This window comes from Bos mutus, chromosome 15, assembly GCF_027580195.1.
Source record: "Bos mutus isolate GX-2022 chromosome 15, NWIPB_WYAK_1.1, whole genome shotgun sequence".
NCBI classification, from domain to species: Eukaryota; Metazoa; Chordata; class Mammalia; order Artiodactyla; family Bovidae; genus Bos; species Bos mutus.
Genome location: NC_091631.1, coordinates 35,072,426 through 35,144,514, shown reverse-complemented (window position 1 = coordinate 35,144,514; position 72,089 = coordinate 35,072,426). Strand labels below are relative to the sequence as shown.

The 72,089-nt window shown below is 39.5% G+C and overlaps 4 protein-coding genes across 4 annotated transcripts in view; 2 read left to right on the top strand and 2 right to left on the bottom strand.

Annotated features, from left to right (window-relative positions):
* Positions 1–11,156: 11,156 nt before the first annotated feature.
* Positions 11,157–12,092, bottom strand: LOC102287788 (olfactory receptor 5M5). The gene has a single exon (XM_005911008.2). It carries the CDS (start codon positions 12,090–12,092, stop codon positions 11,157–11,159), a length of 936 nt encoding a protein of 311 aa, XP_005911070.2.
* Positions 12,093–31,639: 19,547 nt separating this feature from the next.
* OR5P3 (olfactory receptor family 5 subfamily P member 3) lies at positions 31,640–32,578 on the top strand. Its single transcript, XM_005887808.2, has one exon. The coding sequence runs from the start codon at positions 31,640–31,642 to the stop codon at positions 32,576–32,578; it is 939 nt and encodes a 312-aa protein (XP_005887870.2).
* Positions 32,579–47,040: 14,462 nt separating this feature from the next.
* On the top strand, positions 47,041–47,968 carry LOC102269127 (olfactory receptor 5P6). The gene has a single exon (XM_005887807.2). The coding sequence runs from the start codon at positions 47,072–47,074 to the stop codon at positions 47,966–47,968; it is 897 nt and encodes a 298-aa protein (XP_005887869.2). The 5' UTR covers positions 47,041–47,071.
* A 22,700-nt stretch (positions 47,969–70,668) lies between these two features.
* LOC102268850 (olfactory receptor 5P1) overlaps positions 70,669–72,089 on the bottom strand; it is a 9,108-nt gene continuing 7,687 nt past the window's right edge. The window contains exon 2 of the mRNA XM_014479118.2: positions 70,669–70,696. Coding sequence (XP_014334604.2) covers positions 70,669–70,696 — 28 coding nt within the window. The remainder of the gene's footprint in view (positions 70,697–72,089) is intronic.

Genomic DNA, 72,089 nt, shown 5'->3' with positions numbered 1-72,089 from the left:
TCCTGCTAATCCCAGCTCTGGGCTTCCTGGTGGTGAGAACAGTGGGGAAGCAGTTCAGTCCTGGTGGGCATAGGAACAGTAGGTTACAGCCCACTACAGCACCTCTGAGAAGCTGTTTGGCCTCCAAACCCAGCTCCATCACTTAGACACCCAGCATGAACTAGAAGTCTTTTGTGCTGTATCCAGTCCCCGCTCCAATAACATGCTAGCCAGGTCACTGGGTTTCTCATTTTTTTTTTTTTTTCTTAAAAGGAAAGTGAAAAAAAATTTGGAGAAAGCTATAGAACATCTCAGGAGTGCCTCAGATCTTGCAGCAGCGCCTGTACCTCTGTAAGTAACAGCAGATGACCCATCTCCTCTCCATGGGTGAATCTGAGCTCCACTGTTTGCACACTATGTGATCTAGGATATGTCACTTAGTTTTTCTAGGTTCCGCTTTACTTTTCTATTTTATGGTTAATCAGAGTAGCATCTGTTATTGTGATGATGATGTAAAATATTCCCATGTAAACAAATCACTTTGCATACATCTTCTGCAGTGCCTGAAGGGGAGCAGAGTCCAATGTATGTTAAGCACAGGGACTAAGACCTGTGATAGGGGACTAGCTTTTTTGGGCTGATATTGCCGGATATTCTGAGCAGACTTCTTGGTGCATTCTTTATGTTACCTAAGTCCAGTCCGAGATAAAGTAATTAAATATGTTGGTGGCAAGTCAAGACAGGAAAGGCAGAGATTTATGAGTTTCTAGGCATCAGCTGAATTCTGACAACCAGAGAAATTAGCGCAAAAGGACTTGACTTCTTTCTTTTTCTTGAGACCTGGAAGTCAGGCAAGACTTCTTTGAAAAAGTGGCATTTAAGTTCCTATGCAGAACAAGAGAACTCCTGGGCAGAGGAAAATATGAAGTAACATGTAGCTAGTTGGCAGGAAAAGAAGTCTCATGATTCCTATTTTAATGCGTCTTCTATTGCATCACACTGCCTCCATTAGAGCCTTCTTGGAATCACCAGAAAATATTTTGGATAGAGCACTGATATAACTGACTATAACAAGGATCACATGAAATCACATTCACCCATTTAATGAGTATCAAATCACTGTTATGTTCAAGGCTCTGTGTTGGGTGTGTAAAGATCCAGCATCTTTTTGCTAAAGCACATCCCATTTTGGTCAGTGGCTTCCCAGGCAGACAAATCTGAAATCCCAGCATCATCTTTTACTCCGTCATCTCATTCTTCTCCTCTCTTCCCACTAGCCTTAGTCACTAACTATACATCTGGGTTGTGGTAGCATCCTTTTAACTTGAGTTCCTGCCTCTAGGCTTGGCACCTGGGGTTAAGAAGGTAATTTAGAGTTAAATATATAAGGCAGACAAATTTTGGTAAACATAAAGGCTATGGATATCCAGAATAGGATTGATTTCTTATTTTTTGTTTATTTCAGAATAAAGAAATCAGTTAAAAGCATCTGCAATTTTATCACCTAGAAATAAACATTATCACCTACTATCAATAATCTGTGTCTGTATTTATATATTTCACATATACCATTAAAAAAAATAAAATGATGTCATATGGGTAATTTGCTTTATGCATATATCATGAGCATTTTCATGAAAATAAGTATATCTACATTATATATAATGCACATAATAATACATATTTTAATCAATGCATTATTATGTATATTATACATATTAGTATGTCACTATTCCTTAATTTACTTAATCAATCCTTCATTGATGTATTTTTATAATGCTACAGATTTCTTACTGTTACAAACATTATTATAGTCAATTGTAAAATGCATACATATTTTGTGCATTTCTTGAAGCATTTCCATCAAAATGAATCAAAAAGATTTAACTTTAAGGCTTTTGCTGAATATCATCAAATTGCTCTACGGATATTTTATACCAATTTAAACTCCCAAACTTGTCAGACTTTATTTTTTTAGGCTCCAAAATCACTGCAGATGGTGACTGCAGCCATGAAATTAAAAGATGCTTACTCTTTGGAAGGAAAGTTATGACCAACCTAGATATCATATTGAAAAGCAGAGACATTATTTTGCCAACAAAGGTCTGTCTTGTCAAGGCTATGGTTTTTCCTGTGGTCATGTATGGATGTGAGAGTTGGACTGTGAAGAAAGCTGAGTGCAAAAGAATTGATGCTTTTGAACTGTGGTGTTGGAAAAGACTCTTGAGAGTCCCTTGGCCTGCAAGGAGATCCAACCAGTCCATTCTATAGGAGATCTGCCCTGGGATTTCTTTGGAAGGAATGATGCTAAAGCTGAAATTCCAATACTTTGGCACCTGATGCGAAGAGTTGACTCATTGGAAAAGACTCTGATGCTGGGAGGGACTGGGGGCAGGAGGAAGAGGGGACGACAGAGAATGAGATGGCCGGATGGCATCACCGACTCGATGGACGTGAGTCTGGGTGAACTCCGGGAGTTGGTGATGGACAGGGAGGCCTGGCGTGCTGTGATTCATGAGGTCGCAAAGAGTCGGACACGACTGAGCAGCTGAACTGAACTGAAACTCCCAAAAGCAGCCTGTAAGTATGCCTCTTCTCCTACACTATCACCTGGTCATTATTATTCTTGAATATCTTTCTCAATCTGATAGATGAAAAATGATCTCTTTATTGTATTAATTTGTGTTTCCTTTTTACTAATGAAATTGAACATCTTTCATGGGTAGTCTATTTACATTTTTTATTTTGTATATTGTCTTTCATATTTTATGTGCACTCATTGATTTATATTATTTGTCTATATTAATTTTGTCATATATACATTGGGAATATTTTCTCATTTGATGTTTGTGTTTACTGATTATTGCAAAAGAAATTTAAAATTTTTATTTAACTGAAACTGTCACACTTTTTATTCACATTTTCTGACCTTAGTTTTTTCCTTAGAAAAGCTTTTCCTATTCCCAGCCCAGCAAATATTTATGTATATTTTGTTTAAATATTTTTGTTTCCGTTTATTACATTAAAATCAGGTTAATTTGAATTTACTTTGATACAAGATATATGACATAAAAGTGTGTTCATGATTTGCATTTGCACTAATCTATTGATAAGTCTATCGTTTCCCTACTGGTCTGAAATGCTGATATTATCATACACCATACTCATACATGTGTGAAGCTACTGAGGGCCTTTCAGGTTGGGAGATTCGAAGCAAAGACACAGGGAGGTCCAGGTGCAACGTAATGAGAAGGATGGTAATAGGAATGGAAAGTAAGGGGATTAATACAAGCAATCTTGCATCAATGCACAGATAAATAATGGATAAATCTTGTCTCTTTTTTGAAACGTGACAATAATAAGGAGAGGTCAAAGTAATTATAGCTTTTTTGAACTCAGGTGACTGAGGGAAAGTCTCCTGTATAAAACTGTGAAAAGCAGAAGTCGGCTCTGAAGTAGATGTTCAATTTGATGATTCAGATTTTGTGTTTGTGGTCCCAGCAGAGCATCTCTATGAATGTGATGATGGTGATGATGTATGTGTTTGTGTGTGTCTGTGTGTGTGTGTAGGAGAGAGCAAGAGACAGACAGAGACAGAGAGCAAGAATGAGAGAATAGAATAAGCCCAGAATTGGTTAACTTTTATTTAGCATCTACTGTATCTAGTGTTGTAACAGGCAACACTGCATTTTCCTGGGTAGTTCATAAGCACTTTGAAGATTTTATTCTCTTCCTTAAAGAAGTAAAGCAATAGCTGCATGTCCATGGAGTCTGAGAAATGACTCATCAACTTCTCCCTAGTTCTCTCCCCTGGTCTCTTTTCTCTCCTCCTGCCCAATCTTAGATGTTCACATCCCAGGACCCTGATCATCCTTCTCAGAATGAGAGAGGAGGTGGAATTCCATCCTAGCAGCAGCACAGCAGGAAGGTAGAGAGCCCTGGAGGGGGAAGAAGGTAGGAGAAAAGGCTTCCTGGGGACTTAACTCTTGACTATTTTCCTCTATGCTATTTCCTCTGACTTCTTCCAGGCTTACTGCTAGTCCAAGCAGTGGCCAAGAAGAAGGAGCAGGAGAGAGTAAGTGATGTGCCCCTTCCACCCCACAATGGCCCCACCACCCACCCTGGCCTCCATTCCCCCGCTCACCCCTGAGTGCTCTTTCATAGACTGAGGTGAAGCCAGCAAAAGCTCAGAGAAGTCAGTCCTGAGGACGAGAATGCCTTCCACTGCTGTAGCTGTAAAAAGTAGAGGAATTCCATGTGGCCCACTTTGGAACATCAGACCTTTGTTCTATGGGAACCTGTGTGCTGTAGTGGTTCAGGGTCAAAGTAGTATCAGTGGACACTTCTTATGAATTAAGACTTTTATTGTCTGAGCTGAGCAGATCACGTGCAACTGTGTTTCCAGGAGACAGTGTGGCCATGGTCCAAATCACTGACTTGCAAACGGACATTGGTACTGGAGGGCCTGGAAATTGGAAATGGACTGTAGGTACTAAGTTTTCCAGTCAGGCAGATGAAATGAAGAAAATCCTTTATTGGAGATATTTGTAAACTTCTATATTTTGTAAAATGACTTTCAGACAGTGATTTTCCAAATATTTGCTTTAAAATCAAAGATTTTGAAAGTTGAACAGTCAGATGGAGTAGTCTGACTGTAGGTTATTAGAAATAAGAACTTTGTACTTTTAAATGTTTAAAATGCCCTTCAGTGCACCCTACGCTATTTATCATATAGTTACCCTGTGAGATATTGTTTTCCTCATATTCTCGATGAAGAACCTAAGGCTCAGATGGATCAAACCCCTTGACTGTTATCATGGTTCTGACAGACCTAGGACTCAAGTTCAGCCTTGAGTTCATCGTCTCCTCCTTGCTACATCACCAGCACTGCTAAAAAGCAGTGTTTTAAAGCCCTGTTTTTGAGGTTGTGTTTTTTGGGGGGATGGGGGGTTGGGGAGTAAGCAAAATCTTTACTTCCAAGACCATACATTTTTTTTCCAGGCCCAGCATGATTTATTTTGTTTGTTGGCATGAAAGCATATGTTATATAGTTCCCAAATGTGGATTTATAGATGTTATCAGAAGTCAGTTACAGGTTTAGTGAAGTGATCACACATACACAGCATTCTTTTGATGTAACAATTTAGTGTACAGGGAAATGTAAATAGGCCAGGAGATAAAAGCTTAATGGTGTTTTAACACCCGATTCATTAAAACAGAGCAAAGAAATGCACTTTTAGATTAAAACATAGATTAACTGTTAAGTTGTTTCTTCTGCTTGTGGACAATACAGGACCCATCTGTGATTTGTGATAAATATAAGAAGGAAAGATAGCCCAAGATTTGTGAAAGAGATTTGAACATTTCTTTGTAAAAATGATCCCCCAATATAAACAACATTAATGAACATTTCCTTTCCCTTTGCTGCTCCCTTATAATGAACATCAATTTAAACTGTGTGTCTGAAAGGTTTCTATGGAAAAGTACTTGCTAGTTTTGATAAGGCCCATGATGGATAAGGAAGCATGCTATTCATAATATAAGCTTTCACATGAAATGGGTTGATAGGGATGTGCCTATTCAGTTGCTCAGTCATGTCTGACTCTCTGTGACCCCATGGACAGGCTCTTCTGTCCATGGAATTTTTAAGGCAAGAATAGTGGAGTGGGTTGCCATTTCCTCCTCCAGGGGATCTTCCCTACCCAGGGATAAAATCTGTGTCACCTTCATTGACAGGTGACTTCTTTACCACTGAGCCACCTGGCAAGCCCACTTGCTAGGGATCAGTTTAGTCACTCAGTCATGTCCATCTCTTTGCGACCCCACGGACTGCAGCACGCCAGGCTTCCCTGTCCATCACCAACTCCCAGAGCTTACTCAAACCCATGTCCATCGAGTCAGTGATGCCATTCAGCCATCTCATCCTCTGTCGTCCCCTTCTCCTCCTGCCTGCACAGGATGTGGTGGTCTAGTCACTAAGTCGTGTCCAACTCTTGCGACCCCATGGACTGTAGCCTGCCAGGCTCCTCTGTCCATGGGGTTGTCCAGGCAAGAATACTGGAGTGGGTTGCCATTTTCTTCTCAGGTAGATCTTCCCGACCCAGGGATCAAACCTGGATCTCCTGCATTGCAAGCAGAATCTTTACCTGCTGAACTACTAGGGAAGCCCTAGGATAAGGGATAGCAGGAGATAACCTGCTAGGGATAAGGAGAGTTAAAAATCGTTCTTTCTAAGAGGAAAGGCAGTGAAAATGGAATAAAAACCTTCTGTGGGAAACCAGAGATGGACCTGGGAGTTCTCCCTATTTCTGCCCAAGTATGAGAAACCTTGTATGTAGTCATGTAATATCCTTCCTGACGGTGAGCCAGAGGTGGGCTGGAGAGTGCTTGTACTTACCTGGCTCTCTGCTCTATTCTTCTGCTTCTAATAGGTCCTATGTGATCAGCAGAAAGGGCTACCTATAATGAGGGGTGGAAGCCGCAAGGTGGGTGGTAGGTGTCCATGTGCCAGAGTGGTCAACACACCCAAGCAAAGAAACTGAGCTTGAAGGGATAAAATACATTCTTTCAGACCACAAAATAAAGTCTTCTGTTGGGATTGTCAGGCTGTTGCAATAACACTAAAGTAATGATTTGATTTTGTGAAATTAAGATGATCTTTCCCTCTCTCCAGTTTGCCCTATCTCACCAGAGATGAAAGTCCTAGTTATTTGTTATGTGTTTGTATTTTTACAGAATCGGCTAAATCTGTCTCCTTCCCAGGAGCCTAAACTCCCCAAGTTCTAACATCGGTGGCTCCCTGTCTCTCTGGTGGATGTACCACTTAACTGCAGGTGAGAGCTGCTCGTCATCACTGAATTAACATTTTCCAGTTCCACTTTGCTCTCCAAAGAATGCTAGAATTATACATCCAGAGCAGAGTTGAAAGTCTGGTGGTACACCTTTGAGATTTAAAAATTCTTGTTTCTGGAATACTTGTGTATGTCAAATAACATGAAAGAAAATGAATAGAATTTTCACTCAAGTTTCCTTTCTCATGATCAACATAATAGTATCCTTTGGGTATGTTTCTAAGCATGGCAAATCAATCAAGTATTGTATACCTGTGGTGGATTCATTTTGATATTTGGCAAAACTAACACAATTATGTAAAGTTTAAAAATAAAATAAAATTTAAAAAAATGAAAAGAAAGAAGAAATTTAAATTTAAAAAGAAAGAAGAAATTTAAGTTTGTTAAAAAGTTCAGCATTTTATGTGCAAATAAATATAGATTTATTTACATATGCATATGTCATATATTTTAGCTACAATTAGATGTGTTAATGGAAATTGTATTGTAGTGAATGCTGGCAGATAGCATTCATTTTCAGGATTACCATAAGGAAAATGGATTAATATTTTATTTGTATGTGAGAAAAGTTTTATTTTCACTTTTAGTGAAATGTTGGACCTTTAAAACCTAACATCGATAAAATTTTCATTATTTTGGCAATACTTTTTCAGAAGGAATTTGTTTATTTATTTATTTATTTATTTTGAAATTTGTTTATTTTGGTCAAAAAATTAGTGTAATTGTTGTGAGTATTGATTGAAGCAGCCTCACTTTATAAGTGAATGAAGATGCATAATCATGCTGGTTTCTTCTACGGATTAAATATCATCATCTTAATACTAAACACCTGTATTTTGTTATTGTTGTTCAGTCCCTATGTTGTGTCCGACTCTTTGCGACTCCATGAATGGCAGCACGCCAAGCCTCTCTGTCCTTCACTATCTCCCTGAGATGGCTCAAACTCATGTCCATTGAGTCAGTGATGCCATCCAACCATCTCAACACCTGTATGATATGCTATAGATTTTATAAATGTAAGAAATTTACTGGAGAATTTTCTTACTATAAGGCCCAAATCAGGGACACAAATTTATAAGACTAAAGAGTCTCAGTGGGAAAGGAAATAGAAAATATTAGCGCAAAATTTAGGTAATTCAGACAGTTCCTCTCTCTCTGTTTTCTAGGTTTTTGGGGAATTTAGGAAAATATGAACTTATATCCCTCATAATCTGTGAATACAATATTCTCAATTTTCTGCTTTGCTTTATAGGAAATCAAAGAAGCACACTGAACAAAGCACACAAACTCACCTGCTGTGAAAGCACTATGGAAAGGTCCTATGACATTTCTTCAGTTTTCTCTAAAAAGAACTGAAGAACTGATGAAATGTACTCTTAGGTCAAACAGTCCTTCAAGAACATGATTGTCATTTGTTGCTGAGAGGTATGTATAAAACATGTGGTGTCTATTTACTATTTGTTTCCTCTTTCTAAACTAAACTGATGTGAAATAGTTTGAAAAAAAAATTTAAGAAATGAGTGTGACTTCTTGTTGAAAACATAATTTATCATCTGAGTGCTGATGCCTGCTCATTTTCTTTATCTTGAGATAATGATTGTCCCTTGCCTGTCATGGTCCATCAATAACTCCAGCTACTACCATCTTCCCAATATACCAGCTTCCCACATGCATCTCTTCCACTGGTTAGGCTGAGTAGTTGCCTTCATGTTTTCTTGTCTTAAAGATGTTAGCCTTGTTGGGGAGAAGATTAAAAAACATTCTTCCTCTGATTGTGGTGATCATTTGGTGGTATACACAAAGATCAAATTTTTATGTTATATACCAGAAACCAATATAGTATTATATACCAACTTTACCTCAGTTAAAAACAACCAAAAAAGCAAAGATCTTATGACCTTAGTAGCTTCCTTCTCTCTATTACTTCCCAACCACAGGGCCATTACTGGGCACCATGTCCACCCATCCATTGGAATTAGGACTAAATATGGAAGCTTGGCAGTCGGTTATGGTGTGTTTGGTCCGTGCCAAGAACTGTGGTAGGTTCTAGAGTGCACTGTGAAGAGTTAACCTGGTAAGTTTCAATGAAATCAATGTCTAAGCATCTGTGTCATGTTATCCTTCAGCACTATCTTGTCCACCTTGCTAGCTCCTTTCTTGTACACAAACTGTGTAAGCTCTCCTACCCTCTGGGCTTACTTCATACCTATCCTCACTCTGTTCCTTTACCCTGGTAACATCTTTCTTTTTAACCACAGCCAACAACCCATATGTTTAGGAATGTGGCTTGAAGGCAACTCTCCAGAAAGCCTTTTTGAGCTGAGTGAGAAGAGTTACACCTATTGAACTATTTTTATTTTCCTAAATTACCAGATCACAAGCAACAATTCAACAAAGATCCCTTAATATTATCTGTAATCTGGGGGCAATGGGCATCCCTTGGATCCTTGACTAATTTTAAACTTATTTATAATTGATTGGTGATAAATATTCTGAGCTATTTTTAAAAAGACAAAAATAATTGCATTTGCAAAGGGTTTGGGGGATAATCTAATGGTTTATGGCAGATTTATATGTCTTAAGAATTATTTTGGAAGAAGTATTAGAACTGGGGCTTGAGAAAACTATAGAGTGCTCATATTTTTGCCTAAAAAAAAAATTAAAAGTGATTTTTCTTCACCTGTCCCCACTGATAGCAAGAACTTATGTAGATTTATGTCTCAGAAAGTTGGATTATCATATCTGTGAAAATAGCAATAAAGAATATGAAAATGTTGAAAAACTAAAGTATTTCTCTAGATCATTTAAATAATTTAAGAAACATGCACATTTGGACCTGGTCAGAATGTGGGAAGCTCTCCTCTTTTCCTCCTTAATTTTCTTTCCTTTTAGACTCTCCTCCCAAAACCATGCCTCCTATACATCACTGCAACTGCATTTTCCAGAAACTGGAAAAATTAAACCCTGGCTATCAAATAAATGACCACTTTTAACATCTCTGAAAGTACACTAAACCTTCTCTATCTCTTCTATTTAAACTTTCTATTCTACACAAACATTTAAATAAGTCCCACATTGAACTGATTCATAGTTTTTCTGTTCTCCCTTCCCCCTTATTATTGCTAATAGTAATACTATTTTTTCTACTGTTCATTTTAAGCACGCAGTATTTCAATTACACTTAGACTAAATATTCTTTTATGTGATCAGGACTTGAAACCTGACCACCATACATAGAAATGTTATGAAGAAATATATTTTAAGATTTACAAGTGACTTGCTACCATATAGCCTGTTTTAAGTGGGAAAATGTTCCTAACAACATAGATTTTCATGTGTGAGTTTTATACCCAGTTTTATAATTTCAATTAAAATTTGTTAATTTGTTAAGTTTTACTCTGACTGTTACTTTTTGGGACCTTTTTGAATTTCCCATCAGTTTAGTTCAGTTCAGTTGCTCAGTCGTGTCTGACTCTGCGATTCCGTGGACTGCAGCAGGCCAGGCTTTCCTGTTCATCACCAACTCCCAGAGCTTACTCAAAGTCATGTCCATTGAGTCAGTGATGCCATCCAACCATCTCATCCTCTGTTGTCTCCTTCACCTCCCACCTTCAATCTTTCTTAGCATCAGGTCTTTTTAAATGAGTCAGTTCTTCACATCAGGTGGCCAGAGTATTAGAGTTTCAGCTTCAGCATCAGTCCTTCCAATAAATATTCAGGACTGATTTCCTTTAGGATTGACTGGTTGGATCTCCTTGCAGTCCAATGGACTCTCAAGAGTCTTCTCCAACACCACAGTTCAAAAGCATCAATTCTTTGGTGCTCAGCTTTCTTTATAGTCCAACTCTCACATCCATACATGACTACTGGAAAAACCATAGCTTTGACTAGATGGACTTTGTTGGCAAAGTAATGTCTCTGCTTTTTAATATGCTGTCTAGGTTGGTCATAGCTTTTCTTCCAAGGAACAAGCATCTTTTAATTTCATGGCTGCAGTCACCATCTGCCGTGATTTTGGAGCTCAAAAATGAATTTCCCATATTACCACCTAATTGACAGTTTCTATATTACTAATATCATTTTCAACATATGAAGTTATTAACAGTCTAGCTTGTAAATCAATTCTGATTAGTCTATGATAATTACTTGGATTAAATATTACTGTCTGAAGCAAGTGGCCTAGTACTTTTCATCTTTAAAGAATCCAAATTATATTGATTGTTTATTCTGGTTGGATGGTGGATAATAGGCTTGTGAAATTTCAAACAGATTGGTTATACCATGTCAGTACATCATGATTTCCCAAAGCTACCCACTGAAAACTCACTATGACTCCTTGCCCTCCAGCATCTTCTTCAGGGTGTTCTTTACTTCTGTGTTCCTCAAGCTATAGATCAGGGGATTGAGCATGGGAATTATAAGACTATAAAACACAGAGACCACTTTGTTGTACTTCCATGAATTCCCTGCTTTAGGTTGCCTTAGGTACATGAAAAATAGTGTGCCATAGAAAATGATGACCACAGTGAGGTGGGAGGCACAGGTAGAAAATGCTTTGCACTTGCCTTCCGAAGACTGGATTTTTATGATGGAAAAGAGGATGCAAATGTAGGAGATGAGGACAGTCAGGAGGGATCCAGTGAGATTCACTGCAGAGAAGATCAAGAGCTGCTTTTCTTTGCTGTGGGTGTCAGAGCAGGAGAGGGCAAGGAGAGGGGGGTCAGCACAATAGAAATGGTGGATGATGTTGGAGTCACAGAAAGACAACTGGAAAGTCAGAACTGTCTGTATCACAGAGTTTAGGAAACCATAGGTATAGACCCCGATCGCCAACTCCTTGCAGACCCTCTGAGTCATAATGGCTGTGTAAATCAAGGGATTGCAGATGGCCATGTAGCGGTCATAGGCCATTGTAGCCAAGAGGAAGCATTCGGTGGTGGCAAAAGCACTGGAGAAGTAGAGCTGGGCAAAACAGCCTGAAAAGGAGATGGTTTTTTTCTTTATCAATAAATTTTGCAGCATCTTGGGGCCAACGGAAGAGGAGTAACAAAGATCAATGAAAGCCAGGTGGCTGAGGAAATAGTACATGGGGGTGTGGAGCCTGGAATCCATCCTGATGAGCAGGATCATGCCAAGGTTTCCCACCATGGTGATGAGATAAATGACCAGGAACACCACAAAGAGAGGAAGCTGAAGCTCAGGACAGTCTGTGAATCCCATGAGGACAAATTCTGTCACTGTGGTATGGTTGCCTCTTGCCATCTTGTTCTTTCTCTTGCTGAAAAAAAGAAAATATGGCTTCAAAATGATTAGATATTTACAAACAAAAGCTTCTTACCTCTTTGTTCCAGTACAAGATGACCAAAATTTGGGTTCACAATCCCAGTGATTAAGAGCCATCATTTAGCTTTATTCTGCTAAAACAGACGCAGAAATGTCTGAACTCATTCATTTTCTCTTTTGATGGAGATTTACAAATTGACCTGTAAGTGGCACCAAGTTACACTCCCAACAATTTTGTACAAGAATATTGGTTTTCCCACAAACCTGATGCTATGAAATTTTAAACCTTGGCCGCTGTGATGGTAAATATTGGTAACTTGTGTCTCTTGATTTTTATCTTTTCTAGCATCTTTCAACCAATTATTTGCATGTATTTTTTTCTATGCTTGGTAAGTTCAATTCCTTTGCTAACTTTTTATTAAGTTGTTAGCATTCTAAGCATTTTATTTACAGGTCTCTTTCTTTATTAAGGAGATCAGCCATTTGATATATGTATTACAAGTTCTTTTTTGGCTTGTCCCAGTCCTTCATTATTGGTATGGTAATTTTTCTTTGTGCTGTGTATAGTAAATCTTAAGTGGCTTGATGTCAAATTTATCTTTTGCTTTTAAATTCTGGTCTCTGTGATAGGATTGGCTAAGCCTTCCTAAATTTAAAATTATTAAAATAATAATCTCATTCTATTCTAGAGCTTTATTAGATTTCCTTTTTATATTACAGTGTTTGAATTTCTGGAGTTTAATTTTGATATAAGGAATTAGGTAATCAACTCTTTTTATTTCTCTGAAAAGCTAGCTGGGTGTTCTGATGCCATTTTTTTTGGTGAGAAATCATTTGCCAACTGATTCTGTTGATTTAAAACTTTAGCCTTTTCACAAAGTAAAGCATTCATAAGTACTTGGGTTAATTTTTGCTTCTTTTTATTTGTAGTCTTTTCTAGATCCAGGACTAAACCCTTAAACACAATATTTAAAATCTTGATTTTAATACCTGGTAGCAAATTTTCTGGCTATTCTCACATGTATTTTGTGTGTGTGTGTGTGTATGAGGAACTTTGCCGTTATTTTATCAAGTCCCCCTCAAATTAAAAAAAAAATTATTTGTACTTAGAATGCTATTGCATTGAATGAGTATGTTGACTTGGAGGGAATTGCTGTCTTTACAACTGAAATCTTCTTTTCTATAATTAAGTTGTGTATTTTATTTATTTAGGACTTTCCTAAATGGAATTTTAAAGTTTTCTTTACACCTTACAGATAAACATCCTGCATATTTCTTTAAAATCTATTCACATGTATTTTATCCTTTTGTAGCTATTGTAAGTGAAATCTTATTTTTTTTAACTTTGTGGTTTATATAACTATTATTTATATATAGGAAAGCTATTGATTTCTGTAAATTAATTTTATAACTGTCTTTCTTAGTATTGTTCCTCATCATTTAAAAATAGTTTTTTAGTCAATTCTCTTGTTTTCTTTACCAATACAAACTCACATAATATGAAAAAGATATGAAATTCCTCCCTCATTTCTGTGTACTATCTCATTCTTCTCTCTCTTGTATTGGCTAGTACTTCCAGAACAATGTAAAAAAAAAAGTAGTGATAGTAGTGGCAGTTTTTACCTTTAAACTTTTTAAAGAATGCTTCAGGAATACATAGACAGAGATGACATCCAGTATAACATAACTGGTGTTTGAGAAAGACAAGGCATTAAAGAACTACAGATAACTAGTGTGGTTAATAGGCTTTCTAGGAGTAGGCCCACCTTTGACACTGGCAGGACCCAAGGCAAGAAAACCAAATGGAGGCCCACGTATCATGTGCTTAAATATTAAAAGTCAGAAAATAAAGTCAACAAATTAATAAAATACACCTTATCTTTCACTCTTAACAAATACACTTTTATAATAACCTGGAAGGCAGAATTCTTGGGATGCTTGCCTCTCTAAGCTGGAATGAGGTGGCACAAGGAAAACCTGTGTCCAGCCACACATGTGGCTGTGCAAGCCTAGACACGCCAGCCTGCATGAACACCTCTGTTCACACCCTGCAAACAGCCATCCCTTGGCTCCCCTTGAGGACCACGCATGTGAGCATCTGTAGTGAGGTTCACCCTTACTAGGTGATCTGGGAAAGAAACTCCTATGGATTCTGGGAGTAAGCTAGAGGCTGTTTGGGCCAGGAATTTGAAGGTCTTGTTACTTGGATGGTCTTGAAGGAGTGGATAGGATGGACTCTGGGTGGACACATCCCTGTGGCCTTGTCCAGTGGGATATGGTGGAGTAGGAAGAGGCGTAGAGTTGCCCTAAAGAATGGAGCCAAGGCAGGGTCCCTTTTATTTGAATCTAAGGTCTGTGATTGAATGATGAGAAAAATGGCCAGCAACCGGTGCTTGACTGAAATTCTTTTTAAGTCTGAAAGACCAGGATAATAATAACCTAAGAACTGATCATTTAATTTTACCTTGTCTCTTTCCAAGAAGATATAATACAACTTAAATACATACACATCAAAATTAATATCATAGAATTCAAAAGTTGAAACATAATTGAGGGAAAAGGAGAAGCAAAATTTCTCTCTGTATTTACATAACAATGTTACTGAGGGTTGGTACTTTTAACAGAAATAGAATGAGCTAGGAGTGGAGTTGGAGGGAAGGATGTTGAATTCAGTTTGAGGGGATGGGGGCATCTATCGCACTGTCAGAGCTCATGATACTGATTTGGGAGTCATAAGTGGACAGAGGATGCTAAAAGCTGTAGGGACCAATGAGATCATTCGGGGAAAGAGAAAGAAGTAACAGCAAGGGTTCAAGGACACACCTTTGGAAAGTATATCTTTAAGGGTTAGGAGAGGAGCAGCAATCTTAGGTGTCTTAAGATCTTCAGATCTTATGTCAGAAAATGTCAGAAAATGGTATGGAATCTTTTAAATATGGTAATTTCTGACACACCTGGCTTATGGCAGAGGTAATCTGTTTTGTTGTGGTTTTCTCTCTCTCAATAACAGTCTTAAAACAAACAAAAACCCCTGAGATCTTTAGGCACTGCATATAAACAATCTTAGTAAAATTGTTGTTATTCTGGATTCTGTGCCATCTAAAGGCAGGAAAACATTCTTTTGAATTCATTTCTAGAATTGGTTAAGTCCTCCCACCTCATTTCAATTACTGTGATGGTTCTCACTTCAAACTGAATAATGGAAGGGTTAAATAACCCTGGAGGAGACCAAAAAGCCAGTGGGCAGACTCCAGGTTTATTCAACAGCTCTTGTGTGATAGAAGGTTTAGATAACATGTTAGCTGTTATAGAAATGATTGCATATTTGCCTCTGAAGATTCAAAGACATGGTTAGTGCATTCTATTCTAATTTCTAGATTTTTAAAGTTTTCTTTTCCATTAGCTCAATATTGAATCATTATTTATCCTATGGAGATGCTTGTCTGCATTCCAAAAAATTTCTAATTGGATAGTCTTTCTTAACAGTTTTCAAACCAGTACACTCTCTGATTTTCTTCAAGGGCAATTAAGATTGAGGCTTATAGATAACATTAATGCTTAGTCTATTACTTCTTAGAATATAGAGCTACACCTGATGATAAATTCCAGAAACAAGTATCTAATAATAAATGTTTGACTTGTCATTTTCCACCAAAGAGAAAGTTTATGATCACTTTAAAAAATAAAATACTGAGTATTGTGGTTTGATTACTCTCAAACTGGCTAATAGTAACTGATGATTATTTGAATATTTGTAATGTGCTGAGACTGATTTATTTACATGTATTATTCTGTTTAATCAGTAATTGTCATTTCTTCTGTTTTCTTCATGAGGAAATTGATACACAGAAATGTTCATCAGTTTTTCCAAACTTATAAAGTAGATGAGCCAGAATTTGAAACCAGTTAGACTGGTTCAAATTAGGCTGGAATCAAGATGGCTGGGAGAAATATCAATAACATCAGATATGCAGATGACACCACACTTACGGCAGAAAGCGAAGAAGAACTAAAGAGCCTCTTGATGAAAGTGAAAGAGGAGAGTGAAAAAGTTGGCTTAAAGCTCAACATTCAGAAAACTCAGATCATGGCATCTGGTCCCATCACTTCATGGCAAATAGATGGGGAAGGAAGAACTGATGCTTTTGAACTGTGGTGTTGGAGAAGACTCTTGAGAGTCCCTTGGACAGCAAGGAGATCCAACCAGTCAATCCTAAAAGAAATCGGTTCTGAATATTTATCGGAAAGACTGATGCTAAAGCTGAAACTCCAATACTCTGGCCACCTGATGTGAAGAATTGACTCATTTGAAAAGACCCTGATGCTGGGAAAGATTGAAGATGGGAGGAGAGGGGGACAACAGAGGATGAGATGGTTGGATGGCATCACTGACTGGATGGACATGAGTTTGAGTAAGATCCGGGAGTTGGTGATGGATAGGGAAGCCTGGTGTGCTGCAGTCCATGGGGTCACAAAGAGTCAGACACTACTGAGCGACTGAACTGAACTGAGGCTGATTCCAGAGCCCTCAGCCTAAACTACACTGCCTCCCCACTTATGATTCCTCAATATTTATATGTTTTTTAATCTTGTTTTTCTTCTTATTATTTTTTTAAATTTAGACTCCTATGAGAAAATTTTAGGTATGGTATGATGAGTTCAGTAATACTTCTTCTTAGTTTGCTCAGACACTTTTAACATTAATTGTTGTGTTTAACTGATACATTGAAATTTAATGATTCAGAGCATTGTGCTTTTCCTTTCTTTGTTTGAACAATTAAAACAATTAAGAAATATTCTTAACCCCTGGGAAGAGGGGGCACATGAACTACTTTGAGAATCTGATGAAAGCTAAGTATCTCTTCCTAGGAAAGTTTCACTCACATAAAATTTTGCAGGCGATTTCATAGCCTTCATGAGTTTCTCAGGTCCCTGCTAAGGTTTCCTCATAGATTAATACACCAATAAAACCTCCAGCTTTTCCCAGCCAGAGTCAACCAGCCCTTCCCCATTTGCTTCTCTAACAGAAGCAAAACACCCCTGTCCAAAGCCCCATCCTGTCCAGTCCCAGAACTGACACTCTTATCTTGGCTACCTTATAGTTTGTATTACAACAGCCTTGGGAGTGAAGACTACTTACAGGTACCTCTCAGACAATCAGTCGGGATTCCTAATGCCCTGGAAAGGTCCACTTAGAGCATTTCCAATCGGAGGAATGAGCTTCTTCATGTCTGACTGGAAGGCTTGGTTTCTGTGTTCCACATCCACAAACTGTGAGTATTTATAAAGTTAAAGTGTAACGAGTATGTTATCGCCTGTTATTTCACCACTTCCTGGGTACCAAGGGAATTGTTTATACAGAGTTTCTGGGATATATTTTACATTTGATTTAAACTACCTTTGGGAATTAAAATCCTGAGTCATCCTGGTAACTAAAGATGACTCAGGCTATGATGCTTTGGTGTACGTTCTCAAGATGACTTCCAAGTCCAGAACTTTTTGTGTGATACTTGGAGATAACCTTCCTGCTCTTGGAAGGACATCTTCAATGGATGGATGGCTTTGAAGCTGTGGCTGGGGTGGGAGCCTAGTGAGGGTTTTATAGGGGACTAAGTAAGGTTATGCAAAGATAGTGTGACTAGGAATCACATATAGGACATTTTCTTTGCTAGCAAAGAAAAGATGGTTTTAGCTAGCATATTTATTTTTCCCCTTTTGTAGTGAAGAGAAAAGCAGTTTTCATTTTTCTTGTTACATATTTTGTGTTGAATCAAATTAAGGAATGAAATCATATTCAAAACCAATGAAAGTGAAGTGAAATTGTCAGTTGCTCAGTCATGTCTGACTCTTTGCAGCCCATGGACTGTAGCCCACCAGCTCTGCTATCCATGGAATTCTCCAGCCAAGAACTGGAGTAAGTAGCCATTTCCATCTACAGAAGACATTCGTGACCCAGTGATCAAACCCAGGTCTCTTATGTTGCAGGCAGATTCTTTACCGTCTGAACCACCAGGGAAGCCCATTCAAAATCAGGTCAGTGACTAAATGTTTAATGGCCCCATAGGCTTCCTTCCCTTTTTCCTCCCTTCCCCATTCTGCTCTGGAGCAAAATTGGGACAATAGCCAGGTCAGTGTTTTACTGTATCTGGTCTTTCCTCATGGCCACGAGGGAAAAAGACATTAGAACCTGATACTCTAGGTCATTAATTGCAGTGATTTAATACAGCCCTTGAAATACTGCTGCAAAGAACATTGCCCCCAACCTCAGTATTCGAAGCAAGGCAGGGCTAAGGTGAGAGCATTCTCCAATTAGAACCTATGTTTTCCATCCCTCAGCATTTTCCAAGTCCATTGACTCACCTCAAAGAGGAGGAAGCGGGTACAGAAGTGTGTTCATGTCAGACCCGGTGGCATGGTGCTAGTAGCCTCTCCTGGTCAGTTTTGTCCTGGCAGCAGGTAAATCTATAACTTTTCATTCTGGTTTAAAGGCGAGAATTTCTAGACTATCTACAGTATGTAAGTTTGATTTGCTAATTGAAGAAGTCCATGATCAAATGCCATATTTGATCACAACCAGCTTACCCTGACAATAAGCAATGGGACATCTATGCACATCTACCTTGAATAGTGACTTAGAGAGCTGGAGTAAGGGACAGAAGCAGAGGGTCAGCTAAACTACTGCCATTGATCACATTTCCTGTCTAGTCCCAGTTCAGATGATAATCAATGGAATTTTCTGAGAATTGATTTTCTGATGGAATTTTCTTTTCATAATTAGCCAATTGTAGGGATGGAATATCTGAGGGGAAAGTCAACCAGACCTCCTAAATTCTATCCTTGCATAAAGCAGATGACACTGTGCACGTCACCTGGTAGAATGCCTATCAGGGAAAAGATCAGGAGAGACTGATTCTGTAGGTCTTACAGAGCTGAGGAGAACTGACTGTGGTCCTTTTGAGTCAGAATTTACACTCTGCTGTATTGCTCAGCAAAACTGGGAAACAGAAGTTCTAAGTCTGGGAGCATCAGATGGTCACCAGTGAGGTTCTAAAGAAGAGAAGAGTCTCTTTAAGGATTCGCTGGGTCATGAGTTTAATTCCAGTTTTTAGGAAGGACTTGTGTTAAAGGAAAGGGCACATGTTTTTTCATGCTTTCAGCTTGGGACACACTTTGAGAAGGAGCCTTCTGTAGGTGTGAAAGAATCTTGGTGAGTTAACTTTTAAAGTGTCAGTGTCAAAACCACTGATACTTTGTTCAACCAGTCAGGAACCCATATGAACCTGATGATTCTTTTGCTGAACTGTGAGTTAGTGGGTGCTCCGAATTACCATGTCTGCCTAGAGGAGCTGATGTTCTGCTTGCATTTGGTTTGAGGTTTTATTACACATTTATATTTCCCTTGATGAAATGTTCCCATATTAATACAGTGTGGAATAAGTGAAGAAACTAAAAATGTCCACTTTTAATTTTCTCCCGGTATGACCAAAATTTAAACAGGCCTAGAAGAAAGGCTGGTGTTAGCATTTGAGTGAACAAATTCAACCTTCAGAAAAAAGAAAGGCATTTGCCCTCCTGTATTTACTATCTGTGCATTTGTGATCTATGACTTCCCATAAAATAGTTTATCTATCTAGATTGAGGAAAGTCTCTTCTTTTTATGACTGAGAAAAGAGATGCTCTGGGCTGTGATTACACTGGAGATATTGCAATTCAAATGTTTGATTGCTTTGTATTTGTCTGAGACTGAGACGAATGACTGATATGATATCAACATACTGATCCATGATTTGCTCAATAATGTACTATAACAAAAAATGATTTTCCAAGAACATGATTTAAGCAGAACTTGGAAATTACAATTTACTTGATATGTATTTTCCTTTAGATAGAAAAGCTCATGGATGAAAGTAACTCAAATGTTTTGGCACTTACTACAGATGATCAAAATTAACAAGGTGTATTTTGTGGTTTGAGAAATGAATACCTTTTGTATTTATCACTCATGGGCCCCACAGAGTGTAAGAGAGAAAAAAGGAATGGCATGAAGAAATTTTTAATTTGAGAAACCAGTAGATAAAGAACCAATAAGCTTATTGTCTCATATGGACTATTACTCTTGTGTTATGTAAAACATCTTGGTTTTCTGAATTTGATAATTATTTTTGTATTCAAACATGTTATCTCAGTGTCCAAGGCCAGGTGATACCAAGCAGATTGGACCCCAGTTCAGCTTAATTGTTAATAGCAAGTCCTGCTTTCCTTTGATGCACACACAGCAGTCTTTTCCTTTGGTGCTGTTTCTGGGAAATTCCTTTCCTTGGATTGCCTTGAGGTGTGTTAGGGAGGGTTCAGCATATGTATTGTTATTGTTGTTGTTCAGTAGCTCAGTCGTGTCCAACTCTTAGCAACCCCATGGACTGCAGCACACCAGGCTTCCCTGTCCACTATTTTCCAGAGTTTGCTCAAACTCATGTCCATTGAGTTGGTGATGCCATCCAACCATCTCATCCTCTGTCATCTCATTCTCCTCCTGCCTTTGATCTTTCCCAGCATCAGCGTCTCTTCCAATGAAGTGGCTCCTCACTTCAGGTGGCCAAAGTATTGGAGCTTCAGCTTCAGTATCAGTCCTTCCAGTGAAATCAGTCAGGGCTGATTTCATTTAGGATGGACTGGTTTGATCTCCTTGCTGTCCAAGGGACTCACAAGAGTTTTCTCTAGCACCTCAATTGGAAAACATGCCTATGGCCTTGGTTATCTGCTCCAAGTAGAGATAAGACTTGAACCAGTTTGTTTTGGAATATTAGAGAGAAAATTGGATAGGAATGAGAGGTAGAAGATGTAGCTAAAAAAAAAAAAAACCTTCAGAGGGTAGAATCCTTGGGACTAAAACCTTAAATATCTGGGAGATGAAGACAATCCCAATAGTATCAGTGATATTTACATAAATATAATTTTAAAAATCAGTGGTAAAGAATTCACCTGTCATTGCAGGAGATGTGGATTCGATCCCTGGGTCAAGATGATCCCCTAGAAAAGGAAATGGCAACCCCTCCAGCATCCTTGCCTGGGAAATCCCATGGGCAAAGGAGCCTGGTGGGTTATAATCCATGGGGTCACAAAAGAGTTGGATACAACCTAGTGACTAAACAACAACAGCAAATTAAAAAAAAACAACAACTGTTCTCCTTTGAGCAAAATCTCTAACAGCTAACAGCTTGAGTCAGGGTTGTGTAAGAAAAGAAATGGATGATGGTCTAGTCAGCAAAGAGTAGCAGAGAGGCTACTATTGTGTATGTCCTTGAACTCAGGTAAGCCCAGGCCAGAAGATTATTCCGGACTTCTTTAGACACCATGATCACATAGCTCACAAGGCAATTGATGGACATGGATTGGCCATATGATACTCTGGTTAGGAGACAATGAACCCTGTTGAGTGGAACACGTAAGAAATGAATCTGTATAAAGGAATCCATCATGATAATAGTTATTCTCTGCAAGATGAGACTGTGCAGTGCCCTGAGAGAATGACAGCCTGTGCAAGGAATGTGCAAGGGGCATAGACTAAAATGTGCAAGGGGCAAGATAAATTCCAGTCTAATTGGAGTAATCAGGATTGTCTCCTGTTTCCAGGCAAGAATGATGTCATTCAATGCTAAGAAAAACACAAGAGGGACCTTTGATGTTCTTGATTTTCTAGAACTCAGAGAGGAGGTGCTTCAGTCTAGTGCACAGAATTTCTCCAGTTATTTTGTTTGTTTATGAATTTTTTTTCATCTGGGGGGAAAAATAAGAAAATAGCAGAAATTGAGGAAAATAATGAGTAATCAGAGAGACTGAGATTAGATGTAAACAGATTGCTTTCAGCACATTTTTGGTGTTAGTTCTGCAAACACAGCTCTCACATTGTTAGTGTGTGCAATCAACATAATGCTATATTTCCTCCTTGTAATCTCACCACAAACATTATCAAGTCCTCTTTCTCTCACCCCCTCCCTTGAATTATGCTGTAGGCATACATTCTGATAATACCATACCTTACATTTGAGCCTAATTTTAGCAATTGATTTTTGAAGAATAAAAATGTCCTGATAAAAGGGTGGCTTATGAAAGTGTTCAGTGGAAGGAATTCTGGTATACATTATGGTTTGATATAATTAAGATATTAAAATATAACAGGCATGGGGTACTGTTGACGTCATACAATTTAAAGCATAATGATAAAAGGAATAAAGATGAATGAATGAATGATAAGGTAATAAGATGTTGATATTTGACTGATACTCTAGGTGTGTCCTCCTCCCACAAAGACATTCAAAGAGATTTTAAAACATCTATTGCTAGACTGAACCCTCACATCCTTTTTGTCTTGCTCATTTCAATAAGACTTTGTATGAAAAATGTACTTTATTGACCAATGGAATACCTATAACTATAGCATTAATTAATTTATTCATGTTTCAAAGCTATTGTTACATAGTAGATTCTATAACTTTCTCCCTTCTATTTTCTGATTTATTTTAACTTATTCACAAATGCATATATCTGAATAAAAAGGTCTTTTTTGCTTCTGTTCAGGTACTTATGTCCAACTTGAAACTTTTTAATTCATTTCTTTGCACATACTTCATGTTGCTTTTGCACTTATTATTGCATTATTATTTGTTTGGATGGTTCTCCCCCAAGTACTTAATTTGTAAAGCTTCAAACTTACTTTGTCAACATACTCTATAACACACTTTAGCTCAGAATATGACTCATCTAGGAGATTGTTTTGAAGCCTGTTGACCCTCGAATGAAACCTGACCAGTAGCCTTCTCAGTGGTGGGGCAAGCTACAGATTCAGACAGTACTCACCAGTCATCGGCAAAGTGATTAGTAGAGATTTTAGAAATTTTATTTAAAATGCCAGTTTTGTTAAATTTCAAAAAGTTAGGTAGTTTCAGTCCCCAAAGGGGAAGAAGGGGTATTTCTCTAGTATTTATATTTCTGTTTGAATACATACATACATATACATATATATATTTAAGAATTAATGACATCCCCTGTACTCTGGGGGTAAGAGTAATGACATGCCTCCATTATCTGGGGATGAGGCATGACTTGCAGATGTGTTTACTGGGGAGGCAGAGATTGTGTCTCACCTATGAGTCTTCTGGGGCTAGTCTTCAATTTTGCAACTCAGCTTCAGTTCCAGATATAGATGTGAATCCCTGGACTAATCTTCAGACTTGCCATGGTCTCTAAAATTGTCTATGAGGGAAGGCTGCTCTGCTCCCCAAGCAGTCATTAAAACCATTTACTCTGAGTTGACTAATCCAAACCCAAATCTGGTTTTAGGAAAATAACTTTCACATCTAAAGTAAGTCATTGCTCTAATGAGCTTGAAAATATATTTGTTTATGACCGTAATATGATGTCAGCCATGGTTTCAGAGTCAGCTGTTAGTAGGACTGAATAACAATGATAACCAAAAATAAGAGTAGCAGGTAGTAGGTAGTAGTAGCAGTAGTAAATTAATTATAATTTTGTGACTAAGAGTGAAAATTCTGGAACCATACTACTCAGGGTTGGAGTCCAAACTCATCCCCTTACTAATCATATGATCTTAGGCAAATTACTTAACCTTCCTATGCTTCTATTTCCTCATCTGTCAAGTGGGGATTATACCAGTGCTTCTCAGTGGGTTGTTGAGAGGCTAAAACTAATTAAAAGTTTCTTGTGTTACTGTTTTCATGATATTAATGGTATCTGATATTTATGAGTGCTTGCCATATGTTGGGCTTCCCTGGTAGCTCAGCTGGTAAAGAATCCACCTGCAATGCAGGAGACCCTGTTTTGATTCCTGGGTTGGGAAGATCCCCTGGAGAAGGAGAGGCTACCCACTCTAGTATTCTTGGGCTTCCCTGGTGACTAAGATGGTAAAGGATCCTCCTGCAATGCAGGAGACCTGTGTTTGATCCCTGGGTTGGGAAGATCCCCTGGAGGAGAGCACGGCAACCCACTCCAGTATTCTTGCCTGGAGAATCCCCACGGACTGAGGAGCCTGGTGGGCTACAGTCCACAGGGTTGCAAAGAGTCAGACACGACTGAGTGACTAAGCACATGCCACGTGTTAGACACTATTCTAAGCCTTTTACAGATATTATCTCACCTAATATCTAACAGTTCTACTATCTTCATTACATAGATGAGAAACATGAGTATTTAGAGTTAAGTAACTTGGCCAAGGTTACAAAGCAAGTGAGTGGCTGAGATGGGATTTGAAACAAGTAATCTGAGCCCAGAGTTTAGATCTTTCTCCTTAACACTATTCTGATGTCATCTACATTATATTATATTCATTTATATTATCATATTTACATATGTAATAGTGCTATTTCAATGAAAGTGTGAAAATGTTAGTTGCTCAGTTATAGCCCACCAGGGTCCTCTGTCCATGGAATTCTCCAGGCAAGAATACTAGATTGGGTAGCCATTTCCTTCTCTGGGGGATCTTCTCCACCCAGGGATCGAACCCAAGTCTCCTGCCTTGCAGACTTTTTACTGTCTGAGCCACGTTATTTCAATGAATGCCATCTAAATAAAAACTCTCATCAATTTTGTTGTTCCAGTGAGCAATACTGCTGCTCTTCTCATGCATTTCTAACTTACAAAAATAATGCTAATAGTGTATGCATATGAACCAGTGAAAATTTTCAATTGTAAGCAACAAAAATAGACTCCCTATATTTTCAGCAGATCAAGAGCCACCAGGAAGACAGAAGTATCCGGGTGAAAGCTATGCCCCAAACCCCTGCAAGGAATTGAGCAAGTGAGCACCCCTCCAGAGTTGCTGCTCAACATTAGGACCTCGGCATGTATTGTAAGTGCAACCACTGCTGCACGCTGGACATGAAAGACACCACCCTGCTGCCCCAGAAACTGGATCTTGCTGCCTCAGCAATACTTCCAGGGTCTTACACTGCATCTTTGATGGATGTATTTATCTCTTATTTCCCAGAAGAAAGAAATGTTCCTTTGACTTACCATATTGGCTGGGAGAAGTAGATTTCAGGAGTCTCCACTTGGATCTTGCAGTGAAATAGCCTTTTTCCAGGGATTGGAAAACTAAATGGGGTGGGGGGAGATTCTGACAGTTGTTGCCTAGGTGTATTTCAGTTATTTATGTATAACAAATCAGGGTGATATTGGGCCCACAATGAGATAAAAATAGGTCAAAATTCTACTTACAACAAGATTCCTATAAGCACCCTCACTGATTGGTGAACTGCAATGGAATTCTGGGGCCTGAAACATTAGTGGGTTGGGCTGTCTATCCATGATTTTAAGAATGCCATGCTTAATTAGCTACCCCTGAAGATCCCAGATGTTTTGGATACCAAATTATAAATAATTGCCTTATCAAAGTGGCAGCAACCATATACATGTGTTTGGAGCACCACACCAATTTTGATAAGGCAATTATTTATAATATGGTATTCAAAATTTGATCTTATTTCTCATTTGATATCTCCCACCCACATCTCTGGGCTTCCCAGGTGACACTAGTGGTGAAGAATCTGTTGCTAATGCAGGAGACATAAGAGATGTAGGTTTGATCCCTGGGTCAGAAAGATTCCCTGGAGGAGGGCATGGCAACCCACTCCAGTATTCTTGCCTGGAGAATCCCTATGGACAGAGGAGCCTGGCAGGCTGCAGTCCATAAGGTTGCAAAGAGTCAGAGATGACTGAAGTGACTTGACATGAATGCATCCACATCTTTGGGCTACAGACAATAGCTGTTTCATTTCTTCTTAAAAATAATTATGTTCCTTCACCAATGAATTTCTCAGTGTCGTGGGGTAGAAGATGTTTCTCAACTCTTCTTGGAAGGCATATGGGCTGCATATGATACACTCAGGTCACCTTTCCATATCTTTCCAAACATTTGATTACTTCTGCATATACCAGGCAATTTTTTCTGGCTTCCAAATTCACCTTACTCAGGGAATCCTTCAGTTTAGGTTCTAGTTAACTAACTAAGCAAACAACTATAGTGGACCTTTGAAGAACCCAGGTTTGAATTGTGGAAGTTCATTTATACACAGATTTTTTCCAATTTTAAATACTACAATACCACATGACTTATGGTTGGTTGAATCCAGAACTGCAGAATTAAGGAACCCAACCTCATATAGGTAGGTCAACTATAAATTAAAAATGGATTTTTCTACTGCATGGAAAATCAGTGCTCCCAACCCCTGCTTTGTAAGGGTCAACTGTACATTATAAATTCAAATACTCTAATAGGATATTCTTCCCTCAGTTTGGTACCTTTATACCATTCCTATACACTAGTATGAAATAAATTGGGAAAATATTAAAACTCTTTGATATGTAAATCTTATATTCTCAGCTTTGACTTAATGTCTCCTGAGTATGTTGGGAGCTTCAGAAAAAAAGAAAAAGAAACAACTAAGGATGAGGGATAAGGAGTTTGTATTTACCTTGAAAGGTAACTTCCTCAGGTGAAGTCATTAAAGTGTCCTCAAACAAGTTAGGAGCAGCCTCATCATACAGGCAAAGAGGAGCTTCTTTGACTGGCAAACTCTCCAGGAGAGTCAGAGGTTCAGGGTAATTTGAGTCATCAAAACCTTCAGGTATATCCTCATTTCTATTATTTTCTGATCAAAGTTAAATTCCTCATTATATATCTACAGAGATGTTGAACTCAGTTGTTGTAATATATCAACTAACAGAATCAATGTTTGCTCTAGGAATTACAGCTTAGTCATTGATAGCTCTTGGTTTCACTCCATTATTTAGGCAAAGGATTAACAAATATGAATCTGTAATTCTCTGTGAGATTTCTGGAGTGATTAGAAGAGATGATCCAACACCACTGTAGGTGAATTTCTGAAACTCTTCATTCTGTCTAGGGTATTATATCATCAAAAGACTTGCCTTCAGTGGGCACTTTATTTTAGGTGATCACAGGTGATATTAACTATTTTAAACTAAGTACCATGAGAATCCTGAGTCCCTTCTTTTCATATTAGTTTGATATTCACTGCCTAGCCATAGCCAACCCCTCCCCCACCACATGCACACACAAGCACTTATTTTTCCCAGAAGGATTTCTGTTTTGAGTTGAAATTACATCTTCTACACTGTATCTTTGTTTCTTCTTGCATGTTCCAATACAGTTAGAATTAGTTTAGAAATGCATCAAAAGTTTTCACTTTGAAAACTCTAATGAACAGACAAAAAGTGTTTGTAGATATTCTTGAGATGACACATATTTACATGAGCAGGTATACCTGAAATTTTCTCTGTCCTGATAGATTTCCAGTGAAATTTTCACAAACAAGTAATGTACTCAAGGGATTACATCCCCAAAGCCCCCGAATCTCATAAATATAGCCTTGCTTTACAATGAGTTTTTGACGTTTGTCCTTATCATTGAGGTACAAACATCTGCAGGTAATAATTTTCCTTTTCTATTGATACAATAATATTTGTTTTTCATTTTTGTATTAGAGCTTAAGATTTGGGTTACTTCAAGCAAATAATCCTTTCTTAAGTCCACTTATTTCTATGAGCAGTACTTTGTATTATTATATACATCATCTTATTTAACACAAGAATTATGTGAAGTATTTTTTAAAGAAACAAATAAATAATGAAGGGTTGAAAACTTATAAAAATTGTCTAAGATTTCATAGATAATCAGTGGTAAAGCTAGAATCTGATTCCAGGCCTATATGGCTGCAAAGCTCATGGCATATCTTTACAATGCTTTGGTCCATGCCGTCACTGACATTCAAAATAGGCTCTGATTTTCCCTATTACCCCTCCTCCACAGTTTTGGAAGTAGCCTTCATTACCTTTTTTGTTCATTCAGAGGTTAAACACAACATAATAATATCTATCCATTATTTTTTCAAATTATCTTCTTTACTTGGTCTTTGAACATTAACTCCATTCTACTGGAGTTAAGAAAGGTTATTTTCAAGTCTCCTTATTTTCTCTTGAATGAAGAGGTCCTGCTTCCATCTCTCTTTAACTCCTGAAGCCTTTTTCCTATGTTTCTTATACTTAATGATTATCCACAAAACCTCATGTCTTCAGTATCTCTTTAGAGCATTCCACTCTCTTCACTCTTCTTTTCTATAGATATTAATGCTTTGCTAACCCTGAGGACATTTTTTTTTTTCTCTACAGTCTTCTCAAGAGACATATGCTTTTTCTCTTACTCTTAATACCCCTGGGCCTGGTAGAGGCTGGTATTCCTTCTCCTCCACTGGCGCCTACAGACATTGTTTCTCTTTGGACTACAAACGCTTATAGTTGAGCTTACATCATCAGCCTCTATAACCAATCCTCCTTATCCTCCTCCACCTTTTTGCAATCACCTACTAACTAGCATTATGTTTCCTCATCTTTGGAAAGTTTTTGGCTTTGGCTTGCTCTACAAGAATTGTGATTTTAATATCTTCATAGAGAAGATCCTTTGAACATTATGGCCCCTTAGTTTCTTGATTTCCCTTCCAAAGATCTTCTTTTTCTCCCTACTGTATCCAGTCACTCCATTGTCAGATTTACTAGACAGTGTCATTTGCCAATAACTGCAGCTTTTGATCTCATTTAAGCATCTCAAACTGTAACTATCACCATCTCCTGTCTTTCTAGCTCATTCTCTTTAGTAGAATAATGAAAGCATTTCCCTGGGGGCCTGACATTTTTTTGTTGGCTTTACCCGTCTCATGTACTCATTCATCTTAAATGCTCTGCTTAAATAATGGTGGTTTCACTCTCTACTTGCATCTACACTCAAATGTCATACCTATCTCTTTTATTGCTCTCCAAAAGAAATCCTAGTTAAATTTGATTTCTTACCTACCAAGGAACCCTAATAGTCCAGTTGAACACATGACCACATCAATTTTCTGTATCGGGGCACTGAGTACATATATTATCTGCCTCACAGAGTTGCCATTACCTTGTAGCCATTTATTTATATGAATTACTAGATTTCAAAGTCATCCTTTTAAGAGTAAAGATATTACCTATATTATTAATGTATTAATGTAATTGAAAAACTTTTTGAACATATAAATGAACCAAATATCAGTTCAGTTCAGTTCAGTCACTCAGTTGTGTCTGACTCTTTGGGACCCCATGAATCCCAGCACACCAGGCCTCCCTGTCTATCACCAACTCCCGGAGTTCACTCAGACTCACGTCCATCGAGTCAGTGATGCCATCCAGCCATCTCATCCTCTGTCGTCCCCTTCTCCTCCTGCCCCCAGTCCCTCCCAGCATCAGAGTCTTTTCCAATGAGTCAACTCTTCGTATGAGGTGGCCAAAGTACTGGAGTTTCAGCTTTAGCATCATTCCTTCCAAAGAAATCCCAGGGCTGATCTCCTTCAGAATGGACTGGTTGGATCCCCTTGCAGTCCAAGGACTCTCAAGAGTCTTCTCCAACACCACACTTAAAAAGCATCAATTCTTCAGTGCTCAGCTTTCTTCACAGTCCAACTCTCACATCCATACATGACCACAGGAAAAACCATAGCCTTGACTAGATGGACCTTTGTTGGCAAAGTAATGTCTCTGCTTTCAATATGCTATCTAGGTTGGTCATAACTTTTCTTCCAAGGAATAAGCGTCTTTTAATTTCATGGCTGCAGTCACCATTTGCAGTGATTTGGGAGCCCGAAAAAAAAAAAAAAAAAAAAAAGTCTGACACTGTTTCCACTGTTTCCCCATCTATTTCCCATGAAGTGATGGGACCAGATGCCATGATCTTCGTTTTCTGAATGTTGAATTTTAAGCCAACTTTTTCACTCTCCACTTTCACTTTCATCAAGAGGCTTTTTAGTTCCTCTTCACTTTCTGCCATAAGGGTGGTGTCATCTGCATATCTGAGGTTATTGATATTTCTCCTGGCAATCTTGATTCCAGCTTGTGCTTCTTCCAGCCCAGCATTTCTCATGATGTACTCTGCATAGAAGTTAAATAAGCAGGGTGACAATATACAGCCTTGACGTATTCCTTTTCCTATTTGGAACCAGTCTGTTGTTCCATGTCCAGTTCTAACTGTTGCTTCCTGACCTGCATACAGATTTCTCAAGAGGCAGGTCAGGTGGTCTGGTATTCCCATCTCTTTCAGAATTTCCCACAGTTTATTGTGATCCACACAGTCAAAGGCTTTGGCCTAGTCAATAAAGCAGAAATAGATGTTTTCTGGAACTCTCTTGCTTTTTCAGTGATTCAGCAGATGTTGGCAATTTGGTCTCTGGTTCCTCTGCCTTTTCTAAAACCAGCTTGAACATCAGGAAGTTCACGGTTCACGTATTGCTGAAGCCTGGCTTGGAGAATTTTGAGCATTACTTTCTGATATTCTATGTTCTTCTTTAGAAAGTATAGAAAATTTTGTGTTTTATCAATGTGGTAATGAGTTAGAAGGCTCCAGGAATGAAATTTGACTTCAGCTCAGTTGTAAGAAAGACATTTAACCTAAAATTAGTTACCCAACTTCTTTAGATCTCAGTTTCTAACTTTATAAAATGAGAGAGATGGAATGGATGGGGCTGCATTTTAAAGCTTAGCATTCTGTGATGGTGAGAAAGCTCTCATGCTTTTCTTGCTTTTTCATTTTTTTTTTTTTTTCTCAAACAAGTTGATAAGGGAAAGAGTTTCCTAGAAGCTGACCTAAAGATGTGATTTTTCACAGACAGGTGCTATTCACATGGGGTTAGGTACCTGTGGGAAGTAGGAAGCTGGAACCTTTTTGCTAACAGCCATTGCCCCAGGTTATGCAAAGTCTCAGGCACTTGTGGAATCTTTCTGGAGTGACCTGATCAATGTGTCTGGTTCCCTTTACCTGGATTGACTCACTATCATGAATCAGATAACTTGATCCTGACATGATACCATCTCCTTTTCCAAAGCTCAGTCTCTCCAGGTTGATTTGATCATGGTTTGAGCACCTTGTTCTACATCCTGCCTCTGTCCAAACTTCCTGTATATTTGTTGTGCTTGAAAACTGTGATACCTGTTTAAATTCAGTTGCTCATCCTCTTTCATACAAGAAGTGATACCTCATATATTTTGAACAGTTGTTCTTTTCCATGGGTCCTGGCCCATTCCAGCATTTCTACTCCCTTTCATCATGTCTTTGGCTTAGAAGATACAGTTATTGGGTCTCTGATAGTGTCTGGTGGCTATCTCTAGGATGTGCTCACGTGAATCTATTCCTCGTGGACCACCTAAACCAACTACACAATGCAAATGTGACTTGAATGTGTTAAGTTAAAAAAACAGATTTTTCTGAGTATTCCTGGCCTTATATCAATGAATATCTATATTTTCAAGTTTTATGCAAGATATCATGTGTGAAAACATTTCCCCCAAATATTTACACGTGAGTATATATGTTGGTACTTTCTTATATAGCTATTGTAAAACTAAGTATGCAGAGTATAGTATTTTCTTCTAATATCCACTTGTTTTTCTTTCAGTGGGCACCATTCTCAGTATAGATGGGGACTGGAAACTATACAACTGTGACAGAGTTCATTATTTTGGGGTTAGCGGAGAATGCTACAGTTTGTGCCATTTTATTTATTGTGTTTTTGGGAATCTATCTGGTTACCTTAATGGGTAATATCAGCTTAATCATGTTAATCAGAAGCAGCCCTCAGCTTCACACCCCAATGTACCTTTTCCTCTGCCATTTGGCCTTTGTGGACATTGGGTACTCCTCATCAGTCACACCTGTCATGCTCATGGGCTTCCTCAGGAAAGGAACTTCTATCCAAGTTGCTGGTTGTGTTGCTCAGCTCTGTTCTGTGGTCACATTTGGGACAGCTGAGTGCTTCCTGCTGGCTGCCATGGCCTATGACCGCTATGCGGCCATCTGCTTGCCCCTGCTCTACTCCACCCACATATCCCCCAGAATCTTCATTCTCTTAGTGGGGGCTTCCTATCTAGGTGGGTGTGTGAATGCTTGGACATTCACTGGCTGTTTGTTAAGCCTGTCCTTTTGTGGATCAAATGAAGTCAATCACTTTTTCTGTGATTATTCACCACTTTGGAAACTTTCTTGTTCTCATGATTTTACTTCTGAAATAATTCCAGCCATCTCTTCTGGCTCAATTATTGTAGCCACTGTGTTTATCATTGCTCTCTCTTACATCTACATCCTTTTCTCAATCCTGAAGATGCGTTCCACTGAGGGGCGGCGCAAAGCCTTCTCCACCTGCACGTCTCACCTCACAGCAGTTACTCTGTTCTATGGGACCATCACATTCATTTATGTGATGCCCAAGTCCAGCTACTCAGCCGAACAAAACAAAGTGGTGTCTGTGTTCTACACAGTCATAATCCCCATGTTGAACCCCCTCATCTACAGTCTCAGAAACAAGGAGGTTAAAGAGGCCATGACAAAATTAATGGCTAGAACACATTGGTGGTCCTAAAGTAATCTTATTTTTAATAATAAACATTGTGTAATAAAGACTTCTCCTGCAGATGAATAAATAATACACTAAGTAAAATTCAGTGCATATTCATAGTGTTTGAGACTCACAAATTTTATTACATTATTCCAAGAAAAAAATTCAGTGTAAAAAAAATAAATGTGCATTCACCAAGATAGGAACATTAGCAAAAAAAAAGAAAAAGGTTTGAAGCACACTGATTGAAACCACCCACCCTGGCCAGGCACCATAGTAACCATTTGCATGAGTTGTTTTATGACAGGAGATCCTGATAAGAAATACAGAACTAATAAGCCTGTGGTGGTGAGTTCGGGAAGGGTCGAAAGGAGACACTGCGTGTCTGTCCACTTCCCAGAATCCCTCTCGCTAACATCCATCTTGGCTGAGCAATGTGTACGCCACCAGGAAAGACTCTGAATTAGAAGAGTCTGAATTAGAAGACCACCTGGAAATTAATCCCATCACCATAAAATCCGAAACTGCGAGCCACGCGGTAAAGCAGTTCTCCTGGGTTCCTTACCCTACTGCTCTCCATCCGGATGCCCTTTCCCAATAAAATCTCTTGCTTTGTCAGCACATGTGTTTCCTTGGACAATTCATTTCCGAGTGTTAGACAAGAGCCCAGTTTCAGGCCCTGGAAGGGGTCCGCCTTCCTGCAACACCTACAAGTACAAATCTTTTCAAATAAATTCTGTGCTCTTTGAATGTAGTCTTTGGAAATAACTGCTGGAAGCACCTGAAACTCCTTGAGTGGGAAATAAAGAGCAGTGTTGCTATCCATAATCTTATCATCTGACAGAGATGGTATCCATGATGTACAGATAATCTAAGGACAGAAATCAGTAACGCTGGTAGTTGTAAAGCTCCTGCTGCTTTGTGATCTGAGCAACAGGATTCTTCCCACAATATCTCTGCAGGTGAGTCTCAGCAGGCTAACTCAGAGGATATCTGAAAGCTCCATTTAGCTTAGCTCTTCCCTTTCAGGGATCTATTCTCAAAAATATGTTCAAGAGTTTCCAGAAGAAAGACTACTGGGAGCTAATTGACATGACCTGGCTCCTTTCTAGGTCAGAAAGTAAGGTTTCTTTTTTTTTTTTAAGGTTGTTCAATCTTGTCCAATGTATGCTGCATACTCCTATAAGGTGTGTTAAACCATTCTTTCCCTCCTAGTCTTGTTGCCTCTTATACTGAAATTCTCAGATTTCTTGCACATAATTTCATTGGAACTTCTGGATTAGCCCATAAAATGCTCTCTAAACCAGATGGTTTCCCTTATAGAATTTTAAATTATTTGTATTTTTATAGACTTCTTTGTGTTTCTTCTCCCAGTTGTTTTATTCTATGTGGATATTTTTAAATAAAAAGGGATAATATTTTTAAGGATATTATTTTTCCTTTAATAAATATAAATATGAGACTAATCTTAATACAAGTTATATCATGTGATCTTTCTATTTAGTTATAATCAATGTTTCCACTGTCCACTACATTAAGTCCAGAGTGAGATTAGCTTCACGGTAGTGTGAGACATCTCTCCTTTTTGTCCTCCCCTCTTTAAACAACTAATTAGGCATCCATACATCAACAAAGTGCCTCAGTGGGTGTTGTGGGATCCAGAACCATACACCAAGGGATCCAGGAGGAATCTTGACCACCTATGCATCTAGTGATGGTCAGAAAGACCCCAATATGGGCCTCAAAACCAGCAGGGGTCAGTGAATTTGCCTCAATTCTTGGCCCCTGCCAAGGAAAACCTGGGGAGTGCAGACTTGAGCAGAAACCTACGGATCAGCGAGACTGTGGAAATGTAGCTTTCCAGGTGAGGGATTCCTGCACGCAGCTGGAGAAAAATAATAGTAATGTGAGTTTGGGTGCAGTGAAGACTACAGCTTTGCCCATACTGCTGTTTCCCCAAGGCAACAGTGCCTGGGGTGGAACTAGCAAGCAGTGTCCAATCCTACACAGGAAAAGGATAGCAGTGAGTGAGTGCATGTCTTCCCTGGCATTTCAAGACACTGCTGGAGAAGTCCATCTAAAAAAGTGTTACTGAGGCAATACCTCCATGACTGGGGTGGGGAGAAGATCAGAAAAGAAGCAGATAAGAATGTTAAAGGACACTAAAGGGATGAAATTAAGCTGACCGTATTCAGTAATTAAGCAAGAAGTCTACAAGCCTCTGGGAGCAGGTATATCCATACAAGTTCAGGGAAAAATCCCAGATATTATAGGAAATGCAAAACCATCACTGTAAAATTACAAGGCACATGAAGACTGAAGGAAGTATGTCATCACCAAAAGAATAATAATAGCCTTCCAGTAACTGAACTCAATGGCACAAGATACTGAAATCTGACAAAGAATTTGAAATACCTTGAGGAAACTCAACAAGCTATTAAAAAACACAGAAAGACAATATATGAAAAAGTGAGTCATTTAACAAAGAGATAGAAATTATGTAAAAAAGAATCCAACAGAAATTCTGGAGCTGAAGAATTCAATAAATGAAATGAAAAATGCTATAGAGGGCATCTATAGTAGAATAGTAGAATAGACCAAATGGCAGAGAGAATAAGTGATCTAGCTAGTAGGAACTTTGAAAGAATCCATCCAGAGGTGAAGAAAGAAAAAAGCATGACATAGAACAAAGAAAGATGATGTCATCTTTGGGATGCCATCAAATGTACAAATATTAGAATAATTGCAGTTCCGAAAGGAGAGAAGAAGGAGAAGAGGGGAAAGAAGGTTTATTTTAAAATATAATAGCTACAGGCCAATATCACTGATGAACATAGGTGCAAAAATCCTTAACAAAATTCTAGCAAAAAATTCAGCAACATATTAAAAAGATCATACATCATGACCAAGTGGGCTTTATCCCAGGGATGCAAGGATTCTTCTATATCCTCAAATCAATCAACATAATACACCACATTAACAAATTGAAAAATAAAAACCATATGATTATCTCAATAGATGCAGAGAAAACCTTTGACAAAATTCAACATCCATTTATGATAAAAACCCTCCAGAAAGCAGGAATAGAAGGAACATACCGCAACACAATTAAGCTATACATGACAAACCCACAGCAAACATTATCCTCAATGGTGAAAAATTGAAAGCATTTCCCCTAAAGTCAGGAACAAGACAAGGGTGCCCACTCTCACCACTACTATTCAACATAGTTTTGGAAGTTTTGGCCACAGCAATCAGAGAAGAGAAGGAAATAAAAGGAATCCAAATTGGAAAAGAAGAAGTAAAACTCTCACTGTTTGCAGATGACACGATCCTATACATAGAAAGCCCTAAAGACTCCACCAGAAAATTACTAGAGCTAATCAATGAATATAGTAAAGTTGCAGGATATAAAATTAACACACAGAAATCCCTTGCATTCCTATATATTAACAATGAGAAAACAGAAAGGGAAATTAAGGAAACAATTCCATTCACCATTGCAATGAAAAGAATAAAATACTTAAGAATATATCTACCTAAATAAACAAAAGACCTATATATAGAAAACTATAAAACACTGGTGAAAGAAATCAAAGAGGACACAAATAGATGGAGAAGTGTAACGTGTTCATGGATTGGAAGAATCAATACTGTGAAAATGAGTATACTACCCAAAGCAATCTATAGATTCAACATAATCCCTATCAAGCTACCAATGGTATTTTTCATGGAACTAGAACAAATAATTTCACAATTTGTATGGAAATACAAAAAACCTCGAATAGCCAAAGCAATCTTGAGAAAGAAGAATGGAACTGGAGGAATCAACCTGCCTGAATTCAGTCTCTTTTACAAAGCTGCAGTCATCAAGACAGTATGGTCCTGGCACAAAGACAGAAATATAATCAATGGAACAAAATAGAAAGCCCAGAGATAAATCCATGCACCTATGGACACCTTATCTTTGACAAAGCAGTCAAAAATATACAATGGAGAAAAGACAATCTCTTAACAAGTGGTGCTGGGAAAACTGGTCAACCACTTGTAAAAGAATGAAACTAGGACACTTTCTAACACCATATACAAAAATAAACTCAAAATGGATTAAATATCTAAATGTAAGACCAGAAACTATAAAACTCCTAGAGGAAAACATAGGCAAAACACTCTCTGACATAAATCACAGCAGGACCCTCTATGACCCACCTCCCAGAATATTGGAAATAAAAGCAAAAATAAACAAATGGGACCTAATTAAACTTAAAAGCTTCTGCACAACAAAGGAAACTATTAGCAAGGTGAAAAGACAGCCTTCAAAATGGGAGAAAATAATAGCAAATGAAGCAATGGACAAAGAATTAATCTCAAAAATATACAAGCAACTCCTCTAGCTCAATTCCAGAAAAATAAAAGACCCAGTCAAAAACTGGGCCAAAGAACTAAACAGACATTTCTCCAAAGAAGATATACAGATGGCTAACAGACACATGAAAAGATGGCTCAACATCACTCGTTATTAGAGAAATGCAAATCAAAACCACAATGAGATACCATTTCATGCCAGTCAGAATGGCTGCTATCCAAAAGTCTACAAGCAATAAATGCTGGAGAGGGTATGGAGAAAAGGGAACTCTCTTACACTGTTGGTGGGAATGCATAACTGTCATATGACCCAGCAATCCCACTGCTGGGCATACACACAGAGGAAATCAGAATTGAAAGAGACGTGTGTACCCCAGTGTTAATTGCAGCACTGTTTATAATAGCCAGGACATGGAAGCAACCTAGATGTCCATCGGCAGACGAATGGATAAGAAAACTGTGGTACACATACACGATGGAATATTACTCAGCCATTAAAAAGAATACATTTGAATCAGTTCTAATGAGGTGGATGAAACTGGAGCCTATTATACAGAGTGAAGTAAGCCAGAAAGAAAAACACCAATACAGTATACGAACGCATATATATGGAATTTAGAAAGATGGTAATGATAACCCTGTATGCGAGATAGCAAAAGAGACATAGATGTATAGAACAGTCTTTTGGACTCTGTGGGAGAGGGCGAGAGTGGGATGGTTTGGAAGAATGGCATTGACACATGTATATTATCATATGTGAAACGAATTGCCAGTCCAGGTTTGATGTATGATACAGGGTCCTCACATCTGGAGCACTGGGATGACCCTGAGGGATGGGATGGGGAGGGAGGTGGAAGGGGGGTTCAGGATGGGGAACACGTGTACACCTGTGGCGGATTCATGTCAATGTATGGCAAAACCAATACAATATTGTAAAGTAATTAACCTCCAAAAATAAATAAATAAATAAAATAATAAATTAAAAAAATATAATAGCTAAAAATGTGTCAAACCTGAGGAGAGATATAGACATCCAAGTTCACGAAGCTAATGGAGAACCCTATTATCTCAATGCAAAAAGACCTTGTACAAGGCATTTTGTAATGAAACTGTCAAAAATCAAAGATAAAGAGAATACCAAAAACAACCAGAGAAAAAGATTGTAACCTTCAAAGGAACCCTCATTCCAGTAGATTTCTCAGCAGAAACCCTACAGTCTAGGAAAGGATGGAATGATATATTCAAAGTATTGAAAAAATTGCCAGTCAGGAATACTCTATCTGCTAAAGTTATCTTTCAGAAATGGAGAGATAATTTCCCAGACAAACAAAAGCTGAGGGCGTTCCTAACCACTACATCTGCCTTGCAAGAAATGCTGAAAGGAATTCAAGCTAAAATGAAAAAGTATCAGTTAGTGACTTGAAAACATATGAAAATATAAAACAAGCTGATAAAGATAAACACTCATATCTAGAAAACTCGAACTATAATATGATAGTGTGTTAACCACTGAACTATAGGATAAAGATTAAAGGAAAAGATTATTAAAAATAAATCTAGCATTATAATTTGTTAGTGAATACACAGTATCAGTTAAGTTCAGTCGCTCAGTCATGTCACACTCTTTGCGACCCCATGAATTGCAGCACGCCAGGCCTCCCTGTCCATCACCAGCTCCCAGAGTTCACCCAGACTCATGTCTATCGAGTAAGTGATGCCATCCAGCCATCTCATCCTCTGTCGTCCCCTTCTCCTCCTGCCCCCAGTCCCTCCCAGCATCAGTCTTTTCCAATGAGTCAACTCTTTGCATGAGGTGGCCAAAGTACTGGAGTTTCAGCTTTAGCATCATTCCTTCCAAAGAAATCCCAGGGCTGATCTCCTTTAGAATGGACTGGTTGGATCTCCTTGCAGTCCAAGGGACTCTCAAGAGTCTTCTCCAACACCACACTTAAAAAGCATCAATTCTTCGGCGCTCAGCCTTCTTCACAGTCCAACTCTCACATCCATACATGACCACAGGAAAAACCATAGCCTTGACTAGACGGACCTTTGTTGGCAAAGTAATGTCTCTGCTTTTGAACATGCTATCTAGGTTGGTCATAACTTTTCTTCCAAGGAGTAAGCGTCTTTTAATTTCATGGCTGCAGTCACCATCTGCAGTGATTTTGGAGCCCAGAAAAATAAAGTCTGACACTGTTTCCACTGTTTCCCCATCTATTTCCCGTGAAGTGATGGGACCAGATGCCATGATCTTCGTTTTCTGAATGTTGAGTTTTAAACCAACTTTTTCACTCTCCTCTTTAACCTTCATCAAGAGACTTTTTAGTTCCTTTTCACTTTCTGCCATAAGGGTGGTGTCATCTGCATATCTGAGGTTATTGATATTTCTCCCGGCAATCTTGATTCCAGCTTGTGTTTCTTTCAGTCCAGTGTTTCTCATGATGTACTCTGCATAGAAGTTAAACAAGCAGGGTGACAATATACAGCCTTGACGTACTCCTTTTCCTATTTGGAACCAGTCTGTTGTTCCATGTCCAGTTCTAACTGTTGCTTCCTGACCTGCATACAGATTTCTCAAGAGGCAGGTCAGGTGGTCTGGTATTCCCATCTCTTTCAGAATTTCCCACAGTTTATTGTGATCCACACAGTCAAAGGCTTTGGCATAGTCAATAAAGCAGAAAGAGATGTTTTTCTGGAACTCTCTTGCTTTTTTGATGATCCATCGGATGTTGGCAATTTGATGTCTGGTTCCTCTGCCTTTTCTAAACCAGCTTGAACATCAGGAAGTTCATGGTTCACGTATTGCTGAAGCCTGGCTTGGAGAATTTTGAGCATTACTTTACTAGCGTATGAGATGAGTGCAATTGTGTGGTAGTTTGAGCATTCTTTGGCATTGCCTTTCTTTGGGATTGGAATGAATCCCACTGACCTTTTCCAGTCCTGTGGCCACTCCTGAGTTTTCCAAATTTGCTGGCCTATTGAGTACAGCACTTTCACAGCATCATCTTTCAGGATTTGAAATAGTTTAACGGAAATTCCATCACCTCCACTAGCTTTATTCATAGTGATGCTTCCTAAGGCCCACTTGACTCATATTCCAGGATGCCTGACTCTAGGTATGTGATCACACAATTGTGATTATCTGGGTCATGAAGATCTTTTTTGTACAGTTCTTCTGTGTACTCTTGCCACCTCTTCTTAATATCTTCTGCTTCTGTTAGGTCCATACCATTTCTGTCCTTTATCGAGCTCGTCTTTTCATGAAATATTCCCTTGGTATCTCTAATTTTCTTGAAGAGATCTCTAGTCTTTCCCATTCTGTTGTTTTCCTCTATTTCTTTGCATTGATCGCTGAAGAAGGCTTTCTTATCTCTTCTTGCTATTCTTTGGAACTCTGCATTCAGATGCTTATATCTTTCCTTTTCTCCTTTGTTTTTCGCTTCTCTTCTTTTCACAGCTATTTGTAAGGCCTCCCCAGACAGCCATTTTGCTTTTTTGCATTTCTTTTCCATGGGGATGGTCTTGATCCCTGTCTCCTGTACAATGTCACGAACCTCATTCCATAGTTCATCAGGCACTCTATCTATCAGATCTAGGCCCTTAAATCTATTTCTCACTTCCACTGTATAATCATAAGGGATTTGATTTAGGTCATACCTGAATGGTTTAGTGGTTTTCCCTACTTTCTTCGATTTCTGTCTGAATTTGGCAATAAGGAGTTCATGATCTGAGCCACAGTCAGCTCCTGGTCTTGTTTTTGTTGACTGTATAGAGCTTCTCCATCTTTGGCTGCAAAGAATATAATCAATCTGATTTTCCTGTTGACCATCTGGTGATGTCCATGTGTAGAGTCTTCTCTTGTGTTGTTGGAAGAGGGTGTTTGCTATGACCAGTGCATTTTCTTGGCAAAACTCTATTAGTCTTTGCCCTGCTTCATTCCGTATTCCAAGGCCAAATTTGCCTGTTACTCCAGGTGTTTCTTCACTTCCTACTTTTGCATTCCAGTCCCCTATAATGAAAAGGATATCTTTTTTGGGTGTTAGTTCTAAAAGATCTTAAAATGTAACATCAAAAATATAAAAGTAGGGAATAAATGATGGAACTTATGAATGTGAAAAAGTTATCAGCTTAAAATGGATTGTGTATAAGCTCTGTGATAATCTAAAAAGCAGAAACTTAGAGTACGTTAACAAAAGATAGAGAAAGGGAAAACAGAGCATGGAAAAGCACCATGGAAAAGCACCAGTTTATAAGGATAAGCAGAAACAAAGGAAAAAAGAAACAACTGAATTACAAGAGTGCCCATAAGCAATTAATAAGAGAACATTACCAAGTCCCTACATGTTAATAATTACTCTAAATGTAAATGCGTTGAATTCATCAACGAAAGCCACAGAGTGACTAGATGGATTAAAAAAAAATAACAGGCAAGTACATGCCGCCTGTAAAAGACTCACTACAGATGTAATGACATGCATAGGCTCAAAGCGATGAGATGAAAAAAGATATTCCATGCAAGAGGAAACCGAAAGGAAGCAGGTATAGCTCTGCTTCTATCAGACAAAATAGATTTTAAGCCAAAAATAATAACAAGATGCAAAGAAGGTCACTATACAATGATAATGCGATCAATTAGTGAAGAAGATGTAATAATTATAAGTATACATGGAGCACCTAAATATATTCAGTTCAGTTCAGTTCAGTCGCTCAGTCGTATCTGACTCTTTGCGACCCCATGAATCGCAGCACACCAGGCCTCCCTGTCCATTACCAGCTCCCGGAGTTTACCCAAATTCATGTCCATCGAGTCGGTGATGCCATCCAGCCATCTCATCCTCTGTCATCCCTTTCTCCTCCTGCCCCCAATCCCTCCCAGCATCAGGGTAAATATATTAAGCAAGTGCTAACAGATCTGAAGGAATAAACAGGCAACAATACAAGACTAGGACAAGATCAATACTCCATTTAAGCAATGGATGGATCATTCAGACCGAGTATCAGAAAGGAAATATTGGACTTGAACCGTATGTTAGATCAAGCAGACATATATAGGCTAAGACAAATATAGAAATTGGAGAAGGAAATGGCAACCCACTCCAGTATTCTTGCTTAGAGAATCCCATGGACAGAGGAGCCTGGCAGGCTACAGTCCATGGGGTCACAAGAGTCGGATATGGCTTAGCAACTATATCATCATCATCATATAGAACATACCATTCTATGGTAGCAGAATAACACTCTTCTTAAATGCACAGAGTATTTTCTAGGATAGATAATTTGGTGGAATAGTCTTATCTATCCTAGATCTATCACAGTTCTGAAGGGAGAAACAGGCTCTGGCATTGCAAGCAGATTCTTTACTGCTGAGCCTCCGAGAAAGCGCCTGTACCATCTAGTCTGCGATTAATTCTTTCTAGTGTTTTTTTTTTTTTTTTCCTTCCTTTCAGCTATTGTATTTTCAACTCTGATCAGTTCTTTTTATATTTTCTAGTTCTTTGTTGAAATTCTCAGTATGCTCCTCCATTCTTTTCTAAGTTCAGTGATCATTTTAATGACCATTGCTTTGAACTCTTTATTAGGTAAATTACTTATCTCCATTTCATTAGGGTTTTTTTTTTTTCCCCCTTCCTTGGGGTCTTATCTCATTCCTTCCCTTGGCATCTCTAATTTTCTTGAAGAATTCTCTAGTCTTTCGCATTCTATATTGGGTGGTCTGAAATACCAGACCTGTATGCAGGTCTCCTGCTAAACCTGTATCTACCTCAAGAAGCAACAGTTAGAACCAGACAAGAAACGACAGACTGGTTCAAAGTAGAGAAAGGAGTACATCAAGGCTGTATATTGTCATACTGTTTATGTAACTTCTATGCAGAGTACATCATGGGAAATAACGGGCTGGATGAAGCTCAAGCTGGAATCAAGATTTCCGGGAGAAATATTAATAACATCAGATATGCAGATGACACCACCCTAATGGCAGAAGTGAAGAGGAATTAAACAGCCTTTTGATGAAGGTGAAAGGGGAGAGTGAAAAAGCTGGCTTAAAACTCAAAATTCAAAAAACTAGGATAATGGCACCTGGTCCCATCACTTGATGGCAAATAGATGGGGAAACAATGGAAACAGTGACAGACTTTATTTTCTTGGGCTCCAAAATCACTGTGGAAGGTGACTGCAGCCATGAAATTAAATTAAGATGCTTAATCCTTGGAAGAAAAGCTATGAAAAACCTAGACAGTGTATTAAAAAGTAGAGACATTACTTTGCTGACAAAGCTATGGTTTTTCCAGTAGTCATGTGTGGATCTGAGAGCTGGACAATAAAAAAGGCTGAGCACTGAAAATTGATGCCTTCGAATTGTGGTGTTGGAGAAGACTCTTGAGAGTTCCTTGGACTGCAAGGAGATCAAACCAGTCAGTCCTAAAGAAATCAACCCTGAATATTCATTAGAAGGACTGATGCTGATGTTGAAGCTCCAACACTTTGGCCACTGATGCGAAGAGATGACTCATTGGAAAAGACTCTGATGCTGGGAAAGATTGAAAGCAGGAGGAGAAGGCAACGACAGAGGACGAGATGGTTAGATGGCACCACTGGCTCAAAGGACATGAGATTGAGCAAACTCTGGGAGATAGTGAAGGATAGGGAAGGCTGGCATGCTGCGGTCCACGGGGCCACAGAGAGTCGGGCATGACTGAGCAACTGAACAACAGCAACAACATATCTCATTCTTTAATTTGGAACATATTCCTCATATTTTCATTTTGTTTGACTTTCTTTGTTTGTCTATGAAATTAGGTGAAACATTACCTATCCTGGTCTTGAAGGTGTGTGCTTCTGGGGGAGCATCCCTTTGCAGTCTGTGTGTGCTCAGTGGCTTTGATGGGAGATCTGGATCTGAAACTAACAAGGACCATGACTTCTCCTGGCAGCCACCACCTTGGTGGGAATTAGAGCTGGAGACAGAGGGGCTGAAGTCAGAGCCTGGTGTAAGCCATGGATTCTCCTGTGGCATGATGGTGGTTGCTGCATTGGTGGGATATGACTGGAGCCAGAGGGGCTTAAACTGCAGCCTAGAGAAAGCTGAATCTAGTCTTGAGACATGCTGGCAGTCACACATTGGTGGGGGGTTGGCAGAGAGGCTGTAGCTGGATATGGGGTGGAATGTTCTGGGGCAATCTGGCAGGTTAGCCAGAGCACCAGGAACTTTTCAATCTTCTACCTTTGCACTGGGATGGAGAGCAAGTGAGTCTGTGGGTGTACTCTTCGAGAGCAGATCTCCGTTTTCTACAGCCTTCTGGTAAGCCCCCCTGGTTTTCAAAACCAGGAAATGGGGCTTATCTTCCTGATGCTCAACCTCAGGGCTGGGATGCCCAATGTGGAGCTGAACCCCCTTCTTTTTAGGGAGAATCCCTGAGCCTGTGATATTCTCTTCCTCCTCTGGGTTGCCCACTGCGGGTGTGGGTTCCAACTCGAGCACTTCTCTTGTACTCGACTCTGTGTGGTTCTTTGTTTGATCATAGAGTCATTCTTCTAGTCTTCAAGTTGTCCTCAGAGAAAATTGCTCTATTTGTATTTGTAATTTTGATGTGTTTGTGGGAGGAGGTGAGCTCAATGTCTTCCTAATCTGCTATCTCGATTGCACCTTCCTCTACCATTTTATATTTGAAGTTTAGTTCTTAACCTGATATATTAAACTTAGAACCAATATTTAGTTATGAGATAATTGATTATATTTCCAATAATTATCAAATGGAAGTGTACAACTAGATAAAAACAAACAAACAAAAAATTTGATTGCTTGAGAATTGACAGACCCCTCAAAGATCAGTTACATTTGTGTGAGGTGCACTGTTCAGTATTCACTTGAGACTGTGATAATGACCCTAGGTGCTGTTGAATTCACATTTGAATCTCGAGAATCTTCAGGGATTTATCCTCAAAGGCAAATAATGAGATAGCACAGATGTTATATTACAGCAATGAGTTTGAATTTATTACTGCAAGATGAATGAGTTCTCATTTTAAGAGGTAAAATTTTTGGCTTTTGTAAATTAATCAGTTATACTGACTTAGCACGCATGAACTGATTTTTCAATACCCACTTGAGAACATTTTACTCTCTGAAGTTGTGTCTGTACTTACAAATCACAGTGGAGAAATTGGGCAGATGTTATCCAGTAGTAATGTAGCAAATAACCTTGAGTGAAAGTTGCTCAGTTGTGTCCGACTCTTGGTGACCCCATGGACTATACAGTCCATGGAATTCTCCAGGCCAGAATACTCGAGTAGGTTGCCATTCCCTTCTCTAGGGGATCATTCCAACCCAGGAATCGAACCCAGGTCTCCCGTATTGCAGGTGGATTCTTGAGCAGATGAGCCACCAGGGAAGCCAGCAAATAATGTTAGTTGAATTAATCTAAGTTTCAGTCATCTACTTAGTGTATGTGCTGTGCTGTGCTTAGTCACTCAGTAGTGTCTGATTCTCTGAGACCCCCATGTACTGTAGCCCACCAGGCTCCTCTGTCCATGGGGATTCTTCAGGCAAGAATACTGGGGTTGCCATACCCTGCTCCAGGGGATCTTCCCAGCCCAGAGATCAAACCCAGGTCTCCCATATTGCAGGTGGATTCTTTACCACCTGAGCCACCAGGGAAGCCTGAGAATACTGGAGTGGGTAGCCTATCCCTTTTCCAGGGGATCTTCCTTACCACAGAATCAAACCAGGGTCTCCTGCTTTGCAGGTAGATTCTTTACCAGCTGAGCTACTTGGAAAGCCCACTTAGTATATAAATAGGCTTAATTCAAGTGATAATGATTCCTCATTTTTTCACCCATAAGACCAGAAAATTACATAGTCTTTCAGTGATATTTAAACTTGGTATTTAGCCAATAAGTATTATACTATAAATTTCACTAACTTTAAGATGCTTTGAGGACTTACTGTTTGTAAATATCTTGGAAAAACTTCCTTTATTTATTGTTTGGAAGACTTAAGCTTAGAGGCAACCAGAGGCTTTAGACAAAGTTGGAAATATAAAGTCAAAGAACTTGCAGATGAGTTTCAAGCTGGTAACTTGCTGGGTGAAACTGAGTACACTTCTTATCTAACCTGGAAACTTATTCAGCAGTATATTATGTTGAAACATATTATTTGTTCTATTTTACTCCAATGTAACATCATGACATTAGGAAATAATCAGATTTCTTTGAATGTGTGTAGTTTAATTATGTCCTAGATATTAAACATGTAACATTTTGCATAGAGATTATAATGATGTTTCAAACTAATTAAAACATTTAGTTCTTAATTATAAATGTTAAATAAACATAATACATTTATAATAGCTGATTTCATTTATAACTTTAAATTACCTTTCCATTTCTTCTTTGTCCTATTAAGAAAATTGTGTTTCTCCATTTAAAAATGTGGTCTTGTTTTGAGAGAAATTGTAAACTTTGTAATTAACTAGGTATCTCATTTATACTTTACCTTTCTGAAAGTAGGAAAGTAATTTGCTATCCACCCATATCCAAGAGACTTGACTTCATCGTAAGTATTCTCTAATTTCATTTATAGTGTACTATATAGTTACTGAAGGAATGGACTGGATTCAAACTACCAAGATGAGAGTCACATCTTGATTTTACCACTTGCTGTGCAAACTTAGCTGTTATATTGCTAAAGTCAGTTTCATCATCTATACATGAGATAAAAATACATATTATTTTATATAAATTAAAATAGAACTATATAGAAAATTATTAACCCAAGCCCTGACATTTAGTAAATATTCAATAAATGTTAACTATTATATAAAAAGAAAAAGATACACATTATTTGAAGCAGGTTTTCCAGTGTTACTACTGAAAACAATGTTTAGCCTATAGAATATTCATTATATAAATAAATAAAGTTTTCTACTCTAAAATTTATATAAAGATAAAAGAATATACTTTTTTTACTCTAAGGTAAAAAAATTCGTCCAAAACCATCTTGAAAATAATTTATTTCGATAATAACCTCTGTGTATTAAGAACAAGGAAACCATCCAGTTAAAAATGTCTTTAATGTAATGTTTCATCGCAGGTTCATTACAATAGGAGCTACCTTTTCTCATGGATTCCCTGGGGCATGGGAACAGTACTGCAATGACAGGGTTCATGTTACTGGGCTTAACAAATGATCCAGTCCTTCGAATCATCCTCTTCATGATCATCCTCTGTATCTACCTGGTGACCATATGTGGGAATCTCAGCACAATCATTCTTATCAGAATCTCTTCTCAGCTCCATCATCCCATGTATTTTTTTTTGAGCCACTTGGCCTTTGCTGACATAGGCTATTCATCTTCTGTTACACCCAATATGCTTGTAAACTTCCTGGTGGAGACAAATACCATCTCCTATCCTGGATGTGCAGTCCAGCTTGGTTCTGTTGTTTTCTTTGGGTCATCTGAGTGCTTCCTTTTGGCTGCCATGGCATATGATCGCTTCGTGGCAATTTGTAGCCCGCTACTATATTCTACCAAAATGTCCACACAAGTTTATGTTCAGTTACTCACAGTGGCTTATGTAGCTGGTTTTCTCAATGCTTGCTCTGTTACTATTTGCTTCTATTTTTTACTTTTCTGTGGACCAAATCAAATCAATCATTTTTTCTGTGATTTTGCTCCTTTGGTGGAACTCTCCTGTTCTGACATCAGTATCCCTGCAGCTGTCCCCTCATTTACGGCTGGCTCCATCGTTGTGATCACAGTGACTGTCATAGCTGTATCCTACACCTACATCCTCATCACCGTCCTGAGGATGCACTCCACCAAGGGGCGCCACAAAGCCTTCTCCACCTGCACGTCCCACCTCACAGCAGTCACTCTGTTCTATGGGACCATCACGTTCATTTACGTGATGCCCAAGTCCAGCTACTCAACTGACCAGAACAAGGTGGTGTCTGTGTTCTACATGGTGGTGATCCCCATGTTGAACCCCCTCATCTACAGCCTCAGGAACAATGAGATTAAGGGGGCTCTGAACAGAGAGCTTTGTTAAAAAACTTCTCACTTCCTGCTCTGTGCATCCATCCTCCTAAGTTTTTTAATCATTCTTAGGATCATTACTCTGAACTCTTTTTTGGGTAGATTGCCTATCTTCACTGGAGAAGGCAATGGCAACCCATTCCAGTACTCTTGCCTGGGAAATCCCATGGACGGAGGAGCCTGGTAGGCTGCAATCCATGGGTCACGAAGAGTCTGACACGACTGAGTGACTTCACTTTCACTTTTCACTTTCATGCATTGGAGAAGGAAATGGCAACCCACTCCAGTGTTCTTGCCTGGAGAATCCCAGGGACGGGGGAGCCTGGTGGGCTTCCGTCTATGGGGTCGCACAGAGTTGGACACGACTGAAGCGACTTAGCAGCAGCAGCAGCCTATTTTCACATCACTTCTTCTGCAGTTTTATCTTGTTTTTTCATCTGAAACATATTCCTCTGCTGCCTTATTTTAAGCTGCTATTTATGTTTTTATATCTGTAGTGCGTGTGTGTATGCTAAGTTCCTTCAGTCGTGTCTGACTCTATGCAACCCTGTAGACTATAGTCTGCCAGGCTTGTCTGTCCATGGGATTTTCCCATGGGACTGGAGTGGGTTGTCATGCCCTCCTCCAGGGGATCTTCCCTACTCAGGGGTCGAACCCATGTCTCTTAGGTCTTCTTCATTGGCAGGCAGGTTCTTTATTACTAGTGCGTCCTGGGAAGCCCATATCTGTGGTTGAACCTTGGAGAACTGGCCCTCTGTAGGAGGCATCCTACACATCCCAGCAGTGCATGCTCCTCTCATTCCCCAAGCTATATGCTCTAGGAATCCCCCTAAGAGCGGTTGCGTGAGTCCTTCTGTTGTGGTGGGCTGACTATGCCAATAGTCTGGTTGGCTGCCAGGTTCAGCCTTGTATGGAGGCTGCTGGCTGCTGTTTAGCAGGATCTGGTCATGAGATGGCTGGCTGTGGAACCCTATGGGGCCCCAGGGCTAGCAATGGCTCACTGGTGGGTGGATCCAGGGTCCTGAAGACTCTGGGACTGTTGTCCACCCACTGGGAGGTGAAACCAGGCCCTGGGTTAGTGCTGGTCTACTGGCAGCCACACTCCAGGGTCCAGGGGTCCTGGATCTGATTTCAAATCATTGGTAGGGGGATTTGGGGGTCCTGAAGTTTGCATTGGTCAGCTAATGAGCAGGGCCATGGCCTAGCTTGTCTCAGGTTAGGATCTGGTCTACATTCTCATGTCTGTATCCATGGGTGAGGCTAGTCTAGGGGCTTATGCGGACTTTCTTGTGGGAGGGGCTAGTGGTGAGTGGAGCTGTGTCCTGGGCTGCATCTAGAGGCAGCTGTGGGCTCTTTAGTCTTTAAGCAGCCTGTCTGGAGAAGGCTGGGGCTGTGTCTCCACCCAGCTAGCTGCTTGAACTCAGGTGTCTCAGCACCTGTAGGCTGTTGGGCTAATGAGCTGGAGGAAAATTTCCAAGATGGCGCTCGCCAGCATCAGCCACTACCAGCACCAGCATCTACATGATAGCGTCTGCTTCCAGGAGAGGCTGCTGCCAGTGTCTTTGTCCCCAGAGTGAGCCATAGCTGCCTCCACCGCCTCCAGGAGACTCTCCAGGATCTGCAGGTAGGTCTGGTCCAGGCTCTTACAATTACTGCTCTTGCCTGGGGTCCTGTGGAATTTTGTGGGCACCCTGAGAAGAGTCTCTGTTTCCCTAGCTCTGAGGGGCTCCTGAAATTAAACCCTGTTGACCTTCAAAACCAAATGCTCTGGGGGCTCATCTTCCTGGTGCTGGACCCCTAGGCTGGGGCTCAGAATTCTCGCTCCTGTGGAAGAACCTCTGCAATATAATTATTCTCCAGTTTGTGGGTCATTGCTCAGCTTGGGGGGTGATGGTGTTTGGTTATATTTTGAATCTGCCCTTTTTACCTATTTTGGTGATTTCTTTATATTGATACATTTAGTTGTAGAAGATCTTCTCTGGTAAGTTCTAGTCTTTTTCACTGATGGCTGTTGTGCAGATAGTTGTGATTTTGGTGTGCTCCTGAGATGGAAGTGAGCTCGGGGTCCTTTTACTTTGCTGTCCTGGCTGCTCTCCCTAAGGTTGAAATGACCTTTGAAGTCATCTTTTCCTGTGTGATGAAGACTGCTTTGTTTTCCTTTGTGCTTAGCCTCTCTTCACTTACTTATAGTCCAGAGACCTTGTACCTAGCACCTCAGACCACAGTTTCTGCTGTGCTGACAACTCAGCTTGGGGGTGAAGAGAGAGCTTGCTAGAAATGTGTGTTCTTAATTTGTTTTTTCTTTTTTTTTTAGTATTTGATATAATGATGTACCATAAAATAATAATGAAAGGACAAAGAGTGTCTCTGGTCAAAACATATTGGTCTATATGTTATTAGCTAATGTGAAGGCTCTTAGTAAAGGTTGGGGCTAGATTTTTCCCATATCAGAGAGTAAACTAGAGGCCCTTAAATAAACTGAAATTTAATTCTTAATTAGTAACCCAAACTGGTTAACATGAAAAAATAATCCTTTGAAAATTCTTTAAAGTTTTATTCATATTTTTTCAAAAGTTGTATTCTGGTACAAGTCAAGGAAAGCTATTGGACTGTCAAAACTTTAAGACTGGGTCCATTTCAAAAGTAGCTTGTCCTGGAATGAGTATGAAAGTTATAGTTATGACTGAGTATATTCTGAGAGGAGACAACCAAGTGGAGCCAGACAGTGAAATTATTAGAGACATTCTTTTTGCATGGATATCTGTTGGAGATGGTGTTTTTGGACCCCCCCCCCCAAAATCTGTTCTGTGTTCTTAGGTCTGACTCCAGCCTAGTTATAGGAGACTTCATAAAGAACAGAGTAGATGCTCCTGACCAAACCTGCTGTGAATTCTGCCAGGTCAAAAACAGGTGATTTCTTCGTGGAAATAAGCAGGGTTCCTGAATTCCTAGGGAGTGATAAACAAGCTCTTTAAGTGACTTGTTTGTGGTCAAATGCACAGCCTAATTTTATGTGTCAATTTGGCTCGGCTACAGTGACCAGTTGTTTGGTCAAACATGAGTCTAGATATTGCTGGGAAGGTAATTTTTAGGTGTGACTAACATTTAGACTTTGAATAAAGCAGATTACTGTCCAAAATGTGGGTGGCCTTCATCCAATCAGTCGAAAACCTTAGGAGAAAAAACTTAAGTCCTCTTAAAAAGAGGGATTCTGTCTCCAGGCTGCCTCTGGATTCAAGACTGTGACATCAACTCTTTCTGGAATTTCCAGTTTCCTGGACTGTCCCTTGCATTTTGGAATTGTCAGCTCTCATAAATGTGTGAGCCAGTTCCTTTAAAACCACCACCATCACAGTGGCTCTGTTTTCTCTGGATAATCCCAGCTAATAGAACTCTAACCATCTCTCCTTTCCCCTCTCTTATTGTCTTACTACTCATTCTCCATATTCCAACCATGGCATAAATCTAACAGATTAATTCCTTTGTTAATATCCCCAAAGACTTTAAGTAAAGGCAACAATTCTTAACATGTCTTACGAAGTCCTGAATGTGGCCCCTGTTACACTTCTCTCTCAACACTCTTCCTGCACTCCCCAGACTCTCAGACTCTATGTATTATTGATCTTCTTTTAAAAACCATAAATATATCCACATTCTTTGCCACCATAGGACCCTCTCACGTGCAGTAACTCTACTTGAATGCATTTTCCCCCTCACCTGGGTAACATCTACTTAGGCTATCCATACCCACTTAAATGTTTTCCATCCTCCTGGAAACCTTCCTCAGGCTTCAGACCAAATTAAATACACCTGTTACCCCTCTGAAGCACCCTGCATATTTTTAAGAATACTCGGTGCACTTGCAGCTACAGACTCAGTATTTGTTTTCTCCAAAATGCTGGACTCTTCATACCGACACCTTTAATGTCTTGCTTTTCCTCTGTGTCTGTTTTTACATGATTTCTGGAACATAGTAAGCATCAATGTATATTTAAAATGCATGAATAAAACATTAATAAATGAATGGATGAATGAAGTTTTTGCCCTAACATGAACCACTGACTTGGCAGCCTTTGAATCAATTGAATGTCAGCCTGATTCAAATTGACTGAATGTTTGTGTCAGATCCTGCTACACCTATAATAGGCCTTTACACAAACCCATGCGCACCACAATTACACCACTGCCTTGACCCTGTTTAACTCAGATTGGCAACTATCATTTCAGCCTGTCTTAGTAAAAGCTATGTAATCACTCTGCTGAGTAGTGTCTCCCTTTTGTCTTGGCATGGTTGGAGACACAGAGGAGAGTTAGAATTTGTACAAGGCAAATGTTAGCGTAGCAGTAGCAAGAGTGTTAGCAAAGGAGCTAACAATAGGAGATTGTTCATTACCTTCCAGTTACAGTTCTTATTAATTTACAAGTAGTGACCCAATTAATCCTCAGAACAACCCCAAAAGGTGTTTTTTAATTCATCCTTTTTAGAAGCTGTAACTGAGACACATAAAGGTTAAGCAAAATTTCAGGGTTACAAATATCCTCTTAATATTCTGATTTCTTTTAAGGTACATACTTTCTGTAGTCAGGCAGAATGAGGGGCTCTTTGAAAAATACTTCACCACTAGAGGGACTTTCATTTGTGACACATTTCATTTCTTTCTGTTCAAAGTATGCAGACTTCTACATCTGGATATGTCAGGTGAACTTGTATTAGACCAAATTTCTGTCACAAAATCAATAAGAAGCTAGAAAAATATTGTTAAATGTTTGAAGGCATAAACTTCCCATTTCATAGAAGATGAAGTTGCTCTATACCCCTTAGGTTCTCCCTCTTATTAAAAACATCCCTAGATAAAACAACAAACAAACTTAGGAAGATCATAAAGAAGATGGAGAAGGAGGCAGACTCCTAGGGACTTTACACCCGAGGAAATCCCATAGGCCTGAGTCCCTGTGTTTTCCTATTGCTTGCATACATCCTGGACAGGATGCTGCACAAGCCTCCAACCCAGAACCACAAAAGACAAAAAGTGTTCAAAGATAAGTCTGTTCCTGCTAGCCAAGGAACTGGGAAAAGGGTGACCTAACAGAATAGAAAACCTTTTGGCAATACCTGCCCTACTGTAGACAAGTGAGAGGAAAACCATACCTGTCTCCTACCTGCAGGATTCACCGGGGCCAAGTAGGGAGCTATTTTTTACCCGCCTCCCCAACCTTTGATTTGTCTGCTGGGGTATTGTCATGGGGATCCAACAGGGAAATGAACCTCCCCTGGTCATCTGGCAGCAGTGAAAGAATGTGAGGGGGTACTAGTTGGTACTCTACTTCCCTATAATGATGACCCTACCCTTGTAAGTGAGGGCCGAATGGGGATCTGAGTTCCACCACTACCTTCAACAACAGAGCAGTGTGAACCAGCTCTCCACATCCTCCCTTCCCTAGACGCAGGGAGTCCAGCGAGGAACTGACCTTACTTGGAAGAGAGGAGATGTGCAAGGCAGGGGGTGTTACCCTATAATGGGGAAGGAGACAACAGGGCAGTGGGAAAAGCTGAGCTTGTCTCTCACTCAACTGCCAGGAGGCAGTGGGGTCAGCACTCCATTTTTGGCCAAATCTGTGTGCTCAGCAGGAAGCTGAAGTCACACACACATACCCACACCCTAGTAGTTGCTGTGATGGGGGACATCCTTCTATAAAAAGACTGAATCTGATCCAGAGCCTCTTAATATGATATCCTAAATGTCTCTGTTACAATAAAAGTCACTGTCATACCAAGAACTAGAAAAATCACAGTTGGATGAGGAAAGGCAATGTATGCCTACATCAAAATGAAAAGGATGCTGAAATTATCTGACAAGGATTTCAAGGCGGCAGTAAACAAAGCTTCAACAAGCAATCATTGAAATTCTATTTCTTTGTTTAAAACATTTCAGCAAAGAAATAAAATTATAAAATATAACCAAGGGAAATTTCTAGATCTGAAAAACATAATCACTAAAGTTAAAAGGAAACAATGGGATTAAGCAGAAGTGTCAGTACTGTATATGCCATCTGCATATCTTCACAGACTGAGTCACTGCCCTGGGCCTCAAATAGACAAAGCCAGCAAATCCATAGTGTGTGCACACCACAGTGAGAAGCAAGTTGAGAAGGCCTTATACCTCCCCTTGGCAGAAGGCATCTTCATGACTATGAACCCAATGAAGACATAGGAAATCATAATTAAAATAAAGCTGCCCACCAACACAAAGTCAGCATAAAAGTAGCCATTTCACGAGAGAGTATAGTCACAAGCAAGGCAGACCATAGCCAAGACATTGCAAAAGAAGTGCAGGATGGTGTTGGAGTCACAGAAAGACAAGTTGAATACAATGGTTATGATGCACACAGAAACCAGGAACCTAACCACTACCCAGTCTGCCAACATCAGTTGAAAGTAGATCTTACTGGTCATGAGGATGGAGTAGTGGAATGGGTTGTAAATAGCAGTGTACCAGTCATAGGCACGGCAGCCATGATGAAGCAGTTATTGCCGGACAGGAAGAACATCTGTGTGGCACACTCAGGAAGGGAAATGGACTTGCTGTCTGATAGCAAGCCCACCATGTAGGGGATGATTACCGTAGTGATACAGGTTTCTTTAAAATTTTTTTTTAACTGGAGGGTAATTACTTTGCAATATTGTGCAACCATACAGCAACAGGAATTGCCATAGGTATACATGTGTCCCCTCCCTCTTGATCCCCCCTCCTGGCTCCCTCCCCACTCCATCCCTCTAGGTTGTCACAGAGCGCCGATTTTTGGCTCCCTGCATCATACATCACACTCCCACTGGCTATTTTATACATGGTAATGTATATGTTTCAATGCTATTCTCTCACCCCCCTCTCCTTCCCCTACTGTGTCCAAAAGCCCGTCCTTTATGTCTGTGTAAAGATCCTTTGCTGCCCTGCACACAGGATCATCAGTACTATCTTTATAGATTCCATTGCTACTGCTACTGCTAAGTCGATTCAGTTGTGTCCGACTCTGTGCGACTCCATAGACTCCAGTCCACCAGGCTCCCCTGTCCCTGGGATTCTCCAGGCAAGAACACTGGAGTGGGTTGCCATTTCCTTCTCCAATGCATGAAAGTGAAAAGTGGAAGTGAAGTCGCTCAGTCGTATCTGACTCTTAGGGACCCCATGGACTGCAGCCTACCAGGTTCCTCCATCCATGGGATTTTCCAGGCAAGAGTACTGGAGTGGGGTGCCATTGCCTTCTCCAATAGATTCCATATATACGCTTTAATATATAATATCTGTCTTTTGCTCTGACTTACTTTATTCTGTATAAGCTCTAGGTTCATCCACCTCATTAGAATCGGCTCAAATGCATTATTTTTTGTAGCTGAGTAATATTCCATTGTGTATATGTAAGTGGTACAGGTTTCTGAAAATAAGAGACCACAGAGGAAAAAATACATGGGGGTTTAAAGGTTGTGATTGAGCTTTATGGCCACCATTATGGATGCATTTGTGGCTAGGATGGTCATATGGGAGAAGAAAGTCATCACAAAGAGGAGATTTTGCATGTCTGAGAAACTGGAAGATCCCCACAGAAGGAATGTGCTCAGTGTGGTATGATCACCCATCCTCCTGGTGCACACAGCAACTTTCCTCTAAAGTTACAGGATTATTGAGATGAAGACTCTGAGATGAATAGAAACTATCCTATATACCAACGTCACCTAGACTTTAATCAAGGGGAGGGACCTGAGCTTCAGGGCACCTCTTCGTGGGAGAGTCTGAGAATGTGATGCTAAATGCAGTTGACTGAAGTCAAGTTCAGGAATTAGAGTAGTGAGACTGATTCTAGTGTGGGAATCTGCATAAATAACACAGAGTGAGCCCAAATGTCTTCTTGGATTATACTCACAAAAGCATTCTTCTCTCTCTTTTCCAAAATGGATCTGCATGTAAGAGGGAAATATAATAAAATTGCTTTGTTCTCACCCACAGGATTTTGTAATGCTACATTTTGCAAATGCTCTGTCAGATAGAATGGTAACCTGGCACTCAGGAGTGCTTCATAAACTATTGACTGAAAGAATAATTCAAGCAATTAAATCACTTATAATATAACTTAAAAAAATTAGGGAGATAAGTGAAAATTTTCCAAAATAACTTTGAGTTTTCCTTCAATGAAATCCTCTCCCATCAGTTTCACCATGCAGTGACTCTGAAAGTAATGATTGTGACAATGACCTGACCACATAAATGAATTTAACATATTGTGACTTCTACTGGGCTTCCATTCATGGTAATATTTAAAACTTGATATATATTTAAAATATCATTAGTTCTTAATATATATCAAATACATATCAATAACTTTAAGTTCTTAATAATTTCTAATTGAAGGTTTTTTCCAGATTCCTAATACAATATTGGAGAAGGCAATGGCAACCCACTCCTGTACTCTTGCCTAGAAAATCCCATGGACGGAGGAGCCTGGTGGGCTGCAGTCCATGGGGTTGCTAAGAGTCGGACGCCACTGAGCAACTTCACTTTCACTTTTCACTTTCATGCACTGGAGAAGGAAATGGCAACCCACTCCAGTGTTCTTGCCTGGAGAATCCCAGGGATGGCAGAGCCTGGTGGGCTGCCGTCTATGGGGTCTCACAGAGTCGGACATGACTGAAGAGACTTAGCAGCAGCAGCAGCAATACAATATTAATGGACTAGCTTGGAGTCAAAATGATTTTGAAGGTAATGTCCCAGAGTGGTGTATTCTGGTCATAATGTTCTAATCAAATTTTGGCTTTTTAAGCAAAATCTCCAGGACATTTTCTAGCAAAGTGGTTTGCTTTGAAGTGCAGACCTGAATGGAATAAACTCAAATTCCTCAGATCAATTTTGTAAATAATATTTCTATTTCAATTTTTCATTAAACATTTGCTCTCACAAGAGGTGAAGACAGACATAAAAACACTCTGTAGAATTTTGATTTTAACTTCAGTCATTGTTGAAGGGGAAGGGGAGGGGAAAAAAGGGAGGAATCAGTGGTGGAAAATGAAGGAGTGTGCAAGAGAAATAGAGAAACCACCAACTGGAAATTATTCTATAAGACTAACACATTTGAAGAGTTACTTTTTTTTTTTTTTTTTTTGCACTGTAGCTATGGGCAAAGAACAGGTAACCAGCACCCACTTAATATCCATAATATGTCAGACAATATGCTGGGGCTAGACAGAGCTGCCTGACATAGTCCTCACAAGTCTGGGAGCTTAGAATTTCTATTTTGATTTTATAAACATAAAATGAGTTTTAGAGTGGTTAAGTGATTATGGAAGTTGTGAATTTATTCAACACATATTGACTACATGCTTATGATGGGCCAGAATTTACACACATGAAACACAAAATGTAACCAAACACGTAGGATCTCTATGATGAAAAAATGAATGGCTACTTTGGTTTGTGGAGTCAGGGAAGCCCTTGAGAGCATTAACCGCATGGTTCACAACCAATTCAAACACCCTAAGGTGGGAAACTCATCTACCCAAGCAATCTTTCTAGACCCAAATGGCTTGTCTCTGAGACCCTTCCAGTCTCCTCTGAAGGTTTTTGTCTATTTACCTCCAAAGGAAACATTTTTCCTTTATTGCTTTAACTATCACTTACCTTGTACGACTCTCTAATTCTCACTTCTACCGTATAGGAAGCTTCCATTTCCTTTGACACATTTCCAGGCCAAAATGTCCTTCATGTATTGAATGTAAGATTTTCAGAACAGAATTGGTCATATTTCCCCCACATGTCAGAGTTCCCTCCTGCACTTCCTGAGTGAGTTACTTGCAAACATCAGAGAGCTCCATCAGACCCCAGTTTTGGTTTCTTTCTCATATTTCTGTATTTAAATTCAGGGCCAAAATTCCAGGTGTCCTTTTGCCATCACCTTTCTGTTGTTGCTCTTTGTTTTTATTCTCTCTGCTCTTGTCCTGGAAGTATCCAGTAGGGTAAATATGATACCTAGGTAGTTTTCCATTAGTCACAAATTTGTTGCATTTTTATTCACTGCATCATGACCAGATATTCGATTCCTAAACAGAGGATATATTAAGTCACTACTGGTATCCAAAATAGTGAATAGATACACACTGATTATAAGAGGAAACCAAACACCCCAGTATGATATCTGATGCTCAGCATAAATGGATCCCTAGATACTACTCCTGTTGCCACCACATCCCCTTGCCTCCCCCACACTCAAACCAGACAGCAGTGCCCTCTATCTTCCAAACACACCACGATCCTTCACGCTGCTCTGTTTTTGCGTGTGGTGTCCCCTCTGCCTCAGCCTCCCCTCTTCTATTTTACTTCTATTAGACTTTTGCTCATTTTTTAGAAACTAGCCTGAGTTACTTTGATTTTTCATCCTCTCTTGTTCACATTTTCTAGATTCCAGGAGCCTAACTAAAAAATGTCTCCTGCTTTCTACTCCATCACTCAAATGGATTTTTGCCACAACCTCTATTCTTTCCCTCTCCTGGTCCTTCACCTCTTACCAGCTTCTCTATGTTCAATCTGCAATCACTGTACATCACATTTTAGATTTTTAGATATCTTCTGCTTACAAACTAGGTAATTCTTCTGCTGCAGCTGCTAAGTCGCTTCAGTCGTGTCCGACTCTGTGCGACCCCATAGATAGCAGCCCACCAGGCTCCCCCATCCCTGAGATTCTCCAGACAAGAACACTGGAGTGGGTTGCCATGTCCTTCTCCAATGCATGAAAGTGAAAAGTGAAAGTGAAGTCACTCAGTCGTTTCTGACTCCTAGCGACCCCATGGACTGCAGCCTACCAGGCTCCTCCGTCCGTGGGATTTTCCAGGCAAGAGTACTGGAGTGGGCTGCCATTGCCTTCTCCAATTATGATGTTTGTAGTGAAGAAACTATGGCCTTAGCAAGTTACTTAATTTGCCAGAAGTGATACAGCTGGTAAGTGCACATGTATTACATAAACGCAGAGAGGCAGTGAGAACCTAGAGAGTCACTTACTTGTGTGGCTAATTAATTTTTAGGCTTCCCTCAGTGCAAATGCCCTCACTTCATCTGCCTCCAACCTCTCCTACGTGGGGACCATCCCCCTGTTCCAAAAAAAAAAAATTGTATATGCTTCATGACTCTTCTACTATGCACATGTTTTCTTATAGTGTTCTTCCTGCCCTTTTCTGACTGCTAAAAGAGCATTCTTAGAAAGACAATTAAAATGTCACTTCCCTTGAAATTCTCCGCAAACTTTCCTATGTGTGTTAGCCATTTCTTCTGGATTCACATCAGTTTATTGTGAGGAGGTTAGGTTTTTGCTGTTTGGGGTTTGTGCATGTGTGTCTGCATGTATGCTTAGACAGAGCAGAGAGTTGCTTTAAAATTTTGTATGCCCCAACTGCATCTAGAGCCTAGTGACTGTAGAATTTTTACTAAGGTTAATTCAGAGGCTACAGGGCCAGGGTGGGGGTGTGGGGTGGAGGGGCACAGGTCGGGAACAACCATATTCTTCAGAAAGCCTCCATTCTTATACTTCAGTGCATTTATTAACTCCTCTTCAATACACCACTTGCTCTACTTAGTACTAAAGATCGTTGATTTCTTTCTAAATGGTTTTAAGAATACTGTCACGTAGCATCGTGAATACATGTATAGATGCTTTCTGCATTCTTGCTGAACTTGATTTACAACCACTTCTCAAAACTCCAGCTATGGTTGTTTAAAATCTGGGAGAAAGAAACTACCATTTTTGAATTCTATACATGATCCCCATTTACTGTAGTGTCAAATTACAATTGCCCTATATAAGTGGTCATCACCAAGGGGCATAGCAAGAATGGCTAGGGGAGTTTTATGCAAACAGTGCATCTCCACCCAAGTTTTTTGCAAGCCTCTCCAAGGGGATATGTCTGCAGAATGAGGGTTAGGTACTCTGCATAATCTTTATTAATTTTGGATGAGAACTTTTGACTTTTATCATGCTCTTCTTTTCAAATTGAGAGTCCCTTGGACTGCAAGGAGATCCAACCAGTCCATTCTAAAGGAGATCAGCCCTGGGTGTTATTTGGAGGAAACGATGCTAAAGCTGAAACTCCAGTACTTTGGCCACCTCATGCAAAGAGTTGATTCATTGGAAAAGACTCTGATGCTGGGAGGGATTGGGGGCAGGAGGAGAAGGGGACGACAGAGGATGAGATGGCTGGATGGCATCACTGACTCGATGGACGTGAGTCTGAGTGAACTCCAGGAGTTGGTGATGGACAGGGAGGCCTGGCGTGCTGCGATTCATGGGGTCACAAAGAGTCAGACACAACTGAGCGACTGATCTGATCTGATCTTTTCAAATATGCTGATAACATTTTTTTTTCATATATTTTACAACAGTAATAATAGAAAGTTATGTCAGCATGGCACTGTTTCCGTTCTCCCCTATCACCCTGTCAGGCACTGGAGAACAAGATTTATAGTGTTTTCTCAGTCTTTCTGTTTGTTAACCAAGTCTTACCCTCTCTCTTCACCTGGCTTTTGCCTTGAGTTTACCATTCTGTTCTCTTTTTCGTTCTTGAAAGCTCCCTCCATACAGTTTTCTGGGTTATGTCTCTACCAGGAGGAAGGGATTGAAAATTCCCTGTAATTTTACAGGGAATTGTAAACACTGTAAATTTCAACACTGTAAATTACCAGCTTATCCTTGCTTATAGTTTCTTTAATATAACAGGCTCTTAATACCAAATGGGTACTTGATTATTAGAAGATATAGAATATTAGAAGATATCAGATCAGATCAGACGCTCAGTCATGTCCGACTCTTTGTGACCCCATGAATCACAGCACGCCAGGCCTCCCTGTCCATCACCAACTCCTGGAGTTCACTCAGACTCACGTCCATCGAGTCAGTGATGCCATCCAGCCATCTCATCCTCTGTCGTCCCCTTCTCCTCCTGCCCCCAATCCCTCCCAGCATCAGAGTCTTTCCAATGAATCAACTCTTTGCATGAGATGGCCAAAGTATTGGAGTTTCAGCTTTAGCATCATTCCTTTCAAAGAAATCCCAGGGTTGATCTCCTTTAGAATGGACTGGTTGGATCTCCTTGCAGTCCAAGGGACTCTCAAGAGTCTTCTCCAACACCACAGTTCAAAAACATCAATTCTTCAGTGCTCAGCCTTCTTCACAGTCCAACTCTCACATCCATACACAACCACAGGAAAAACCATAGCCTTGACTAGACGAACCTTTGTTGGCAAAGTAATGTCTCTGCTTTTGAACATGCTATCTAGGTTGGTCATAACTTTCCTTCCAAGGAGTAAGCGTCTTTTAATTTCATGGCTGCAGTCACCATCTGCAGTGATTTTGGAGCCCAGAAAAATAAAGTCAGCCACTGTTTCCACTGTTTCCCCATCTATTTCCCATGAAGTGGTGGGACCGGATGCCATGATCTTCATTTTCTGAATGTTGAGCTTTAAGCCAACTTTTTCACTCTCCTCTTTCACTTTCTTCAAGAGGCTTTTTAGTTCCTCTTCATTTTCTGCCATAAGGGTGGTGTCATCTGCATATCTGAGGTTATTGATATTTCTCCTGGCAACCTTGATTCCAGTTTGTGTTTCTTCCAGTCCAGCGTTTCTCATGATGTACTCTGCATAGAAGTTAAATAAACAGGGTGACAATATACAGCCTTGACGTACTCCTTTTCCTATTTGGAACCAGTCTGTTGTTCCATGTCCAGTTCTAACTATTGTTTCCTGACCTGCATACAAATTTCTCAAGAGGCAGATCAGGTGGTCTGGTATTTCCATCTCTTTCAGAATTTTCCACAGTTTATTGTGATCCACACAGTCAAAGGCTTTGGCATAGTTAATAAAGCAGAAAGAGATGTTTTTCTGGAACTCTCTTGCTTTTTCCATGATCCAGCGGATGTTGGCAATTTGATCTCTGGTTCCTCTGCCTTTTCTAAAACCAGCTTGAACATCAGGAAGTTCACGGTTCACATATTGCTGAAGCCTGGCTTGGAGAATTTTGAGCATTACTTTACTAGCGTATGAGATGAGTGCAATTGTGCGGTAGTTTGAGCATTCTTTGGCATTGCCTTTCTTTGGGATTGGAATGAAAACTGACCTTTTCCAGTCCTGTGGCCACTGCTGAGTTTTCCAAATTTGCTGGCATATTGAGTGCAGCACTTTCACAGCATCATCTTTCAGGATTTGAAATAGCTCAACTGGAATTCCATCACCTCCACTAGCTTTGTTTGTAGTGATGCTTTCTAAGGCCCACTTGACTTCACATTCCAGGATGTCTGGCTCTAGGTGACTGATCACACCATCGTGATTATCTGGGTCGTAAAGATCTTTTTTGTACAGTTCTTCTGTGTATTCTTGCCATCTCTTCTTAATATCTTCTGCTTCTGTTAGGTCCATACCATTTCTGTCCTTTATCGAGCTCATCTTTGCATGAAATGTTCCTTTAGAAGATACAGTGTTACAGAAACCAGTACTCAAGAAACCAAGCACCACACTCGGAGAGTTGGAGAACTCAGGCTTATTTACACTGGTAGGCCCAGAGGAGTTAACACTCCAAGCTCTGAGCCCCAAACAAAGGGATTACAGAGTTTTTATAGACAGACTATAATGGGCAACACTAGATGTTAATAGGTTGGTTTAAACTAAGGGGTTTCGAGTGCGCGAGAACAGCAGTCAAGATGGGAGGGGGATGCCTGACCTTTACACAGACAGGCATGATTAAGCAAGTTTGCAGGGGCCAGGCGATTGCAAAGAGCAGGACAAGGATGAGTGAGATAAACTCCAGTTCCTAGTATTGCAAGTCCCCACTTTCTGAGACTACGTGACCTACGTGATCTAGCCTTTGCAAGGGGCAAGCTGAGTTACAGAGGCAGAGGGAGAAGGAGATTATGCAGAATTTTAACTTTTCCTTTCCAATAGAATAAAAATTAGAAGATATACAATAATCTTAAAGAGAAAAAGCTCTAAAATTCCCACCTTTCACAGCAGGATAATTACCTTCCAATTCCTTAAAATCATGAGTTTATTAAGCTGGAGGAAGAACTGACAGTCTTGCAATTCAGGTGTGGGTTTCTGCAGTTCTTGTGATTTCATGTATCCCGTAATTCAGGGGAAAGTTTTAAGGCTGCTTTTTTCCTTTGAATGTCTGTGAGTATTCCCTCTGACATTAGAGCCCCTATAACATAAAGGTTGTATTCTGCATTCCTTAAAAAAGATTTTAAAGAGATTCCTCAGGCCATCAGAGACCATTATTTTGAGACTACTGCTTTAGATACCAGGCATCTTGTGCTCTGTCGATCTGTTATCTCATGTGATGTTGTCAAAAATGTTTTTTAAATCCTGACATACCATACAGAATTTTTTAGTGATGTTTCATTTACCATCCTGAATAACAAATGAAGTGGTGGAAACTCAACTTGTTTTAAAAAAAATATTGGGACGTAGATGGTTCCCTCAGGGATATTTTGCCTCCTACACAATATTGTTTATGTTATAATTCTAAAAATTTGCCATCTCTCAGGTTTCCTCTTCCTAACACACAGGGCAAGGGAATGGTATGGCATGAGAAGCTATTGCTGGGGGAAACAGTCAAAAAAAGAAAGTAGAAGAGAATGAACACACAATCTGAGCACTTTCTAATGAGGTGGCTCTGCTGGGAAAGACCTTGTTGAAAAAGAAAATACTCAGTTATTGATTGCCTATGTGACATCCACAAATTGCTCCTGTTTGCCTTTATCATCAGCTTTGGCTTTTAGAGTCTTCCCCACCACCATGTGTTCTCTTCTGCCTAATGTACTATCAAGTCTTGTCTCTAATATCTGCTCTCATAACCTCAAAATTGTGGCAAGCCACTCAATGTACCATCTCCTGATTAAATTCTACACCTTCCTTGTTCTGAAGTCTGTTATGTCTGAAAATTCCTTTACCTATCCTGCTTCTCTCTTCCTTACAGTTTTTCTCTGAGATTATTCCTCACCAAATAACTTGCATACAATTGCTGGCTAAAACTCTGGTTTTGGAGAATTTGTCCAGGGACAGTCTCAGTGCATACATAGGAATGACGACAGCATGCACTTCATTATTCACAGCCAAAATTTTTTTTTTAACTTTACATAATTGTATTAGTTTTGCCAAATATCAAAATGAATCCGCCACAGGTATACATGTGTTCCCCATCCTGAACCCTCCTCCCTCCTCCCTCCCCATACCATCCCTCTGGGTCGTCCCAGTGCACTAGCCCCAAGCATCCGGTATCATGCATCGAACCTGGACTGGCATCTCGTTTCATATATGATATTTTACATGTTTCAATGCCATTCTCCCAAATCTTCCCACCCTCTCCCTCTCCCATAGAGTCCATAAGACTGTTCTATACATCAGTGTCTCTTTTGCTGTCTCGTACACAGGGTTATTGTTACCATCTTTCTAAATTCCAGTCCGGGTTCGATGCACGATACTGGATGCTTGGGGCTGGTGCACTGGGACGACCCAGAGGGATGCTATGGGGAGGGAGGAGGGAGGAGGGTTCAGGATGGGGAGCACATGTATACCTGTGATGGATTCATTTTGATGTTTGGCAAAACTAATACAATTATGTAAAGTTTAAAAATAAAGTAAAATTAAAAAAAAATAAAGGTGAGAAAACTAAAAAAAAAAAAATAAATTCCATATATATGCGTTACTATACTGTATTGGTGTTTTTCCTTCTGGCTTACTTCACTCTGTATAATAGGCTCCAGTTTCATCCACCTCATTAGAACTGATTCAAATGTATTCTTTTTAATGGCTGAGTAATACTCCATTGTGTATATGTACCATAGCTTGCTTATCCATTCATCTGCTGATGGACATCTAGGTTGCTTCCATGTCCTGGCTATTATAAACAGTGCTGCGATGAACATTGGGGTACACGTGTCTCTTTCCCTTCTGGTTTCCTCAGTGTGTATGCCCAGCAGTGGGATTGCTGGATCATAAGGCAGTTCTATTTCCAGTTTTTTAAGGAATCTCCACACTGTTCTCCATAGTGGCTGTACTAGTTTGCATTCCCACCAACAGTGTAAGAGGGTTCCCTTTTCTCCACACCCTCTCCAGCATTTATTATTTGTAGACTTTTGGATGGCAGCCATTCTGACTGGTGTGAGATGGTACCTCATAGTGGTTTTGATTTGCATTTCTCTGATAATGAGTGATGTTGAGCATCTTTTCATGTGTTTGTTAGCCATCTGTATGTCTTCTTTGGAGAAATGTCTATTTAGTTCTTTGGCCCGTTTTTGATTGGGTCATTTACTTTTCTGGAGTTGAGCTGTAGGAGTTGCTTGTATATTTTTGAGATTAGTTGTTTGTCGGTTGCTTCATTTGCTATTATTTTCTCCCATTCTGAAGGCTGTCTTTTCACCTTGTTAATAGTTTCCTTTGATGTGCAGAAGCTTTTAAGGTTAATTAGGTCCCATTTCAAATATAAGCGTTGGGTTCTGATTACTGGCCCAGATTCCTTCTCAGTGAGGAGCTAGTTGAAACCCTTATCTATCACTGCCAGTCATACAGACTGAATTTCTGTCTATGAGACTAACTGCATTTATCCTTTGTGGTGCTAGGATTTCTGCCTCCAGCTAAATAGCTCTAATTAGTAGAGTTGGTACTTTTTTCTTATGCATCTATTCAGAAGACAGTTATGAATTCTGAATTAATATAACTGATTTTCTATGGATGTCTGTGATATGATCTGCTGAGGGCAGAGGAGGCTGCATGTTGTGGCTGTTCTATGTCTCTCTATTTAGACCATCAGTCTATTTTTGCTCTTATTTTCAGCCACTATTCTTTCAAATGCAATGTAAGTTAGCTACAGGAAGGGTAATAGGGATAACAGTGTCATTTCCTGTTAGAAAATGGAACTACAGTCATGTAATTCTTCCCAATTATGAGGAAATGTGTATGTCAGATTTTTTAACTAACACTTTTAACCATCTTCCTAGAAATGGAAACAGAGCATTAATCAAGAACCAGTATATATATTTTTTTAAAACTTTTTTTTTGTATTGAAGAATACCAGTTAACAAGCAATGTGATATTTTCAGGTGAGCAACTAAGGGACTCAGCCCTACGTGCACATGTATCCATTCACCCCCAAACTCCCCTCCCACTCAGGTTGCCACATAACATATTGAGCACAATTCTACATGCTACCAGTATATTTTTCAAATTGAGCAGAAATTAGGAAATAAAGCAAGACTCAACTTATTTTAATAGCTTTCAATAGCATTCTCTAAATGTAATGCAGTAAAGCTGGAAATCAACAATAAAAGACAACTAGAAAACACTCATATATTTGGAAATGAATTAGCATACCATTAAAGACCCCTCAATCAAAGAAAAAATCAAATGGAAATTAGAAAACAACTGAATCATACATATAAAACATATATATTTAGATATATTACTATATATATATATATATCAGTTCTTGGAAGGAAAGTTTTAATAGAAATACTAGACAAGAAAAAAATTAAAATCAGTAACATCTGTGTTAATTTTCATTAGTTGAAAAATAAAACCCAGGATTGTAGCATAAAAAAATGATAAAACAGCAGATATTAAAAGAAAAATCAACACACAGAGACTTCCCTGGTGGTCCAGTGGTTAAGACACCACACTTCCATTGCAAGGGGCATCGGTTCAATCTCTGGTCAGGGAACTAAAATCCAGCATGCCATACAGTGACCAAAACAAACAAACAAAAAAAGAGGGATGCATTTGTAGGTCCTTTAAACAAAATCAACCACACAATAGAGAGGACCAAAAATGCTAAATATTCGATTTTTATGGTGCTGTATTAGACTTATTGTGCTAATTTTTTTTTAAGAATAGAAAGTCTAAATAACCAATACAAGGAAGGTAAAAGTGGATTTAAGTACAGATTGGTGGATATTGATAGTATTATGAGTAATGGTGAATCCCAGAGTAATTAGGCAAGAAAAAGAAACAAAAGACATCCAAATCAGAAAGGAAGAAGCAGAACTGTCACTGTTTGCAGATGATATGATATATAAAGAAAACCATAAGACTCCACCATGAAAATGTGAAAAACTTTAAATTTTATGTTGGGATATAGCCAATTAACAACGTAGTGATAGTTTCCGATGAACGGTGGAGGGATCCAGCCTTGTATATATTAATACATGTACCCCTTCTGCCCCAACTCCTCTCCCCTCCAGGCTGCCGCAACAGTGAACAGAGTTCCATGTGCTATACAGTAGGTCCTTGTTGTTTGTCTATTTTAGATATAGCAGTGTGTACATGTCCACTCCAAACTCTCTGTCCCTTCCCCTGACTCTTCTCCCTGGCAACCATAAGTTCATTATCTAAGTCTGTGAGTCTATTTCTGTTTTTTAAATAAGTTCATTTCTATCATTTCTTTTTAGATTCCACATAAAAGGGATGCCATCTGATATTTCCCCTTCTCTGTCGTGCTTCACTTACTATAACAATCTCTAGGTCCATAAGTGTTGCTGAAAATGGTCTTATTTCTTTCATTTTAAGGGCTGAGTAATATTCCATGGGTGAATTTAACTCAGATGACCATTACATCTACTACTGCAGGCAGGAATCCCTTAGAAGAAATGGAGTAGCCATCATGGTCAACAAAAGAGTCTGAAATGCAGTACTTGGATGCAATCTCAAAAACGACAGAATGATCTCTGTTCGTTTCCAAGGCAAACCATTCAATATCACAGTAATCCAAGTCTATGCCCCAACCAGTAATCCTGAAGAAGCTGAAGTTGAACAGTTCTATGAAGACCTACAAGGCCTTTTAGAACTAACACCCAAAAAAGATGTCCTTTTCATTATAGGGGACTGGAATGCAAAAGTAGGAAGTCAAGAAACACCTGGAGTAACAGGCAAATTGGCTTTGGAATATGGAATGAAGCAGCTACTGCTGCTGCTAAGTCACTTCAGTCGTGTCTGACTCTGTGCGAGCCTGTAGACGGCAGCCCACCAAGCGTCCCCCGTCCCTGGGATTCTCGAGGCAAGAACACTGGAGTGGATTGCCATTTCCTTCTCCAATGCATGAAAGTGAAAAGTGAAAGTGAAGTCGCTCAGTCGTATCCGACTCTTAGCAACCCCATGGACTGCAGCCTACCAGGCTCCTCCATCCATGGGATTTTCCAGGCAAGAGTACTGGAGTGGGGTGCCATTGTCTTCTCCGTGGAATGAAGCAGGGCAAAGGCTAATAGAGTTTTGCCAAGAAAGTGCACTGGTCATAGCAAACACCCTCTTCCAACAACACAAGAGAAGACTCTACACATGGACATCACCAGATGGTCAACACTGAAATCAGATTGATTATATTCTTTGCAGCCAAAGATGGAGAAGCTCTATACACTCAGCAAAAACAAGACCAGGAGCTGACTGTGGCTCAGATCATGAATTCCCTCTTGCCAAATTCAGACTTAAATTGAAGAAAGTGGGGAAAACCACTAGACCATTCAGGTATGACTTAAATCAAATCCCTTATGATTATACAGTGGAAGTGAGAAATAGATTTAAGGGCCTAGATCTGATAGATAGAGTGCCTGATGAACTATGGAATGAGGTTTGTGACACTGTACAGGAGACAGGGATCAAGACCATCCCCATGGAAAAGAAATGCAAAAAAGCAAAATGGCTGTCTGGGGAGGCCTTACAAATAGCTGTGAAAAGAAGAGAAGCAAAAAGCAAAGGAGAAAAGGAAAGATATAAGCATCTGAATGCAGAGTTCCAAAGAATAGCAAGAAGAGTTAAGAAAGCCTTCCTCAGCGATCAGTGCAAAGAAATAGAGGAAAACAACAGAATGGGAAAGACTAGAGATCTCTTCAAGAAAATTAGAGATACCAAGGGAACATTTCGTGCGAAGACGGGCTCAATAAAAGACAGAAATGGTATGGACCTAACAGAAGCAGAAGATATTAAGAAGAGGTGGCAAGAATACACAGAAGAACTGTACAAAAAAGATCTTCACAACCCAGATAATCATGATGGTGTGATCACTGACCTAGAGCCAGACATCCTGGAATGTGAAGTCAAGTGCACCTTAGGAAGCATCACTATGAACAAAGCTAGTGGAGGTGATGGAATTCCAGTTGAGCTATTTCAAATCCTGAAAGATGATGCTGTGAAAGTGCTATACTCAATAGGCCAGCAAATTTGGAAAACTCAGCAGTGGCCACACGACTGGAAAAGGTCAGTGGGATTCATTCCAATCCCAAAGAAAGGCAATGCTAAAGAATGCTCAAACTACCACACAATTGCACTCATCTCACATGCTAGTAAAGTAATGCTCAAAATTCTCCAAGCCAGACTTCAACAATACGTGAACTGTGAACTTCCTGATGTTCAAGCTGGATTTAGAAAAGGCAGAGGAACCAGAGATCAAATTGCCAACATCCGCTGGATCATGGAAAAAGCAAGAGCATTCCAAAAAACATCTATTTCTGCTTTATTGACTATGCCAAAGCCTTTGACTGTGTGGATCCCAATAAACTGTGGAAAATTCTGAAAGAGATGGGAATACCAGACCACCTGATCTGCCTCTTGAGAAACCTATATGCAGGTCAGGAAGCAACAGTTAGAACTGGACATGGAACAACAGACTGGTTCCAAATAGGAAAAGGAGTTCATCAAGGTTGTATATTGTCACCCTGTTTATTTAACTTATATGCAGAGTACATCATGAGAAACACTGGGCTGGAAGAAGCAGAAGCTGGAATCAAGATTACAGGGAGAAATATCCATAACCTCAGATATGCAGATGACACCACCCTTATGGCAGAAAGTGAAGAGGAACTCAAAAGCCTGTTGATGAAAGTGAAAGTGAAGAGTGGAAAAGTTGGCTTAAAACTCAACATTCAGAAAACGAAGATCATGGCATCTGGTCCCATCACTTCATGGGAAATAGATGGGGAAACATTGGAAACAGCGTCAGACTTTATTTGTCTGGGCTCCAAAATCACTGCAGATGGTGACTGCAGCCATGAAATTAAAAGACTCTTACTCCTTGGAAGGAAAGTTATGACCAACCTAGATAGCATATTGAAAAGCAGAGACATTGCTTTGCCAACAAAGGTCCGTCTAGTCAAGGCTATGGTCATGTATGGATGTGATCATGTATGGATGTGAGAGTTGGACTGTGAAGAAGGCTGAGCATTGAAGAATTGATGCTTTTGAACTGTGGTGTTGGAGAAGACTCTTGAGAGTCCCTTGGACTGCAAGGAGATCAGCCCTGGGATTTCTTTGGAAGGAATGATGCTAAAGCTGAAACTCCAGTACTTTGGCCACCTCATGCGAAGAGTTGACTCATTGGAAAAGACTCTGATGCTGGGAGGGTTTGGGGGCAGGAGGAGAAGGGGACAACATAGGATGAGATGGCTGGATGGCATCACTAACTCGATGGATGTGAGTCTGAGTGAACTCCAGGAGTTGGTGATGGACAGGGAGGCCTGGCTTGCTGCGATTCATGGGGTCACAAAGAGTCAGACACGACTGAGTGACTGAATTGAACTGAGCTGACTAATATTCCATTGCCTATATGTACCACATCTTCTTTATCCATTCTTCTGTCAATGAACATTTACGTTGCTTCCATGTATTGGCTATTGTAAACAGTGCACAATGAACACTGGGATACATGTATCCTTTAGGAACATGTTTTTCTCTGGATATGTGCCCAGGAGTGGGATTGTAGGGTCATATGGTAGCTCTATTTTTAGTTTTTTAAGGAGCCTCCATACTATTCTCCATAGTAGCTGTACCAATTTATATTTCCACTAACAGTGTAGGCGGGTTCCCTTCTCCCCACACCCTCTCCAGCATTTATTGTTTGTGGATTTTTTGACGGTAGCCATTTTGCCTGGTATGAGGTGATATCTTATTATAGCTTTGATTTGCATTTCTCTAATAATTAGTGATGTTGAACATCTTTTCATGTGCTTCTTGGCTATTTCCACAGCACCTCTGAAGACTGACCTGAATCAACCGGTTTAATAATCATTTTGAAGGCAATTTTACTGTCTCTTCTCACTATGAGCTCCTGCCACATAATTCACTAACCAACTTGTCTAGATAATAAAATCTATGCAACTATCATCACTTAAATCTAACTCATTCTTAAAATATACTGAATAGATAAAGATTATGTTTCATTTTTTTAAAATGGGAAAATAGTAAATGCAGTCCAAGTCTATGTAAAATTTCACCTGAAAGAGATTTTGTTGTAACAGAAACCAAAATTGTGCCATTAGCTTTGGGACTGAACTAAGTGTAGAAGTGGAAAGAGCCTTGGGGAGACTTTTATTGACATCTGGAAGGTTCTTATAGATAGTGTGGGTTTGAAAAATAGTGAGGAAAATATTTTAAGAATTAAAGAAAAGACACTTGACAGGTAGTAGTGGAGTATTTGTCAGTATAGTCACTTGAGCGTAAATGGAAAATATAAAGGATGCCTTATATACTCTTGAATTTGAGAAGATTTCTAAGAAGAATGTAAAAAATTCTATCTAGTGTCTTATAGTTGCCTGTGCTAAAATGTAAGAGAGTTGTGAACTACAGAAGGATTTTTTGGTTCTTTTGAAAAAATTTAAAAACATAAAAGGGAGCCGTATCTTGCTGAGTTTGAAAATAAGGCTATTTCTTACTCCCATTATCTTCCAGAAAAATATTCTCAAGGTAAGAAATGGCTTTAGATCAAAGATCAGATCTGGTTTGAGCTGTAAGAGCCTTTGTTAAGACTTCAGAAAGATCTAAGACCTCACTGACTCTTTCAGCTATACGAAAGTCATTCTAAGAATCTTAATGGCATGTTTCATAGACTTTTTTTTTAAAGCAGTTTAAAAAATCTCAAGGGGATTTTCTCACAAAATACCAGAGGAAGAGTTATTTGAAAGAGATTTATGGGTATGGATTTTGTATAATGGAATCAATTTAAATTTGATACACAGAAAGCCCACAAAGTTGTTTTTAATAGCTGTATTGACATATAATTCACATTCCATGCTAGTCCCCCATTTAAAGTGTACAAGTCAATGATTTTTAAGTATTCACAGATATATGCAGCCATCA

What these genes read in the sequence shown, in the direction of transcription:
- LOC102269127 (XM_005887807.2), top strand. Translation starts at nt 47,072, where the DNA reads ATGACAGGGTTCATGTTACTGGGCTTAACAAATGATCCAGTCCTTCGA.
- LOC102287788 (XM_005911008.2), bottom strand. Translation starts at nt 12,092, where the DNA reads ATGGCAAGAGGCAACCATACCACAGTGACAGAATTTGTCCTCATGGGA.
- OR5P3 (XM_005887808.2), top strand. Translation starts at nt 31,640, where the DNA reads ATGGGGACTGGAAACTATACAACTGTGACAGAGTTCATTATTTTGGGG.